General features: G+C 37.9%; 7 protein-coding genes across 13 annotated transcripts; all 7 read left to right on the top strand.

Moving 5' to 3' along the window:
* Positions 1 to 13,252: 13,252 nt before the first annotated feature.
* Positions 13,253 to 15,772, top strand: LOC149389205 (cyclase-like protein 2). The gene is made up of 7 exons (XM_089624386.1): positions 13,253 to 13,710; positions 13,849 to 13,893; positions 13,988 to 14,060; positions 14,496 to 14,593; positions 14,751 to 14,821; positions 15,215 to 15,342; positions 15,444 to 15,772. Exons 1-6 carry the CDS (start codon positions 13,287 to 13,289, stop codon positions 15,338 to 15,340), a joined length of 837 nt encoding a protein of 278 aa, XP_089480512.1. The 5' UTR covers positions 13,253 to 13,286; the 3' UTR covers positions 15,341 to 15,342; positions 15,444 to 15,772.
* A 5,779-nt stretch (positions 15,773 to 21,551) lies between these two features.
* On the top strand, positions 21,552 to 24,931 carry LOC149389204 (cytochrome P450 CYP749A22-like). Its single transcript, XM_089623602.1, has 5 exons — positions 21,552 to 21,828; positions 21,932 to 22,155; positions 23,687 to 23,919; positions 24,034 to 24,406; positions 24,503 to 24,931. The coding sequence occupies exons 1-5, from the start codon at positions 21,552 to 21,554 to the stop codon at positions 24,929 to 24,931; spliced, it is 1,536 nt and encodes a 511-aa protein (XP_089479728.1).
* A 1,131-nt stretch (positions 24,932 to 26,062) lies between these two features.
* LOC149389203 (putative acetyltransferase At3g50280) lies at positions 26,063 to 27,944 on the top strand. Its single transcript, XM_089624706.1, has one exon. The coding sequence runs from the start codon at positions 26,191 to 26,193 to the stop codon at positions 27,547 to 27,549; it is 1,359 nt and encodes a 452-aa protein (XP_089480832.1). The 5' UTR covers positions 26,063 to 26,190; the 3' UTR covers positions 27,550 to 27,944.
* A 4,326-nt stretch (positions 27,945 to 32,270) lies between these two features.
* Positions 32,271 to 34,254, top strand: LOC149389202 (putative acetyltransferase At3g50280). Its single transcript, XM_089624570.1, has one exon. The coding sequence runs from the start codon at positions 32,435 to 32,437 to the stop codon at positions 33,791 to 33,793; it is 1,359 nt and encodes a 452-aa protein (XP_089480696.1). The 5' UTR covers positions 32,271 to 32,434; the 3' UTR covers positions 33,794 to 34,254.
* Positions 34,255 to 38,192: 3,938 nt separating this feature from the next.
* Positions 38,193 to 40,548, top strand: LOC149389201 (putative acetyltransferase At3g50280). 4 transcript variants are annotated; one of them, XR_016300935.1, is made up of 2 exons: positions 38,193 to 39,790; positions 39,867 to 40,548. XR_016300935.1 is itself a non-coding variant. In XM_089624437.1 (2 exons), the coding sequence occupies exon 1, from the start codon at positions 38,372 to 38,374 to the stop codon at positions 39,728 to 39,730; it is 1,359 nt and encodes a 452-aa protein (XP_089480563.1). In that variant the 5' UTR covers positions 38,193 to 38,371; the 3' UTR covers positions 39,731 to 39,740; positions 39,867 to 40,548. The 4 variants fall into 4 exon arrangements, 2 of the variants coding, with proteins under 2 accessions (XP_089480563.1, XP_089480562.1); XR_016300934.1 differs by having other exon boundaries at positions 39,862 to 40,548; XM_089624437.1 differs by having other exon boundaries at positions 38,193 to 39,740.
* Positions 40,549 to 53,920: 13,372 nt separating this feature from the next.
* LOC149389200 (putative acetyltransferase At3g50280) lies at positions 53,921 to 57,861 on the top strand. Of its 2 annotated transcripts, none has more exons than XM_089624824.1 (2): positions 53,921 to 55,424; positions 57,583 to 57,861. In XM_089624824.1, the coding sequence occupies exons 1-2, from the start codon at positions 54,083 to 54,085 to the stop codon at positions 57,603 to 57,605; spliced, it is 1,365 nt and encodes a 454-aa protein (XP_089480950.1). In that variant the 5' UTR covers positions 53,921 to 54,082; the 3' UTR covers positions 57,606 to 57,861. The 2 variants fall into 2 exon arrangements, with proteins under 2 accessions (XP_089480950.1, XP_089480951.1); XM_089624825.1 differs by having other exon boundaries at positions 53,922 to 55,437.
* A 6,357-nt stretch (positions 57,862 to 64,218) lies between these two features.
* On the top strand, positions 64,219 to 67,940 carry LOC149389199 (putative acetyltransferase At3g50280). Of its 3 annotated transcripts, XM_089621758.1 has the most exons (3): positions 64,219 to 65,705; positions 67,071 to 67,134; positions 67,798 to 67,940. In XM_089621758.1, the coding sequence occupies exons 1-3, from the start codon at positions 64,351 to 64,353 to the stop codon at positions 67,903 to 67,905; spliced, it is 1,527 nt and encodes a 508-aa protein (XP_089477884.1). In that variant the 5' UTR covers positions 64,219 to 64,350; the 3' UTR covers positions 67,906 to 67,940. The 3 variants fall into 3 exon arrangements, with proteins under 3 accessions (XP_089477884.1, XP_089477885.1, XP_089477886.1); XM_089621759.1 differs by lacking the exon at positions 67,071 to 67,134 and having other exon boundaries at positions 64,219 to 65,692; XM_089621760.1 differs by lacking the exon at positions 67,071 to 67,134 and having other exon boundaries at positions 67,798 to 67,932.
* Positions 67,941 to 70,836: the final 2,896 nt, after the last annotated feature.

Raw genomic sequence — 70,836 nt, 5'->3', positions numbered from 1 at the left:
TTGTTTCTTTTATTCTATGTTATTACCCTGCTAATAAAACACAAATAAAAGCTTTAAACAACATCTTAAAACGTTCCGTTACACTTGATTCTTTTTCGCAACTAAATAGGACCAAGCTTTAATTTATTTCTTTTTCTTCGAGCTGGAGTAAACCCGCATTAAAAGTGGCATAACTCTCTGCTCAGAAATCGAAATTTAATGATTCTTGAATCAAATTAAATCTCTGTCTGTCCTCTGTCCAATGCCACCGGTTTCGGCTGAAAAGGACATCGGAGCCGCCAGATATGGCGATTTTACTCCGAGGTGCGCGGCTGTCTGAAACTCCAGTTTTTTAGAAATCCGAATTTTCAAACCCCACTACCATGAGTTATAGAACTCTAATGAGAAAACTTTCTTGAGCAAAAATGTTTTTCATATGATTATAAACATGATGTGTAAGATTAAAAGTTTTGATTTTTGAAAGATTAATTGAAATTGAATTTTTACAAAACTAGTTTGAATTTTGAAAAACCGTTTTCACTTTCAAACTTGAAAAATATTTTGTCATCCAAATCAAATAAATTTTCAAAATGTTTTCAAAACTATATCTATATCACATATGTTCAAAATCTATATGCTCTTGAAAATTTGAGTGGGAGGTCTCCTTGTAGACAAGCCGAAAAATAAAAAGATGTGTAATCTCAAACTTTCAAGTGTTCGAGTGAGTTGAAGTTCACACTTCCCTCACACACTTTCCCGAAATAGAAAATAGGAAAAGATCGAGTATGTACCTTGTGCCTTTATGCACTAATACTGCTCTGAACATGTCGATCTAGGATTCTCTTCTAGTTGTCCGCTCTGTCGCTCTCTAACTAGGAAATCTGTTTCCGAACTTATAAGAGTCGATGAACCAACTCCAAAAACTAAGTGGGAGGGTTATACTTGTTGTTTGTAACCCACGATCCCCAACACTAATGAAAAGTGCAAGTGTCGCCGGACTAAGAGTCACCCTCGTGGCCCTCTCTTAAATGAGAGTACTCAAGGGCGCTTTGCTCTGATCATTGCTCAATGAGCTACGTCCGAGAGTGAGACGATGATGACAAGGCCTCCCCTCGGCGGATTGTTTTTCAAAGTCAATCTTTTGGACTAAGTGGTTGGTTACACACTTAGACTCAATCCCTAGTAATCCTCCCTCGAGGCCCTGCGAAAGGATGTGAGTGATCAAACCAATTTACAAGGTGGCTAGTCATAATTGATGTATTGACATCTTGGCTATGCATTAATGATGAGTCATTTACTTATGAAAGGAGACTCGTTGCGGCCTTCCCTCGAAGGAGTAAAGTGTCATTTTGTTCATAACACCTTTGGATTTTATGAAGTCTTAAACAAACTTAAATCCTAAACCAAAGACTAATCATAAACTTGTTTCAACTTACATAGGCAATATGTCTCCCAACTCTCTCTCAATCTTTCATTCCTCGATCAAACTCGAAAACGAAAACTATGTAGATTCGAAACGTAACCTCGACATAATACCTACCGTTAACAAGCACAAATGGGTACTCACCACCCCGTGTCCTCCTCTGACAAATGATGATTCAACTCAAGATGACAATGATGCCTTAGCGGCGTGGCTTCGATCTGATGAGATTGTGAGGTGCTATATCTTGGCATCTATGAACAATATGCTGAAAGAGCAACATCGTGACTTCGAGACTGCCGCTGACATGCTCTACAATCTCCTTGAGATGTTTGGAGGGCAAAGGCGTCAAACAAGGCTACAAGCAGTCCGACAGTTTATGAACTGTCATATGCAGGCTAGGACTCCTGTTGGAGACTTCATGATACTGATCATTAGTTTTCTGAATAAAATGGAAATCCTAGGATTTGAGATTGATGGGAAGAAAATCATAGATATGATCTTAGAAACTCTCCCCGCATCTCTTGATACCTCCAAGATGAACTACTCCATAAACAAGCTAGAGTACACTGTTACCAAGCTTATGAAGGAACTTCACACTGCTGTAGGTCTCACTAAGAGAAAGAGGAATCAAGGAGAGGCACATGCTACTGAGCAAAAAGCCTCCGCCTCTGGAACTAAGAAGAGACCTCACAAAGCCGATAAAAAGAACTGTCCTGTCTATCTCAAAGCAAAGGAACATAGTATTGTACTAGTTACCGAAGCATGCTTAGTAGCTGATAATGTATCAACGTGGATTCTTGACTCCGCTGCTACTAACCATATTTGTTGTTCCTTGAATGGTTTCAAGAAAACCAAAAGCTTAGAGGAAGGCGAGTTCTGTTTCAAATGGGGTGATGGGAGCCTGGTGTCCGCGAAGGCTGTGGGATCCGTGACGCTGTCTTTTGAAGACCGCACTTTAAACTTGAATAATGTTTATTTTGTTCCTACCTTTGGGAAGAACTTAATATCCGTTGCTCGTCTTCGTGAGCAAGATTATTGTTTAAAGTTCATTAAGAATGGAATTCGTATTTCGTTTCCTGATAATTCTTTTGTCACTAATGCATGTATGAAGAATGCTCTTTTCTACATCTATCCCACTCAACCTTCTCTTTTAGACACCGAAATAGATAATGATCTAATTAGGGAGCCAAAGAGGATCAAACTTTCTGAATCCTGCGATCTAACAAAATCAACACACCTATGGCACTTAAGACTTGGTCATATCAGTCTAGAAAGGATTAAGAGACTTGTGAGGGATGGTCCACTCCAAGCCTCTGCAATAGGTTCATTACCTACTTGTGAATCCTGCATAGAAGGAAAAATGACTAAGCGACCTTTCTCTGATAAAGGTCGAAGAGCCACTGAGTTGCTGGAACTAATACATTTTGATGTATGTGGTCCGCTCAGCCAACAGGCACGTGGAGGATACCGAATACTTCGTTACCTTCACTGATGATTACTCACGATATGGGTTTTTCTATTTGCTCAAACACAAATCCGAGACCTTTAACGTATTTAAGGTCTTTAGGGCTTTAGTGGAAAAGCAAACTGGCAAAGTGATCAAAACCCTTCGATCTGATCGAGGTGGTGAGTATATGTCTGGAGAGTTCGATGACTTTCTTAAAGAAGAAGGTATCGCTTCTCAGCTTACCGCACCTGGCACACCTCAACAAAACGGAGTGTCAGAGAGAAGAAACCGAACTCTTATGGAGATGGTTAGATCGATGATGAGTTACTCATCACTCCCGCTTTCCTTTTGGGGATAAGCCCTCGAAACAGCCGCCTACATTCTGAACCAAGTTCCGTCCAAAACGGTTCCTGGTACTCCTTATGAACGATGGACTGGCCGTAAAGTTAATCTTGGCCGCATCCGAATTTGGGGTTGCCCTGCACATGTGCTGAGGTAAAAGACTAGCAAGTTGGCTAGTAGGTCAGAATTGTGCCTGTTTGTAGGATATCCGAAGGAAACCAAAGGTTTTACTTTCTATAGTCCCGAGGACGATAAGACTTTCATTAGCACGAATGCTCGTTTCCTCGAGGAGGACTTTATGAAAGATGCAAAACCTAGAAGCAAAATTGTGCTTGAAGAAAAGTTGGGTGAGGAAGCTTCTACCTCATCTGTAAGAACTGTTCTTACCCCAACTGAAACACAACCTAACTCATCAGAATCTCGTCAAGTAGTACTTAGACGTAGTGGGAGGGCTACTCAAAAGCCTGATAGGTACATGTCTTATGGAGACTCTCTTGTAGCCGTCTCCGACATGGATGACCCTGTTTCCTATAGCCAAGCGATGGCTTGTTCTGAATCAAACCTTTGGCTTGACGCCATGAAAGTTGAAATGCACTCGATGTATGTCAACAAAGTCTGGAAACTTGTAGACCTTCCTGAAGGGATTAAACCCGTAGGGTGTAAGTGGATATACAAGAAGAAAAGGGGTCCTGATGGGAACGTCGAGACGTTCAAAGCACGACTTGTGGCGAAGGGTTATACCCAACAAGAAGGGATTGACTATGAAGAAACCTTCTCGCCAGTCGCGATGCTTAAATCCATCCGCATACTCCTATCCATAGCTGCAGCTCTCGACTATGAGATCTGGCAAATGGATGTCAAGACAGCCTTTCTGAATGGCAATCTTGACGAGCGCATTTACATGGCTCAACCAGACGGTTTCGTGGATAAAGGTCAAGAGACCAAGGTTTGTGAGTTGCTTAAATCCATTTATGGACTAAAGCAAGCATCTAGGTCATGGAATATTAGATTCGATGAAACTGTAAAGAGCTTTGGCTTTGAACAGTCAATAGATGAGCCTTGTGTTTACAAGTTAATACACGAAGGCAAAGTTGTGTTTCTGGTACTATATGTCGATGATATACTACTCATTGGTAATGACATGGGTAAGTTATCTGAGGTTAAGGTCTGGCTGGCAAAGCAATTCAATATGAAGGATCTAGGAGAAGCCGCATACATTCTGGGAATCCAAATCTTTCGAGATAGGAAAAACCGGACCCTGTCGCTCTCTCAAGCATCTTATATTGATAAGGTGATGGATCGCTTCTCGATGCAAGACTACAAGAGGGGTCAAATACCCTTTAGGCATGGAGTTTCACTCTCTAAGGACCAGTCTCCCAAGACTGCACAAGAGATTGAAGACATGAGGAAGATTCCTTACGCCTCTGTCGTAGGAAGCCTCATGTATGCTATGCTTTGCACTAGACCTGATATATGTTTCTCCGTTGGCGTAGTTAGCCGTTTCCAATCCAACCCTGGACCCGAGCACTTGATTGCTGTTAAGAATGTTCTTAAGTATCTTCGAAGAACTAGGAACTTGATGCTTACATACTCAGGTACTGACCTGACTATGACGGGATATACCGACTCTGATTTTCAAGCGGATAAGGATTCCAGGAAATCCACTTCGGGATCTGTGTTCATCCTAAATGGTGGAGCTGTTGTGTGGAGAAGTATTAAGCAATCTTGCATTGCTGACTCCACAATGGAAGCAGAATATGTGGCTGCTTGTGGAGCATCCAAAGAGGCTGTATGGCTTAGAAAATTCCTTAAGTATTTGGAAGTTGTTCCAAACGTCGACGAGCCCATGACCCTTTATTGTGATAATAGTGGGGTTGTCGCTAACTCAAAGGAACCTCGAAGCCATAAGCGCTCTAAGCATATAGAGAGGAAATACCATTTGATTTGAGAGATCGCGCAGCGCGGAGACGTGGCGGTGAAGTAGATCTCTGGCAGATCCATTCACCATGGCCCTAGCGAACAAGGTCTTCGACCAACATCGTGAGGGATTAGGCATGTAGGACTACTCACATCTTCTTTGAGTCAAGTGGGAGTTTGTTGTCAATGGTGCCCACAAGAAGAGTAGTAGTATCTATTTATGTACATTTGATGTCATATAGTCTTACGAAGACTCTTGCTTGTAATTGCTTATTCATTATTAATAAAGTTGAAACGTTCATTCATTCTTCTTTGTTTGAAGCTTTATGATAAAACCTTAGTCTTTTAGTCCATAAACAAACTTAACAACTTACGAAGAGACAAATGTAGATTTGCATGAACAAACTCTTCGTAGTTTGCTTAAAACGATATATTCGCAATCTTAGGGTCAAAGGACTATTGACCTCAGTATGATTGTTAGAAGAATCTATGATGTCTGGTTATGAGGCATTGAGAGTTGGGGACTCTATAGTTCTTCTAGGTATCTTCCGAAGGTACTGAATTGACCAGTGCACTTCTAGAGACAATATAAGAACAAACCATTTAACCTCTTATGTCTCGAAGTCACTATGTATGAATTGCATCATGCTTACCTTAATCCTGAAATGAGACATGCCATTTCACACCTTAGTATTCTCATTTGAGAAAGTCAAAGTTCGGACTCACTATGTGATTCCGAACAAGGCCTATTGGTGAAGTACTAAGTTGTGAGTCTGTCATGAGTAACTTTTTGAAGTTCTCATAGATATGGAATTCATGTACAAGATTGCTGAAATGCAATGTATGTCACCTCATGCTTTGTTCCTTGGAGTGTGAATAAATGAACTGGCCAGTGTCCAAATTGAGTCCTGACTCTTTTGGATGAAACAATGTGACTTGTTAGCTCCTCGTCAATACATTGTTTCTAACTTATTCACAAGCGACAAAAGAGTTGAGGAAATAACAGCTAGAAGGGTAAAATGGTAATTTAGTAAATCCCGACTAGCTGATGACATTCATGAAGGGTAAACATAGATAATATTCAGTGGATCCGCTCATCATAATTAGGTCGAATTCTTGAGTAGAAAACAAATTCATTTGAACCGAGAGATTTTCAGTGTCAGCTCTTTAGTGGAGTCAGTTGGCATTAAGCTAAACTTGGAAAAGGTTTGTGAACTTTTGAGTCCAAGTGTTTAGCTCAAGCTTTGTTCATTTGGGTCCATGAGGTCACTGTCACGAATCACATCGATAGAAATAGTTAAACTGGAAGCTAAGTCAAAACAAGAACAAGACAGTTTTACGAAAATTGTCAAAAAGGTATTTTTGTCTTTTTGGACATAGGACGAAAAGAATGTCAATAAATTTTTTTGACATTGTCATATGATGACAAATGAAATAAATATTACTCAGCCATATTAGTGTAATTGGGCCTTGAGGATTAATTTCATTTCATAGAATTTTACTTGAAAATTCTTAATGGGCTTTTCTTATGTTGTCATGAACAAATGAAGAAACATCTAGAAGCTCCTTCTAGAAGCTCAAATTTCGTCCAACCCAAGGAAAATAAGGCTGAATTTCGTTCATGCCATAGTGGGAAAGAGAGTTTATTTTGTGCATTGATGTATGAAGATACTTGCCAAAAGAAAAAGGGGAAACAAATTTCCTTAAGAAGGAAAGTGCATTTTCGGCCAACTAAGAGGAAATCAAATGAGGAAACAAATCCTAAGCCTTCATGAGGCATGTTGGACGTGCAAGGCAATAAGAAAAGAGGAAACTACCTTTTGAAGGTAATCCTCCTCCTATAAATAGGAGCCTCATTCCTCACATTTCATTCATCCAAGTTTAAGAGATTTGAGAGACTCTCTCTCTAGAACTTGTGGCCGAAATCCTCTCTCTCTCTCTCTAGTTTATTTTCGATTTTTTCTTGTCTTGGCACCTAGGTCCTCACTCGACCTAGTGTTTAGCTCTGCGACTTCGAGACTCGTTCTTAAGTCGTAGTGTTTAAAAGTGCCCACTCACTGATTCCTTCTTTTCGAGTGATTTAGTGATAGAAACTTTCGTGGTTGCTCGAAGTGCCGAGGAAAGAAAGAGAGACGTGCTGCGAGGGGAGACGAGCGTTGCAAACTTTCCACAAGCTTCTTCAAAGTTCAAGCTTCAAGAAAGGTTAGTAAACTTCTAGCTCATATTGGTTTTTAATTACATGTACTTGCACTTGTCTAGGTTAGTAAAAACTGTTTTACTTGTAAAAGAAGTTTTTTAAAATTCCGCCGCTTACCGAAGCGTTAATTATTTTCTTAAACCCTAGATCGATTCCAACAAGATTAAACGTTATTTGTTTTGAAATGGTAGATTAATCTTTCCAAACGTTATTTGTTTTGTTGAAATCGAGCTCGTCAGCTCGCCCTTCCGCGTCGAACTCGTCAGCTCGCCCTTCCGCGTCGAGCTCGTCAGCTCGCCTTTCCGCGTCGAGCTTGCCTCGGAAGTCCTCTCCTTGGAACTCACTCCTCATGGGAAATTGTCGCATTTATTTCTCATGTTATTTCCGATGTCTTGCTCTCTGTGTATATTTATTATTCTCTTTTTTCCTAGAAGTAGTTTTTACACATGTATTTATTACACTATCTCTTGTACCCACCTTATGTATAAATAGGTGATACAAATTAATATTAAATACAAGAAATATTAAAAGTCTCGGAACACTCTCTCTCTTCTCCGATTCTCTATTTCTTTATCTTCTCTCTCTAAACTTCAACATGGTATCAGAGGAGGGAAAATCAACCCTCATGAACACTACTCAGACCACGCCCACTCAGTCGCAATCTGAATCATTCTCCCAACATATCACGAGTCACAAACTCAATGGCCACAACTTCCTACAGTGGTCTGAATCTGTGCTCATGTTCATATCGGGACGAGGTAAAGATGACTACCTCACAGGCGTGGCCACATCTCCTGTGATCAAAGATCCGACGTTCAAGAGTTGGAAGGCCGAAAACAGCATGGTGATGTCCTGGCTCATAAACTCTATGCTCCCCGAAATCGGAGAAACCTCCTTCTTTACCGAACGGCAGCAGAAATCTGGCAAGCAGCTAGAGAAATCTTCTCCAACTCAAAAGATATGTTCGAGCTGTTTGAAACTGAGAACACTCTCCACGACCTACGTCAAAGAGAGATGTTTGTTACTCAATTCTTCAGCTCGCTCACACATCTATGGCAGAAGATCGACCTCTACGAACAGCACCAGTGGACCAGCTCCGAAGACTAAAAAATCTACCGCAGGATAGTGGAGACCAAACGTGTGTTTAAACTACTATCCGGCCTCAACCAAGACCTTGATGAGGTCAGAGGTCGGATACTTAGTACAAAACCACTACCATCTCTCCGTGAAGCCTTCTCCGCGGTCAGACACGAGGAAAGCAGGAGGAAACTCATGCTGGGAGTTATCAAATCGAGCTCACTTCCGGGCTCATCCTCAGACTCGTCCACCCTCACCACACATGGAGACGAAGTTCTTGCAGCCCGCGTCTCAACAGAGAAACCTCGCAAACCTCGCCCCTACTGCGATCATTGCAGACGACCTGGCCACCTCCGAGAAACCTGCTGGAAACTGCATGGGAAACCACCGAGCTCGAAGTCTACCCAAGATACTAAGGATCCTAACTCAGTCGGAAACTTAGTATCCACTTCGTCCGCTGCCTCGACCTCGACCTCAGACTCCTCTCCCTTCAGCAACGACCAGCTCGTTATTCTCCAGAAGCTTCTTCAACAAGTCCAACTCAGTGGAGAACACTCGGGCATTGGCCCTCTAGGTAACTCTCCTAGAGCCTTCAATGTAAGCTCAGAGAATCCCACAGCATGGATTGTCGACTCAGGTGCCACTGATCACATGACTGGTAATCGAAATCTATTCACAACTTACTCCGCTTGCAATAAAAGCATATCAGTCATCATCGCCAACGGAGCCAAAACTCAAGTCACTGGTATTGACACCGTTGTCTTGAGGAAGTCCATGAGGCTAGACTCGGTGTTCTTTGTGCCTTAACTACAATGCAATCTCTTATCTGTGCATAAGATCAACCAAGACTCTAAGTACCGAACTATTTTTTATGGAAGTTCATGTGTGTTTCAGGAACAGGTCACGGGGAGACAGATTGGTAATGCCGAGCTGAGTACCGGACTCTATGTCATCAAGCCAGATCAGCCCGCCATGTATCAGCTCGCCCAACATTCACCCCAGTACAAAGAGATCATGCTCAATCACCTTAGACTAGGGCATCCAAATTTCATGTATCTCAAAAGAATGTTTCCTTCTTTGTTTATCAATAAAAATATCAATTCCATTCAATGTGACATGTGTGAGTTCGCCAAACATTCTCGAAGCTCGTATCACCCCACCTCGTACAAACCATCTCGTCTTTTTGCCACAATTCACAGTGATATATGGGGCACCTCAAAAGTTCCCAATATCACTGGAGTTCGATGGTTCCTTCTCTTTGTTGACGACCACACTAGACTCAGTTGGATATACATGATGAAACAAAAATCTGAAACATCCAATCTATTCAAAACCTTTCACAAAATGATCCAAACACAGTTCGACACATCCATTCAAATTATCCACACTGACAACGCTCGAGATTACTTTAATTCTGAGCTCGGCGATTTCTTCAAAACACATTGCATAATTCACTCAAGCTCGTGCGTTCATACCCCGCAACAAAATGGGGTAGCCGAGCGGAAAAATCGACACATTCTCGAGGTCGCCCGAGCCATCATGTTATCCTCAAACGTCCCATCTCATTTTTGGGGAGAAGCTGTCCTCACAGCCACCTACCTCATAAACAGAATGCCATCTCGTGTCCTTGGCTATAAAATCCCATCTCAAGTCTTTCTAGAGACATACCCTCACTGTCGACTCATCTCAACCCTACCTGCGAAAGTGTTCGGCTGTTCAGTATTCACCCATTCTTATGGCCAAGGTAAAGTTGAACCAAAATCGCTATAATGCATCTTTCTTGGCTATTCAGCAACCCAGAAAGGCTACAAATGCTATGAACCCCGATCACAAAAATTCATAGTCTCAATGGATGTATCTTTTCATGAGTTCAGTCCTTACTTCGCCAATTCAGCTCGTCAGGGGGAGAATGACGAAAATGACTTCCCAAATTGGCTCATCATAAACCCAGAATTCAGCTCGCCCCAAAATCCGACCTCACCTGTTCCAGAAATTCCCAGCTCGCCTCAAAATCCGACCTCACATGTTCCAGAAATTCCTAGCTCGCCGACCTCACCTGTTCAAGAAATTCCCAGCTCGCAAGCCTCTGAACCCTCTCCATGTGAACTGAATATCACCCAGAGTCCGGTACAAGCTCGCGACCAAGATGTCTCTCCGAACCTGAACCACGACACTATTGAACAAGGTAACACCGAATCTCCAGACTTACCCATTGCATTGAGAAAACCTCCTCGGTCGTGTGCTCAATACAGGATGGCAGATTACGTGTACTATGGGAATTTATCTACGAGCTACCAAGCATATGTGGCGAAGTTAGATGAAGGAAAAGTGCCGAACTCCATCGAGGAAGCCCTTCAAAGTTTCGAGTGGCGAGACGCAAGTCATGCTGAGATCCAAGCCCTCGAAAAGAATGATACGTGGGATATCGTCGAGCTACCACCAGGCAAGCGAACTGTTGGATGTAGATGGCTCTTCACCATCAAACACAATCCAGATGGGATAGTGGAGAGATACAAAGCCCGACTTGTCGCAAAAGGGTACACTCAGGCGTATAGCATTGACTATCAAGAAACATTCGCTCCAGTTACAAAGTTCAATACCATCAGAATCCTCCTTTCACTAGCAGCCAACTTAGATTGGCCTCTCATCCAGCTCGATGTAAAGAATGCTTTTCTAAACGGCGAACTGGAAGAGGAAGTCTACATGCAACTCCCACCAGGATTTGACAAAGATCAAGGAGCCAATAAAGTTTGCAAACTCAAGAAGTCACTATATGGACTAAAACAGTCCCCTCGAGCATGGTTCGGAAAATTCACATACGTCTGGGGAAATCTTGTTACCTGGAGAAGCAAGAAGCAGTCCGTTGTCTCAAGAAGTAGTGCTGAAGCCGAGCTCAGGTCCTTAGCAAGTGGAGTATGTGAAGGCATCTGGCTGAAGAGAGTTCTCGACGACCTCAAGATCATCACCGAAGGTCCAATCAAGCTCTTTTGCGATAATCAAGCTGCTCTCAGCATAGCCAAAAATCCAGTCCATCATGACAGAACAAAACATATCAAGATCGACCGATACTTCATCAGTGAAAAGATTGAAGAAAAAATAATCGATATGGAATACATTCCGCCAGGTCATCAGCTCGCCGACATTCTCACCAAAGCCCTTTCGCGAGCAACCTTTTCCGAGCTATGTAGCAAGCTTGACCTCCTCAACATATACAGTCAAGCTTGATGGGGAGTGTTGAAATCGAGCTCGTCAGCTCGCCCTTCCGCGTCGAACTCGTCAGCTCGCCCTTCCGCGTCGAGCTCGTCAGCTCGCCCTTCCGCGTCGAGCTTGCCTCAGAAGTCCTCTCCTTGGAACTCACTCCTCATGGGAAATTGTCGCATATATTTCTCATGTTATTTCCGATGTCTTGCTCTCTATGTATATTTATTATTCTCTTTTTCCTAGAAGTAGTTTTTACACATGTATTTATTACACTCTCTCTTGTACCCACCTTATGTATAAATAGGTGATACAAATTAGTATTAAATACAAGAAATATTAAAAGTCTCGGAACACTCTCTCTCTTCTCCGATTCTCTCTTTCTTTATCTTCTCTCTCTAAACTTCAACATGTTTAATATAGGGAGAATGAGCATACTAGCCCAATCAGCCCACCAATATTAGTAGAATAGCCCAAGTTTGAATAAATTAAGGGAATAGCCCAATTAATAATTGATTACCCAAATTACCCTCGCACTAAATTTACCCAACCCTAAACCTAAACTCGTCTGGTCCTTGTCCTCATCCATTTCACAGCTACCACTGCGAACACCACCGCCGACAGCACCGCGTGGATGCTGTCCACCATCGCGATCCAAAACGGCGCCAAGTTCGCCGTCGTCGACAGCGCCGCCGACATTGCCGACGCCGGTGGTGCCGCCGGTAACGGTTTCTCTTCAGCCAGCTCTGCCTCGTCCTTTGCTGGTGTTGCTGCTCTTGTTCTTACGCTCATCACTTGTTGAGCCATCTTTCTTTTGTTTTGCTCTTTGGGTACGGATCTCGACGACGACGTCGGCTCAGATTGACTCGAAAATCGGCGGGGGGAGAGGAATCGGCGGCGGAGAGGAAATCAGCGGCCATGGAGGGGATTGAGGAGAGGCACTTTGTAAATTCGCGAATCGGTTAATTTAATTAACCTACTGGAGTGAGTTAAGTTAATTAATTAACCGATTCGTGAATGATTTGAAATTCACAAAAAATTTACAAAAATAATAACTTAAGTCAATTGATATTCAAAGCATTCAATTAATTAATCTAATTCCGAATTCAGAGGAATCGGAGGCGGAGAGGAAATCGGCGGCGATGGAGGGGATTGAGGAGAGGCACTTTGTAAATTTGTGAATCGGTTAATTTAATTAACCTACCGGAGTGAGTTAGGTTAATTCGTGAATGATTTGAAATTCACAAAAAATATACAAAAATCATAACTTAAGTCAATTGATATTCAAAGCATTCAATTAATTAACCTAATTCCGAATTCAATCATTTAGTAAATTAACTTTACTCACAAACAAATCAGAACCTAAACTAATATTTCAACCAATAAGTCAATTAATTAACCTAACTCACTCCAGTAGGTTAATTAAATTAACCAATTCGCGAATTCGCCAAAGGCGTTATGGTCTGAGCCGAAAATATGAGCTATTTGCTTAATAAAATGAAACTTGAGCTATTCCCCCAATAAGAATGACAAACTTGGCTAGTTACAACAAATTTCACTTTAATATACCCATAAATATTGCATATATGTGGAATATATAAAGTTGAAAATTTGAAATAATAGTTGTACAACTAACATACCGCATAGTCAGCGTAGCTTAAGTCAAATAAGGCTAGCGCATCAGTATTTTATGTGACTTGTTTGTTATGTTATTCCCCTATTTCCATTTCTACCAAAACCCCGCCATGAAACCCCAACTCCTAATCCTCATCTTCCTGCTCTCACGCGCCGCCGCGCAAGCGATCTCGGCGTACCCGTCGCTCACCGGCGACTCAGACTGTTCCCTCGGCGGCGCTCCGGTACCCGTCCGTCGCGAGATTTACGGCGATGGGAGGATCATCGACATCAGCCACCGGTTCACGGCGGAGATGCCGACTTTTGAGTCGGAGGAAGGGCTGGGCCAGTTTGTGACGCTGCCGAAGAGCATGAAGAACGGCTCACTCGCCAACAACTCCGAGATGAAGCTCCCCGTCCACACCGGCACCCACGTCGACTCTCCCGGCCACGTCTTCGATCACTACTTCGACGCCGGCTTCGACGTCGACACTCTCGACCTCGAAGTTCTCAATGGTAAACCTAAACCCTAGAAATCTATCGGATTGTGTTTTTTATTTTTTTATTATTAATTAAGAGGATGTTCGTTTCCAGTACTGTAATTGACTTTTTTTGTTTGTTTGTGTGTTTGTTTTGAATCTGAGCGACTGATAGGTCCGGGATTGTTGGTTGATGTTCCAAGGGACCAGAATATAACGGGTATGCAAAAACTCTGTGAAGTTTTTGAAGTCGTTTGAGATTTTGTTCTGGTTTGATTTCTTATTGCTATTGACACGCTTGATTGTTGATACAGCTGAGGTTATGAAGTCTTTACACATACCAAAGGGGGTTCGCCGTGTCTTGTTCAGGACGCTGAATACTGACAGGTTGAGAGAGTTTGATTTCGCTTATTTGGATGGATGAGAATTTAATAGGAATGGTTTTATGATGATCGAGAAACGGGTTTATAAAGTCGAATTATGCCTGATGTTTTGAGTGAATTGGTTATGGATGACAGTGCAAAACTAAATCGATTTAAAAAAAAAAAACAATTGGCTTTTGTGAGTGAGATTTGACTCAATAGGTCTTGTTTTATGATTATTTAAGAGCCAGGGTTGATGAACTAGAATTCTGGTTGGTATTTTGATTGAATTGGTTACGGATGACAGTGTAAAGCTATATTAGTTTTTTTTAGCATTATTCATTTTTGAGCAAGATTGGTGCATAGAATCCATGCTCCTGAAATGAAAAAAAAAAGAAAAAAAAAAGAGGCAAGTTTTCTACTGAGACGATGAGTCATAGTTTCGTATTGGTATTTTCAGGCGGCTTATGTTTAAAAAAGCTTTTGACACGAGCTATGTTGGGTTTATGAAGGACGGAGCGAAATGGTTGGTTGAGAACACAGACATCAAACTCGTTGGTACGATTGAGATATATCAGAATTTTCTCGGCATTACTTCAAAAGAAAAGAAAATCCCAGCATAGGCTTGTTTATTATGTATTTGATAAATAAAGAAAAAGAGCTTCTACTTTCTGCATCTATTAATTTCATTAGTCTGATGTATGATGATATGCAGGGATTGATTACTTATCGGTTGCTGCCTATGCTCACTTGATTCCTTCTCATCTCGAATTCCTAGAAAGCAGGGTAAGAACATCTTAGATAATTATTGATCCTTATGCACAACTCTGAATAAAGGTGTCATTTATTATTTACAAATATTTTCAATTATACTTCTCATTATTTCTTATGTCCATAATAACTATAAGCGCTTGATTATTTTTATTCTTGATAATTTGCGACTCTTTTGCTCAAACTAATATTTGAAGCACTGTTTTTAAATCTTATTTGATTGACTGTCATATTCCTTGAGTCGTATCTTCGGAGGGCCAGGTTGATATTGCTATAGTTCTGATAAACCAATTAAAAACTGTGCAGTGTTAAGAAAACATTAAAAATACCTTTTTTGAGAAGGAAATTAATTTTCTCTCGCAAAGAAATGTGTTTCCTAGAATGATTGGTTCCCAATAAATTCTTCAGGAGATCATCCTCGTGGAGGCACTGAAGCTCGATGACGTTCCTCTGGGAATGTATGAAATCCATTGCTTGCCTCTAAGATTGCTCGGCTCTGAGGGTTCGCCGATACGGTGTATTCTCATGAAATAAAGGTGAGCTTCTAAAAAAAATCCTTCAGTGTATAGGAATGAGACGATGATAGTACCGTCTTTGCATCGTTCTCAAGCTTCCTTATTTCTTTTGCATTTTTCAGGAGTTGGGACTCAGAATCAATAACTAGTTTGATTGCCTATGAATGAGACGATGATATAATCGTCTTCACATCGTCCTTGAGCTTCCTTATTTCTTCTGCATTTTCAGGAGTCGGGCTTGGAATCAATAACTAGTTTGGTTGCTTTCACAGAAATCTGAACCACGTATTGTCCCCTCCCAGTTTTTTTTAATTTTAGTTATAATTTAAATAAAACCGTTTTGTCACATTTTATGTACTTAACGTATGTAAAGCGAAGATTAAATGTTTTTATCATGAACGAAGTTGGCTAGATCCTAGTACAATAATCACGAGTGATCTATTTAGTTGCTTGACCTTAAACTGTTAGTTTTGCTGATAAATTTAAAACTATTAGGTTTGTTATGGTGAAAATTTACTAGTTCTATAAGAAAAATGTTCTAAAAATAAGTGCAAAAATACCTCAAATCGATTTTTTTTTTTTTTTTTTGCCTCATTGTGGTTACAATAAGAGGAAGAAAAAAACTATGCGCGATATTTCAATTTTAGGACAAAAATATATCATAGACATAAAAAAAAATGCAACGTTTCTCATTGCGTTTGTTATCTACGAACATCTGGATATTTGGACCATAATTCTCCACTCTGATATCAGATCTTTGGTAATCAATAGATGTTGGAAGGTTTATTAACAAAATGATTTTTTTGTATGAAGTAGCCATAATCCTCCATGGTGTCGCCACTATCGTTGTTCCCTTCGGCGACGATCTCAATCTGGCTATTCAAATTCAAAGTCAACCTAGTTAGGCCAAAATCCCTTACCTTGTGGCGGAGAAGGACAGATCTAATAGAAGGTTGCTCGGCTTGATTTGGCTTTGGATGATTGAGTCCGTGGAGATACTCTAGACCTCTTGGCTACATCCACCACGACGGAGAATCTCTTCTTCCACTCCATGAGCTCCGAGCACTTCCGATGGAGGAGAGCGTCCTTGCAGGTTTCCGTTCGGCGTCCTTAACCAGGTGCCATTGGATGATATCCATTGGGCCCATCCCTTTGTCACGAGAGGGCCCAAATCCTCTTTCTTCGTGGGCCCCAGCCTTTTCCCGAAGACAATCACCTTCTCATTATCCCTACTTTTCTTTCAAGACTTTTTACGTGGCGCGGCGACTATTCTGCCCCCAAAATTCCTTCGCGTCTCATGACAGACCTCGGGCGACGACTATCCTCTACTCCTCCTTGATCCAAATACCGTACATTTTAACCTCGGGCGAGTGAGGTGCTTTCACAATAGCCCAAGACACCCTGTCACATTCTTCAAATTCATGCCCCAGCAAGCCACATTTAAAGCACAGTTTTCCAAAGTTTTCATAGCGACATTGGATCCATCAAGGCCGCAGTTCTCCTCTGTCAAGCAAAATCTCCAGAAAAATGGCCTTTCCGGTATCTATCTCCATACACATCCTCAGGTCCATCCCAGAGTTGCCTGATAAGCCTAACAATTTTTCAACCATGGGGGCCAACTTTTTCGCACTTCCTAATTATTAGCCACATTTGATGACGTGGCCACATTAATTAGATAGTATGTTACATGATTGTCCATAGTATTATCATACGTTAATTTAGTAAATTGCGATAAATGATTAATTTACTAAAAAAAATGAAATGTTGGCTAATTCTTTAAATCAAATTGGAAATTGGCTAGATAATTAGGCCGGAATAATTATATTTATTTAGTAAAAAAGAAAGTGGTAAGTGTAGAGGAAATAGATTGGTGAATTCCGATTCAACGTGAAGATGCATCGAATATGTGCAGTGGCGGATCCAAGTGGGAGGCTCAAGTGGCCTGGACCCCCCTTCCGAATCCTGGATCTGTCACTGAATATGTGACCAATAATTATTAACGTCAAATGGAAGTCGAACTTGAATCTGACTACCATTTCATTTACGGGATTGATTTCTAAAATAATCAGTGCTTTAATCCGCAAACGTCGATGTACAGCTGTACACTACAAAAGTTAGATCGCAAGCCAAGCTCATTGGTTTCTTAAGCGTAACATTTTCAAAATAACAGCTATTGAAAAATTATTTTCCTAAGTAAAACAAAGCATTTAAAAAGTTATATTCTTTTTACAGTTTTATTTACTATACCATGATTCAATCAAATATTACGTAAAATATCATACATTTTTTCAGATCTTTCAATCAATGGTAGTGTAGATTTGATATTTTTATTGATTGATGTTTATATCCACCAAATTTAATTGTGTTTCAAAGAATTATGTTATATATATTTCTTATAAATATTGTTATATTTAAATACAAAAAAAATTGTTTGTTCATTATTATTCCAAACTATGTTTTTTTTTCTTTATTTAATAGATAATAAAATTAATTACATATAAATATAATAATTTTTATTTGTACAAAAAAGACGTCAATTTCTCTGATTTATATGTTCATATATTAACATGGGCAAACTAGCAACGTAGCCATTTTGAAACATGGTTTTTAGAATCTAGCCAACGCTTGGTTAATTTTGCAAACTAGCCATTTACTGAAATTTACAGGTATAAAATTCCTTATTTACCCTTTTCCTTATAAGGTATAGATATAAGTACTAGCCCACGTTTGACTAGTAAGAATTGTGTAAGTACGCCAAAAGCATCGACCATCACCTCTTTATTGATGAATAGATCATTAACATTCAAATCAATGTTCATCGGGAAGTTGTCGACATCAAACTGACAAAAAAGAGTCAGTTTTGAATCTTCAGATAAATCTTCTCCGTCGTTCGAAACAACTGAAGGTGACTGACTTAGCCTCTGTCTCTCAAACGTTAAAACTGAGAAAATATACCCAAAAAAAATTAAAATTAAAAACGTTACAATAATCTAGAAGACATATTATTGATGATTTAAGAGTGGACATACTTGATTCAGTCAAAGAAAACTGAGAACCATTCATGATGCTCTTTCGAATAAATCTGTGAAACAATATATTCAGCGTTAACATGATGTAACATATGTAAAAAATTACTTATTTTCAAAAAATAAACCAAAATAAACCATTCTTACCTATGAAACTGCGATAAAATTTCTTAAACACGAGAAAAAGTGGTAAGGAACGTTCAATTTAAGACGGAACAGAACAATTCAAATTTTGAATAACGTAGCAATTTGATCCAGTGAATAAATGTGAGCGATATATTTCAAAATTTTAGCTTAAAAAAAAACAAATCTAATCCCTAAAAAATGGGATAATCTTCCAACTAAAATGAACCAATCTGATGTAACGTTGATATATTCTCCTTTCCATTAAATGTGGCTACAAAAAAGGAAGGTCAACTTATCATGATTCAATAACGTGAATAAATATAATTAATACACGGAATATATTTATAAACCGAATAAATAAAACATAATATAACAATATCAGCTATATAACCAAGATTCAAACGTAGGCTAGTCATTTTGAATTGAAAGGAAGGCTAATATAGTAAATACAATCTTACATAAATATGCCACGTCATCAAAATTGGCTAGATTCGAAAAATAAAGGAAACGTTGGCTAGTTTACAATTGCAACGTTTGATGTGACTTAGATTGACTAATTTTTCTATGAATATTAACAAATACTGAGTAAAATTTTACTAACAATAATAATTTAAAAATGAAAACGTAGTTTACTACTATACACTTACATGTTTTGTTGCGGCAAGTGTTTTCTTTTAGCAATTCCTAACGCACTTATTTTAGAAGCACAGCATTTCTAAAATAACACATCTTCCATATGTTTGATCTAGACTAGTTTTGATTACGGGTTATTAAGTTATATAGCCACACGGTTATAGTGAATTGGAATATAGCTTACATTTCGTTAATTTTTTGTAAATAGTCAAGTTAATTTATAAACGGATTAATAAAATACTTATTTAATCCAGTCAAACATGTAAAAAAATGTAGTTAATAGGCTGCCACGTATGCAAGTTGGCTATTTACAAAATATTTACTAAAGATTGACTAATTTACGATTCTTATAGTTTATGTGACTTACGTAGCCAATTTTTTGTTTGATTAATTTATGCTTTATGTTTTTAGCTGGCCTAGTGAAAACTGTGAAACAATTGAAGAAGAAAGAAGAAAAACAAAGAGGACGAGTTTACTTCAAATTAAAAGTCACCAGTGAAAATTTAGATCTTTTTTTTCTTTCTTCAACTATTTCATGTTGATGTATTGACAAGGACCATTAAAGAATAAATAAACTTAACTATTGTTCGGGACCTCTTGCTTGTCGTTTCTCTATTTCTGGTATTCTTATACGTAATGCCACGTCTGATATTTTCCCACTATGATATTTTCTCGCATCTTTGTCGGCAAACACTTATCATTTTTTTATGTTATCTTTTTTCTAGGTAAATCAAAGCTTTTAAAAAGTGATATTCTTATTACAATTTTATTTACGACCATGATTCAATCAAATATTATTTGGGTTTTTAAGTGTGACCCAATTTCGAATTGTGGAACCACAGGAACAATGTCGTCTCGGGAAAGAGAGCTTAGAATCAGATAGAGCTTGTTCAGTGGACTGAGAGTTTCCTCGAAGAATTCAGAGACGCTAACAAGACTACGACTCGAAGAGAGGAAAAGAGGACGACCAAGGCTAGGTGGATCCCTCCGACGCAAGGAACAATTTCGGTGACTGTGGATGCTGCGCTAGATCGGGATCAGGGAGAGTTCGGTGTGGGGTGCATTGCTCGTGACCACACCGGAAGGGTGTTAGCCTCGCAAACGTTTTCCCAAGCTAGGAGTTTTACCCCCCAGCTTGCGGAGGCGTTTGCGTTTCTCCAAGGAGTAGTTTTGGCTAGTAGCATTGGCGGATCGAGATTGGAGCTTCATTCGGATTGCTCGGAGGTGGTCAAGGCGGTGGCCGGGGGGGAAACTCCCACGACTGAGCTCGGGACGATTCTGCGCCACATCAGGAGAGAGGTTAGCAATTTGATTGAGTTTAAAATTCTGTACATTCCTCGTCTCTGTAATATTGCGGCCCACAACTTAGCCCGTTTTGCTGTAACTCAAAGATCTAATTCGAGATGGATGGGACTTGTCCCTCCTTGCTCGGAAGAGGCTATTAGAGCCGATGATGCAGAGATCCTTTCTCACATGTCGGGTTAGCCTTTTCCGTGTTTGGTCTGAATTTGTTTGTGTGGTTATGTATTTGATATTTTTCTTCTTTGTAACAACGGTTTTCCTCCGCCATACGTGATGGCTTATATGAAATCTCCGTGGCTCCGTCCACGTTTCTCAAAAAAAAAAAAAGTGTGACCCAATTTTATAGAGGGACAATAATATAAAGAAGTTCAAGTCCATCACATGCGCGTCGTTGTCCGTTCGTTCGATCGGTCGTCTCGAGTCGGGACGGATCGGACTTGGACTTGCTTGTGGTAACCCTTATCTTTTATCGCAAAGTTCACTTCTTAAAGTTTTAATTTCGCAAATAACATTTTTGTTAGTTTGAGAATTAATCTCAAGTGTGTTGTAACCGTGCAATTAATGCAGCGGTTTACCTCTTGAATTAAAAGGTACCAAAACGTTTTGAACTGTTTGCATGGTTGTTTATCAGCGTACTAATTGAGTTTTAATGCGTTTAAGGATCATAATAATTGACGTTTTGTGTGGTTCAAATTTCGTAACCTCTCAGACCTTGTATCTATATATATAGAGGTCTTGAATTCTCATTCAGAACATACCAAACAGGAAACGAATTCTCTCTTTCTCTCTCACTTTGTTCGTCTCCTCCCGAAATTGTTCTGTGTTTTCTTTGTAGTAAACTACAACTATTGTTCGGGATCTCTTGTTTGTCGTTGTATCTATTTTTGGTACTCTTACGTAACGCCACAAGTCTGATATTTTTCCCCCTTTGCCAAATCTGATATTTTCATCTATTTTTGGTATTCTTACGTAACGCCACAAGTCTGATATTTTTTCCCCTTTGCCAAATCTGATATTTTCTCTCATCTTTGTCGACAAACACTTATCATTTTTTTATGTTATATTTCCTTATATAAAACCCAAAATAAATCCAGAGAAACACACATACACAAAAATCAGCCATCTTTAAGCACCAGACCGATTATGACAACACCGAGATATCTGATACTACTCGTTACAGGCTCTCTTTGTTTTCTTGCTCTGCTCGAGATCTTCTACCAGCTATGGTGGGCCCCAATTCGCCTACAGAAGGTTTTGGGTCTCAGGGGAATAAAAGGCCCAAAATACAGGTTCATCCATGGCAATAACAAAGAGATCAAGGCCATGCAAAAGGAGGCCGTGTCAAGGCCAATGGACTTGTCTGATCACAACATATTTGCCACTCTTCAGCCTCATATTCACCGTTGGACCAACTTATACGGTAACTCTATATACCGACTCGACCACTCATATAATATAAATATATTCATTGTTCATATAGTATAGCGTTTGAGCTTGGTCATTAAGCTTATGATATGCATCAGGAAAAAACTATCTTCAGTGGGACGGTATTCAGGCTGAGGTGGTTGTGAGTGAGCCGGATTTGGTGAAAGAGATATTGAGCGACAAAGACGGTGTGTATTGCAAAGAGAAAACCAAACCGTTCGTTAAGAGATTATTAGGAAACGGTATCTTGGTCTCGAAAGGTGAAAAGTGGGCTAAAGTTAGAAAATTGGCTAACCATGCCTTCCATGGACAGAGCTTGAAGGTACATAACAAATTTCAAATAACGGTGACTCACCACCAAAACCAAATATGTAAAACTGAAAATGATTTTCATTAGCGGTCTAGCGAGCGAGCTCCTGATATGAGAGAGGGAGTGGTACCCACGTGGGTCTCACATATATGTGAGAGCATCAGCGGCCATTGACCGCTAATACATAACACTAGTTATGTAAAAATTATTGACACTTAAGACTTGAACATTTTTGTAAATTTTGTTTATTTCATAAATTAACTATTTTATAAATTACTTTTTAGTTTCAATTGTCTATTGACTTTTAATAATAATGTTTACAATATTGCATTATTTCTAAATTTAGTTATTTATTTATTTTTGTCTACACTTTTAACAGTTTAGCTAAATTTTTAATGACTGTATTGTGCAAAATTTACGAGTGAAGGATTACAGTTTCAATTATTTATGTGGATTAAATATGGTATAAAGAGTGATAGCTGACGTGATAAATGCTTATTAGAATAGCTTACTTATAACATTATGTAAGTAGAGTAGAGGCTTTTAACAGCTTCTAAAAAGCATCGAAAAAAGCTATCAACGGAGTTTTTTAAACATTGTTGCAAAGCTCTTTTAACGCGCTATTGAAAACCCGTAGAGTTAAAATTTGTCACATCTGACCCCGGTAGGCGAAAACTTTACGAGGACGCTTCTTGAAAAACGCCTATGAAAACCTTGCCAAGTTGGTTGTGGCAAGAAAAACTTTCAACGGCACTCAAAGAGGAAGTGTCATAGAGATATGGCGCTTTTCTTTTTCAAAATCACCAATGCTAACCAACAACAATGAAATCACAAATCTACACACACTTTCCAAATGCATGTTCATGCCATGTCAAGTTTAGTGACTCTAATTTTTCATTTTACGGTAGATATTTAAATAACTCTAAAGTTGTGTAAGAAGAAAGTACAAGTGATATTTAATGGTCCTTTCTTTGTTTACATTGGTAGTATCAAATTATCTATTTCATGAAACTGAAGTAAACGTTCATTACTTAAAGAGAATTGGACCCAAATATTAGTAAAATTTCAGATCTGATTTTACTCAAAATCAATCAAAGGCATAATTAGAACAAATATATTAGTGGGCCCACACACGTATGTCAACAAATCCAGAATCTATTGATATAGATGTCATTAAATAATGGATTTGCTGACTTACATATCAACAAATTTTAGATTTGTTGACATATTATGTGGTACCCACTGATTCATTACTCTTGATTATGGTTTTAGTTGATTTTGAAAAAAAAAATCCTTAATTTTACTAATATTCGGGTCCAAATCACAACTATATAAGTAGAAATATAGTGCACCAATGTCTATAGTTCATGCATGAAATTGCTAAACTTAAAGATATAATTAATGATTTAATACTAACAAGCGTTTATAAAGGTCATGGATTACTCCTTATTTTCAATTGATTTTGAGATGGAATCCCATCATACTTCACACTAATAATCTTCTTCATATGTGCCAAGAAATTTATTGTGTATTTTTTTGGTAGAGGATGATTCCAGATATTATTGAGAGCACAGAAATACTGCTAGAAAGCTGGAAACACAAAGAAGGCAAAGAGATTGAAGTTTATGAAGAATTTAGATTCTTCACCGCAGAAGTGATATCAAAGACAGCGTTTGGAAGCAACTACTTGGAAGGACATAAAATTTTTGAGTTGTTGATGAAGTTGAGCATTTTGATGGGCCAAAATTTCTACAAACAAAGTATTCCTGGAATAAGGTGCGCCTCTCTATAGAAAAAAATTATTAGATAATAAACCAAGTTTCAATAATTAAAAAAAAAAAGGTCAGACAAGGAGTTACTTTCTTGATTGTATGAATCTAATTCTTGTAGCAAATTTTTCAAAACGGACGATGAGGTAGAGGCTGAAAGGCTTGAGAAAGCAGTACGCGAGTCAATCGTGGAATTGATAAGAAAGAGAGAAGAGAGTGGAGAGAACGATCGTGACTATGGGAGTGACTTTCTTGGATCATTGGTGAAGACACACCATGATGTCAATCGGAGCCAAAGAGTGTCGGTCGATGATGTGGTTGATGAGTGCAAGAACTTTTACTTTGCCGGACAAGAAACCACCAACAGTTTGCTCGCTTGGGCTATGCTTCTCCTAGCAACCCATGTCGATTGGCAAGAAAAAGCTAGAAAAGAAGTCATTGATCTACTCGGGAAGCGAAGCCCTAAACCGGATGACTTGGCGAAACTCAAAATCGTAAGAAGTAAAATAGTCATATAATTACTAGTCATTTGGAGAGATTTCATCATATGTTTCGTTCTTAAATTTATTATTTTACTTGTGTGATTGCAGATGAATATGATCATCAATGAGTGTCTAAGACTCTATCCCCCGGCGATTAGCTTGATAAGACAAGTCAAGAGGGTAGTGAAGTTAGGACACTTCAAACTTCCAGGTACTGTGAAAGTATTGATTTCAATACTATCAATTCATAATGACCCTAAAGTATGGGGTCAAGAAGCACATCAGTTCAAACCAGAGAGGTTCTCTGAAGGAATAGCGACTGCTACAAAGAACAACATCGCGGCATTTTTACCATTTGGAATAGGGCCGCGAGCTTGCGTCGGTTCCAATTTTGCTATTGTTGAAGCTAAGATTGCTTTAGCGATGATATTGCAACGATATGCATTCACATTGTCTCCCGGGTATGTTCATTCTCCGACTCAAGTTCTCACAACCCGCCCGCAGTATGGTGTCCAAGTGATTCTACACTCATTGTGAAACCCCAAGTTCTTTCATCTAGCACAAGTTATGGTCAAACAATTAAATATATGTTTGTGTAGGTGGTTCTATACTTTATTTGTTTTTGCTTTTTTTTTTTTAAATATATACATGAGTATATTTTTCTATCTTTTTAATACCAAGAAAAGAAAGACATTAAAGCATTCTTATTATGATTTGTAATGAAATAATTTAATATTTTCAATTAATTTATGTAATAATGTTTACAACATGATGATATTTCTAAGGTTGGTCTAGCGCCAATCTAACACGTACCTCCGTGGGGGCATGAGTCTCTAATTTTAGAATGTGGTACTATTTGTGTTGTATGTGTAGATTTATCTTGTCTTGTCGCTAGGCTTTTTTTTTTTTTTTTTGGACTTTTCCGAGAATCAGGTAGATAAAATTAGCTATTGGAGGTTGAAAATGAAACAAATCATAGTGAGCTTTGTGGCACACTTTGCATGACTTAAGTCACAAGGTATAGTTTCAACGTGGCTGAACCAAAGATTGAAATACGATATCCAAAATTCAGATTTTGCTGATATCCCGAGAGATACCAATATTTTATCAGAATATCCAATTAGAGAAAAGGTAAACTGTAACGATGAAATTACCGTTATTAATGTAGTAAATAAAAAAAATACCAGATTTACCTATGGGTATCCAGTGAACATGTTATCATAAGAAAATTGCTGCCCCGTACCCATAATTTTCTTGGCTCTTCATTCAGCCAACGGTTAACTCATCAGGGCCCATAATTTTTTTTTTTTTTTTTTTTTTTTTTTTAAAGCTTGTCCAACGTTAATATTCAAAAGACATAACTTCCGTCTCTTTCCTTCTGTACCGTTACTTTAATGGTAGAGTGACTTCCGCTGAGCTAAGCCTCGGAAACAGTAGTTCCGATGGCTGTTATATTGTGTCCGGTATGGGAATTTCCGTTAACCACCGATACCGTTACCCATGATTAAATATGACATGTGGTAAAAAAAAGTTAAATTCCACCGAATGCGCTTTAAAAATAAATAAATAAAAAAAACGCATGTAGCTTATAATTTTATAGTACGTGTGGATATGCTAGACAAGTATATTCAAATGAAGCAGACCTCTTTTTAAAAAAAAAAATGGTTCTTTTGATTCAAAGTTGGTACAAATGTGATTTTTTTTTTTTTTTTTTTTTAAATGTTGGTACATATGTGAATTAAAAAGGGAGAATAGTTTGCCGACAAGCACACATCTCAAAAACCAAAAAAACGGAAATGATGAAGAAATCTCCGGCGGTTTACTTTGTTGCGGAGAGTTTCATCAAACCTGAGAGCCTCTCAGACGATTCGGAAGAGCCATTGCACTTGTCTCCGTGGGATCTCATGTTGCTCTCCACCCATTACATCCAGAAAGGCCTTCTCTTCACCAAGCCTCCTCAGCCACCTGTCGATTTCATGGAAACTCTGGTGCAGAGGCTCAAGACCTCCCTCTCCGCCGCTCTCTCCCACTTCTACCCTCTCGCCGGCCGACTCAACACCATCGCCGACCGCCAAGACCCGCCGTCGATAGTTGTCTACGTGGAGTGCCGAGACAGCCCCGGAGCCAGATTCATCCACGCAACCCTAGACATGACCGTATCGGATCTCCTCTCTCAGACCTACGCGCCAACGGTGATCCATTCCCTCTTCGACCACCACAAAGCCGTCAACCACGATGGCCACGTGATGAGCCTTCTCTCAGTCCAGGTCACCGAGCTCACCGACGGTGTCTTCATCGGAACCTCCATGAACCACTGCCTCGGCGACGGAACTTCCTACTGGAATTTCGTCAACTCCTGGTCCGAGATCTTCACGTGCTCGTCGATCTCGCGCCCTCCGATCTTCAAGCGGTGGCTCCCCGAAGGCCACGGCCCGGTCTTCGGCCTTCCATTCCGCGGGCCGGAAGATTTCATCAGCCGGTTCGAAGCTCCAGAGCTGAGGGAGAGAATCTTTCGATTCTCAGCGGGATCGATAGCGAGGCTCAAAGCAAAGGCCAACGCGGAGTCCGGCGATTCGGGAGAGATCTCGTCTTTCCAGTCCCTATCGGCGCTGGTGTGGAGGAGCGTGACTCAGGCGAGGAGGAACCGAGATCCGGATCGCACGACCAGGTGTATGTTGATCGCCAACATCAGGCCGAGATTGAATCCCCCGATTTCGGGGAACTACTTTGGAAACTCGCTGTATATGCTGATAGCCACCGCCACGGCCGGCGAGCTTCTGGAGCGCGGCCTGGGCTGGGGTGCCCGGAAAGTTCGCCAAGCGGTCGTGGCGTTCGACGACAAGGCGGTGCGGGAATATCTGGACCAGTGGATTCAGTCGCCGATCGTCCATCGGATCAGTGGGTTCGACCGGGACTCTGTGGCGATGGGGAGTTCGCCGAGGTTCGACATGTACGGGAGCGAGTTTGGGATGGGAAAAGCGGTGGCGGTTCTCAGCGGCTACGCCAACAAGTTCGACGGGAAGGTCTCGAGCTTTCCTGGGCGCGACGGTGGCGGCAGCGTGGATTTGGAGGTCTGTCTTTCGCCGGAGACGATGACTGCTCTTGAGTCTGACAGCGACTTCATGGGAGCCGCTGGTCTGACGATCGCTTGTTGAACGCCACTTCAAGGTTATGGATGGCGTGTTTTCGCTCCAAATTCAGAGCGTGTGCGCGTGTTTTCGTGAATTTATTTAAGTGATAGCATACGTCCACTTAAACTGGTGGTAAATGTGTTTAAAAGCTGATGAGGACATCCACGAAAGTGAAGTGGAAAGAACAATGGTCTAATTTTGATTATTTTATTGTTGTTGTTTTTTTGTTGTTTTATTTAAGGTTGTATGGGGTGTAACCTCTTATTACTTTGGGAGGTTTTTTTTCATTTATTTGGTGGTTTTTTTTTATTCATTCAATTGGTATTATGACCATGGAATTAGAATAGGTATGGGTTGTTTTAGAGAATGTTATCTTCACTATATATATGTTTGCTGGGGCATCTAGGAAGATATATGAAAAAGACTTGTTCGTGTGTTTAGAGAGGATTCTCTTAGTCTAGAGCTTATCAAGAATTTGTGTTCGAAATTCATGTGGCATTTGTCTGATTTATCAACGGTCGCAACCATCATGGTATCATTCGATCCATTTTAATTCGAAGGTTTCGAGCACAAAAACTTCGTCTATATCCGAACCCTCCGATAGACGGTCCGCTCAAATTTGAACTCCGACGAATTTATCCGACAAGTTCATATCAAAAGCCTTATATAATTATGCTTTTGCTTTATTCAATGTATAAAGATGGATCTGTATGTAAAAAAAACAAAATCTATGAGGACATCACAAACATTCAAAATTCAAGGATCACGACTCGTTTTTTTTTAATTTTTTTTTTAGGTAAAGCACAACAAGCGAATTGCAATTTATAGCTTACACTTCTGTAATGAAGAAGAACAAGAAGCATGTGAAATTTCAAGCACATATCCGGCTCTTTCAATAAATTCTTCGTTATTGTTAGAGAGATCGAACAAATCGTGGTTCTTCTTCCTTCTCAATAAACAAAAATCTAACCGAATTTCCCAAACAAAAAGATGGACGAAAGCTAATTTTTCTCCATTAATATAAATTAAACCAAACATGATGCTAAAACAACTAAGAGGTCTTATAACAAACTGAAAAAATTAAAATTACATTACTAATATAACTAAATCATTGAGGCACACCAACTTTGTGCCACAAAAACCCATATGCCATTCTCACCCAAATAGTACTGGTGACCCGAAGCCGGAAAGCGTGACAGAAAAGTAGCGCTGAACCATACTTACATTGACTTCACCGGAGAGAGAATTGGGACCGCGATTGAAAGAGGGTGTTGACCTAGAAAAGTAAGGCCCAGTGAAGTTCGAAGCCATGGCCGAGGATGAGCTTCGTCGGAGAGCTTCATCTAAGAGCATCGGAGATTTGCGACCACGTTGATGGGGAATTACAGACCAAGGATGGTTGGATCTTGGGGAGTGTCGGAAAACACCTAAGGCCCATGTTATCGAGCTCCACCGTGCCACCCAGAGAAGGCCCACAAACGAAAGAAAACACCGTACATCCCAAAGAAAGACCTTGTAGATCCAACAAAACGGCTCGGCATTGAGGTTGATCGCTGACATCACTAGAAATACATATCGGGAAATAGGAGAATGAATCAAAGGAATTAGGGAAAAAAAGAAGAGGAGAAAAACAACTAAAAGTAAAATAACGAGCCTCCCTATAGGTCTTAGCCTCGCCACCCTGGACCAATGCAGCGGTTGGCGCCTTAGGGGAGTGAGGCGACCAAAAAAGAGGGATTCTGAAACCCTAATTTCATAGAGAGAGTTTAGGGATGAGGTGTGGAATGTTTTCACTTTTCTATATCTCTCTAACTCACTCGGTTCTCACTGTTCCGATATCCTCCGACAATATTTAATAACTTCTGATGATCTCCGACAATCTTCGAAAACAATTGCAAAGCATTAAAATTGATTTAAAAAATCATTTTTTTTACACTATAGTTAAAGAAAATATTGAATTTTATCACAAATAATTGCAAACCATATTGAATTTAATGGAAAATATATTACAATTTTTGGCAACAATGACTCCTTTTGTAAACCTTGTTTCCCAAAAAAAAAGTCAATGTTTCTCAAAATTCAAATTTATTTGTAATGTTTTGCGATTGTTGGAAATAATTTACGATAGTTTGCGATGAAATTCAATATTTTCGTCTTTTGACAACGACTCTTTTTGTAGTTGTTATCCAAAAAAAATCGATGTTTCTCAAAAGACCAATTTATTTGCGATGGTTTACGATTATTTGCGATGAAATTCAATATTTTCTTAAGTGATAGAGTAAAAAAATAATTTAAAAAACATTTTTTTTAATTAGTCTTGCGCGTGTTCGTCAGAGATCATCTGAGATTGGGAGGTCATAAAAAAAGTGAGAACCAAGTAAGTTAGAGACATAGAAAAGTTCCCTTAAAAAAAGAGATAGAAAAGTGAAAAAATTATTTGGATTGGTATTTTTGTCCAAAAATGTGACAAAAATCTAATTCTAGATATATAGAACCCTACATTAGAACCTAGTCTTGATATCTAACTAGTTTTTTAGTCTATAAAATAAATTTTATTTTAAGAATCACAACTATAGAATTACTTTGTTCCTTCTTTACCATACTTCTCTTGTAAGATCTTGGATGTTCTAATTTTATTGAATGCTTGGATAGTATTGCGTTTATTACATGATTATCCGATTATCTTCAGTCATTCGGTTTTTTTTTCTTTAGGTAAACGTCCTTTTTGGACTGATTATATATCAATATGGATCTATTACACACAGAATTTCGTGTTTGACTGGAATTCCAGCGTTGAGCGGAATTCCACTCAGTATGGAAGAGAAATTTTCATTCCATTAGCGGATATTTCCATTTCCATACATAAAAAAAAATTAATACTTTTCAAAGGACTAGAATGTAAGAATGAGAAAATTAAACTATATACTAAATTTATATATGCAAATTACATATTAAGACTATATAATTTTTACCAAAATTATGTATTAAAACTATATACTAAAATTATATATGAAAATTAAATTAGAAACTTATAATCAAAATAAATATATGAGAATTAGAGTAGTTGAAAAGAGTAGGAGAAAAGATTATATGAGAATGTTGTGAGGGAATAATGTGAATGGATTGATATTTATGAAAGAAAAAAAGGAGGGGTTAAAAAAATAAATAAATAAATAAAGGACGAAGGAATGGAAGCAAAAGAAGAAACATTTCCGTTCCCTTTCCACTGATTTTCGCTGGTCCACCGGGAGGAATAATTCATTCCATAAATTGTCAGCGGAATGAGATTTTCATTCCTTTAAATTGGCTGGAAGGAAAGTAATTTCACCTCATTTCCATACCATATGCCCATATATACCATTGCATACACACGATAAATTTAGAATATAATTTAATTTAGTTTATTAATTAAAAAAATTAGGAAAATAGCCAACTTAAACGTTTGATATTGCTAAATAGCCAACGTTTCGTAAATCTTATGTAAATAGCCATAAATGATGACGTGACTTAATATATGACAGTGGTTATTTACTTAAGATTTACGTTTGTAAATATATGAAAGTGGCTATTTACCTAAAATTTACCAAACGTTGGCTATTTAGCATTATCAACGTTTAAATTGGCTATTTTCATAATGAACCCTTATTAATTTGATCCGTGTGGAAGAATTTATTTATAAACAAAGCTAGTAACTAGGAATAATTTTGATATTTACTTACGGATCCACCTATGTTTTTTTTACATGAAATCAAGTCGTTTTATATTTTGATTCAATTGATGGATAAATTTTAAAACAATCTTATTTTTTATAAATTTTATTTATTTACGACCACTCTCTCGAGTTCAACTTATGATCATGATTGCTACACTTCAATTTTCTAGACTTTCCAAGGACTAAGTTAACAAAATTAGCAATTTTAGGTTGTAAATAGGGATTGTATTATTACTTGATATATATTTACCCTCTTGTTATATGGTCGAAATAGGTCAGGTAACACCTGTCCGAAATGGATTAATGGGTTAACGCGGGCAATACTATTAACATTTAAACGGGTACGTGTACGAATACAGAAAAGCTAACTTGACCCGTTATAAAAAAAAAAAGTACCTGCTTCTAACCCTTTGAATTGTTTGTGTTATTATTTATGAATATTAATTTTGTTTTAATATTCTCACTTTAAATGACAAATCGACTCTAAATTTTATAATTTTTACTTTATTTTTAGAGCTATTGAGTCGTTAATTTTAATTTTTACTTTTTTTTTAATTATTCGTGAACTGGGCGAGCGGAAAACAAATATTCAATTTTCACATCCGCGCGCTACCCCGCGAGTATTATCCGTTATCTTACCCTTTTAAAAAAACATAAATTATTTTTCTAACGGGTACGATCATATCATAATAGGTACATTAGTTCATAGTCATACCATTGTCATTCGTAGTTTCAAATAAAATAAATCACAGTTAACTTTGTCACGTACTCGGACGCCATCAACACAACCAGCATCACCAATTTTACGAAGAGGAAAGAATAGAATAGATGCAATGTCTCACTGTCAACTTTGCATGACATAATGGTAGAGCTTCAATCGTGGATGAACTAAAATGTATTGAAGATGCATGCAATCAATTCATTTTAAAAGAAAGGGAGAGAGAGAAGGCTAAAAAGAAACCCATAGAATCGCAAAAATAATCCTTACAATGATGTGGTATAAAAAAAAAAAAAAAAAAAAAAACCCACAAGAAATACAGGAACGGATGTGTCTTTTTGGCTCTTTAACGGGAGGAACGTTGCACCTAGAACATTCTCTATATTAAAAGATGCAGCAAATGTGCATTAAATAGAAAAGATAAGGTGCAACAGATAGAGCCCCTCCTCTCATTAGAGAAGTAAAACGGTCATAAAACGATGAAGAAATCTCCGACGGTTGAAATTGTTTCAGAGTGTTTTGTCAAACCTCAGAACCTCCCGGACCAGCCATTGTACTTGTCGCCATGGGATCTCATGATGCTCTCCATGAACTACATCCAGAATGGCCTCCTCTTCTCCAAGCCTTCTCAAGCACCCTCCGATTTCACGGCGGCTCTGCTGGAGAAGCTCAAGACCTCCCTCTTCGCCGCTCTCTCTCACTTCTACCCTCTCGCCGGCCGACTCAAGACCATCCACCGCTCAGATCAGCCGTCAATCGTGGTGTACGTGGAGTGCCGAGACAGCCCCGGAGCCAGGTTCATTCACGCAACCCTAGACATGACCGTATCGGATATCCTCTCTCAGACCTATCTCCCTCCGGTGGTTTATTCCCTCTTTGACCACTTTAAAGCCACCAACCACGACGGCCACACCATGAGCCTTCTCTCAGTCCAGGTCACCGAGCTCGCTGACGGAGTCTTTGTCGGAACCTCCATGAACCACTGCCTCGCCGACGGAACTTCCTTCTGGAATTTCCTCAACTCCTGGTCCGAGCTCTTCATGAGAACCGGTACTACTATTAGCTCGTCAATCTCGCGCCCGCCGATCTTGAAGCGGTGGTTCCCCGACGGCCACGGCCCGATCTTCGGCCTTCCTTTTCGAAGGCCAGAAGATTTCATCAGCCGGTTCGAAGCTCCGGAGCTGAGAGAGAGAATCTTCCGATTCTCGGCGGGGTCGATAGCCAGGCTCAAGGCAAAGGCCAACGCGGAGTCCGGCGATTCGGGGACGATCTCGTCCTTCCAGTCCCTATCGGCTTTGGTGTGGAGGAGCGTGACTCGGGCCAGAAATCGAGGTCCTGACCGAACCACCAGCTGTGTGTTGGTCGCCAACATCAGGCCGAGATTCAAACCCCCAATCTCGGAAAACTATTTCGGGAACTCGTTGCATTTGCTGAAAGCAACAGCCACGGCCGGCGAGCTTCTAGGGCACCGCCTGGGGTGGGCCGCCGGGAAAGTCCATCGCGCAGTGGCGGAGTTCGACGACAAGGCGGTGCGGGATTATATGGCCGAGTGGATCCGGTCGCCGATCATCCATCGGACCGGCGAGCTCGACGGGGACTCGGTGTTCATGGGGAATTCGCCGAGGTTTGACCTGTACGCGACCGAGTTCGGGATGGGAAAAGCCATGGCATCTCTCGGCGGCTATGCCAACAAGTATGACGGCAAGATCTTTGGCTTTGCTGGGAGGGACGGTGGCGGCAGTGTGGATTTGGAGGTCTGTCTTCCGCCGGAGACGATGACTGCTCTTGAATCTGACGGAGACTTCATGGAAGCCGCTGGTTTGCCGATAGCTCGTTGAATTCTTCAAGGAAAGCACTGACCGTGTCTCTCAACTCTCAAGGTACCACCAAATATCAATTACTAATAAATAAATTTTTAAAAAAATATGTAAGGTGAGGGACATAGAATAAGAAGTCATGGAACTTTTCTTCTCCTATTTGGATGGAATGGAATTAATGGAAGAATTTTAAAATCCAAGGAAAAGTAGGATTTAATTGTGCTTGAAAAACAAGCGGTGGTGTGTGGATGAAGGTCAGCATTTTATATTGGAGTGTGCTGATCATCTGCAGCAAACACTTCATCAGCGTTCAAGCTAAATTGCTGATATCTGCTTTCCGTTAACGGACATGAGGCGTACTACAACAAGAAGATGAATAAGAAAAGTTTCATACCTTGAGAGAGAGAGAGAGCTTTCTTTACGTGGCAGGACAAGAACCATACACTACACGAGAGAGAGAGAGAGTGTCTTTACGTGATAGGAATAGGATACAAGAATGCAATTATTATTATTATTATTATTATCAGATGGAGACAACTGTGTCCACGACAATGGACCGCACACTCTTTCAATTTCAAAAACATAAAAACAATGTATTTAATACTAACATTGTTCGAAATGTCTTTTTTTACGTCGTTTCGAGCTTCATTATATACGGAAAATCGACACGTCGATTAAAAATCGAATGAAAAAAATGTAAAAGAAAAGCACCTGAAATGCCTTTTTCATGAAAAACTGAAATGACATTGAAAAATCGAATCAAAATAATATTGTAGAATATATTAAAAATATATACATATATAAAATACATATATTTTACAATTTTTAAACTTAGATGTATATCTCAAAGTATGTCTACCCAACACACATATTATATAAATATACATATTTATACGTGTATATAAATATATTTCTACCCGATACACATATTTGTAGTTTTTGTAATTTTATTTATTTACGTATATATATAGTTTTTTTTCGTTATCAAGTTCATTTAGTCCACTTGGGCAAGTTCATTTAGCCCACGTTTTAGCTCAGCTCACTTGGGCAAGTTTATTTCAGCCCACTTTTTCTTTTTCATTTAGCTCACTTGGACAAGTTTATTTAGCCCACGTTTTCGTTCAACCCACTAGAGCTTTTTAATACTTCATTCTCCAAATGCAAGTCACGCACCACAAAGAGCAGTAACGCCGCATACACAAAAAAAAAAAAGGAAAACAACGCAACCAAGACAAGAGCCGCCGTTGCAAATTTTCTTCTCGCTGATATGGCTCCCATCTCTCTCACTCTTCAGTCTCATCTCCGAGGATGCCGGCGTCCAGAAGCTCTCTTTCGCTTCTCCGAGGACGACGAAAATGGCTCATCTTTGCCAATTTCTCCGATTTTCTTCGATGTTCTTTGATTTTAACTCTTTTTTTTCTTCTTATAAAGTAATGAAATATATCGTTTGTTTTTTGGTCGATAGACGTGATGTTTTGGCAACAATCAAACGACAAACGACAACGAATCGAAAAATGTTCTCTTCATCTGCCGCTAGGCCACCGGCAGCGGTGGAGCCGACAACTTTTGCCGATTTTTGCTGGTATTTAAAACATTGATTACTACTACAAAGTAATTCAAAAGAAATTTATTTACGTGATAAGGTAAGACTAAACATTGTAATTTAGAAAACAGAGGAAAGACATAAAAATATAAGATAGATCAGCCACTATTAGTACTGGACTTCGCCCACATATTAGGCCCAATTAAGCTAGGCCCATTTGCAGAAAGTTCAAATTGCCCGCTTAGCTCGAGGATGTGGCAATGGTAGCCGAAAGAATGGTGTAGCTCGACGAAGAACTCTTTGTATTAAATATGATTTATCATTTATTGTACATAAATAGAGGGATATTAATGCACTAAACTAATTAAATGGGATTAACGATAATATTAGTAGTATAAGTGTATAAGAGGAAGTAAAAAAAAGGGACGAGTACAATATTGAATAAAACATATTCTTAGCAGATTTCTCTTTTACAAAACGTTTTCAAGAAACCATTGTTGATATGACTGAAATGGAAAGTTCACATTCCCGATTAGGAAAGTTCACAGTATTGAATAAAATATTATTCATATAATATTCGTGATTGTTGACTTCGGCAACTTTCACGTCAACAATTTGGCATCGTATGTGAGAAGGTAACAACTAAATCCTCCAACAAGCGGGAATACGAACTATTCATTCATCCGACATGGTAGAATCTCTGACCAGGGAAGCAACAGCTCCGCCAAACATCCATGCTATGTTCGACGCAATGATGGCGTAAGTCGACAAATCCAACAACAAACGTTTTTGAATAACTACAAAGGATGCATATCTCATATCGACAAAAAGACTAGCCTGCAAAATCAACGCCGATCAGACCTTTGGAGTTCAACGAAATTCCGGCATCGACATATTTGCCAGCAGTGGAAGCCCAAGTAACACAATCTCTAGGATTTAATACCCTAATCTTCATAGGAACTAGATAGGCAGGACCGTCGTTTGCAAGGCGCGGATCCGGATCCCAAAGCATAGATCTGAATACATCGAGCAAAAAAAGACTCAACCTCAAACCACAGATCCAAGTCAAGTGGCCGTAAATATGAGCATTAAAATGACATATGTCGACACAGAGAACAAACTCAACCCAGTTGAAGAGAAAACACTCATTCCACCCGAAAGAATGGAGATCAAGCAACTAAAAAAATTGGTGGCTAAAGCTACAGTAGGATTGAAGTTTGTCAATTAAAAAGTCCACAATGTAACAAGCTCAGCACCTGAGATCGATCGACTAATCTAGGAGATGATGAAAACTCCTTTTACCAGGCGGATCAGCGAGGTGCGAATTAGAAAGGTTGGAAAGGACTCAGATTCTCTTTTAACGAAGGAACCAGAGACCCATAGGCCCATATAACCGCATTCATAATCGCTATAGGGCGAGCTCATCTCGTAGACAAAAAAAAAAAGCTAGATATTGTCGTTTCTTCGTGGAACACTTGTCCGGATCAACACTTGGATGTTCGTAGTACTGAATACTTCGAATGCTGATCTATGGAGCATTCAACAGAAACCAACCGAAACTTTAGGAGCGTTCATGATCGGATTTAAAACAGTTGCGTCCAAGGTAGATGGGATCAACAACTTGAGGCAATTGCCGCCCTAAAAAATGTGCTTTGGAACGAATCCAGGTTCAGAGAAGAAATCACGATCAATAGGCCATACACAATCGAAGATGCGTTACATCAAGCTATGAATTAGGCAGTTGCCGAGGAAGAACGAGTTGTTTTGGTAAAAAAATTTGGAGCCGTGAAGGGAAATACTAACCCACCAAAGCCTTTCAAAGGAAACAACCAGCTCAACCAGGAGAACAACCAGCCCAACCAAGGCAACAACGGAAACAAAAAAATTACTCCCACCCATCTATATTTTCCAAAATAACTCCAAAATTATATAACATATTCTCCAAATAAAGGGTGGGGAGTATATACTCCCACACCATCTATTTTTTTTCGAAAAATTACTCCAAAATTAAATTGCATATCCTCCAAATAAAGCCGAGAATTTTATTCTCGCATCATGATCAATTAATCCGAGAGGTTTTTTTTTGCATATTTTATATAATTACATTTATCCTCCATGCGAGATTTCTTACTTATTTATCGCGCGATTATAATTAAGTCGAGCAATTGAGCTCGGACCTTATTAAAGCCGAGCAATTGAGCTCGCACCCTGCCTAGGCTGAGCGATCAAGCTCACATCTAACTTAAGACAAGTAAACAAACTCACATCTCAACAATTCCTAGAAGAGTACGTAGTATTCAAAAACAAAATGGAAACATCTACGATATTCGAAATATAATTTTTTTTTTAAGAAAACGGGAGTTTTAGAACTAAAGGAATTTAGCTCACAGGAAAAATAATTTCATTCAGAAAAAATCCGAAAAAATATAAAAGACGAACAACTAAAAATATTTAAAGGCTATCCTACCCGAACAAAAAAGCCTTATAGCAAAAAATAAAATAAGTTTGAAAAGTGGCCTAAGAAATAGGCATGCAAAAAGGGAGAGAGGGACACAATAGCTTCTATTTTTCGGATGATTTAGGCTCGACTTGCTCCCATCTGATCAGGTTGAACTTGATTTTTGTTTATTTAAACATGTTTTGAGTATCAATTTCTTATTCATTATAGTTTCGATTTTTACAAATTTATAATCGATATTATACCTATTTCCTCAGAGAATAATAATACACGGTAATTAAACAATCCTATTGAGTGAACCTCATCCAAATCTTTGCAAAAAATCACCGACTCGCGAGATACAAAACACTCCATTTATTCCAACACTTATTGAGATTTGAGTTAATGAAATATGCAGCTTTACCTTCCAAAAAAAAAAAAAAAAAGACTGTAGTACTGTAAACAACTAGCCCAACATATTTGTCTAAAAAAGGCTCGATTTTAATGTGTGAATTCAGTGGACGGGAAGAATATAAAAGATGCACGAATGTGATAAAAAAGAGTGAGAACAGAGTTTTGAGATTAAAATCCGTACCAGAAAGCACACCTCTCAGTGGAGATGAAGAAATCTCCGACGGTTCAATTTGTCTCAGACTATTTCGTCAAACCTCAGAGGCTCCCAGACGAGTCGGAACAGCCATTGCACTTATCGCCATGGGATCTCATGAGTCTCTCCACCCACTACATCCAAAAAGGCCTCCTCTTCTCTAAACCATCTCAATCGCCGGCGAACGATTTCCTGGAGAAGCTCAAGACCTCCCTCTCCGCCGCTCTCTCTCACTTCTACCCTCTCGCCGGCCGACTCAAGACCGTCGACCACGGCCGAGATCCGCCGTCGATCGTGGTCTACGTGGAGTACCGAGACAGCCCCGGAGCCAGATTCATCCACGCAACCCTAGACATGACCGTATCGGATATCCTCTCTCAGACCGACGTGCCTCCGGTGGTAAATTCTCTCTTCGACCACCACAAGGCCGTCAACCACGACGGCCACGATATGAGTCTTCTCTCCGTCCAAGTCACCGAGCTCCTCGACGGAGTCTTCGTCGGAACCTCCATGAACCATTGCCTCGCCGACGGAACTTCCTACTGGAATTTCCTAAAGTCCTGGTCCGAGATTTTCATGAGATCCGATCACAGCTCGTCAATCTCGCAACCGCCGATCTTAAAGCGGTGGTGCCCCGACGGCCACGGCCCGATCTTCAGCCTTCCTTTCCGCCGGACGGAAGATTTCATCGGCCGGTTCGAAGCTCCGGAACTGAGGGTGAGAATCTTCCATTTCCCCGCGGAATCTATAGCGAGACTTAAAGCAAAGGCCAACGCGGAGTCTGGCGATTCGGGAGAGATCTCGTCTTTCCAGTCCCTATCGGCGCTGGTGTGGAGGAGCGTGACTCGGGCGAGGAGGAATCGAGATCCGAATCGGACCACCGGTTGTTTGTTGATCGCTAACATCAGGCCGAGATTGAATCCTCCGATTTCGGGGAATTACTTCGGAAACTCGCTGTACATGCTTCAAGCGACCGCCACGGCCGGCGAGCTTCTGGAGCGAGGCCTAGGCTGGGGCGCCGAGAAAGTTCATCGCGCGGTGGCGGAGTTCGATGAGAAGGCAGTGAGGGAGTATCTGGACGAGTGGATTCGGTCGCCGGTGGTATATCGGACCGGCGGGCTCGACCGGGACGCGATTTTGATGGGGAATTCGCCGAGGTTCGACATGTACGGGAGCGAGTTTGGGGTGGGAAAACCGGTGGCTGTTCTCGCCGGCTACGCCAACAAGTTTGACGGGAAGATCTCGAGCTTTCCCGGGCGGGACGCTGGCGGTAGCGTCGACTTGGAGATCTGCCTTCCACCGGAGACGATGGCTGTTCTTGAATCTGACAGCGGTTTTATGGAAGCCGCTGGTTTGACGATCGCGTGTTGAACGCTTCAAGGTGACAAAGACAAACTAAAAAGATTGGAATAATGAAAACATTTCTTAAAGGTTCATTCCGTTTTCTCATTCTTTGTTTGTTTTTAATATCAAATGTTTAACTACAGTTTTTAAAATTTTAGAACAGAGAATTCCAGGGAAAGATAGAGATATCGGCTAAAAGTTGAGTTCTGATACACGCAAGGTCTCATTTGTGAGTCCTAAAACAGCAAGGGAATGAGCAACATAATTAGCACATGGTTTGATAAAACTGAATGAAAACTTACAAAGTGAATTCAAAGCTACAATATCTTCATTTACGTGTCCTTCTTCAAGATTTTGGAGTCCAACTCGAGTTCGCATGGCATAAACCCGAATCGATTTGCAAAAAGAATACCCGAATCGATTGCCAATTACTCTGCGCCAAGCACTGTAGCAGATCGAGGGGACGCTCTGCTGAAAGCTGCCGAGAAACTCCCGTTAGTGTCCAGAACACACACCACCATTATGGGGATAAGAAGCATAAACGTCGAGCTTCCATTCGCTTCAGCTTCGGAGGAGACCATCTGATTGGATCGGCAAGGCTTGAGGGAATGGCTGGAGCGTTGTTGAAGAGGAGGTAATTGTCGGAGAGGAGAGCAGAGCGGTCTTTGTGAGGATAGTACCCATGTCGGTCTTGGCATTTTTAAATAATTAAAAGGTTTGTATAAAACTAGTGAAATTTTCAGTGTACAAAAATGGCTATGGCTGTGTTAACTAGGATAGCCCAGTGGTAATTCCACATCACCTCATGTGTAGAAGTCGTGGGTTCAATCCGCACTACAGCAAAACTGTCTTAAAAAAAATTGTTATATGACTATCTAGCTATTTTAAAGTTTGAATCTGACAAAATAGCCCAATTTTTCAAAATTAAGGTAAAATTTTACAAAACTCCCAAATTACCCACACAGCTCTCAATCACCAAATCCCCTAAAACAGCTCTCAATCACCAAATTCGCATTCGATTTCTGTTGTCGCCTACATCGATCGCCGTCATTCATGCGGCTCTAGCGCAAAAACCTCGGTAACCTAATTCAAGTCCAAAAATTACTGAGGCAATTGGAATCTAGAGAATTGGATTAAATTTTTTGAAAGCGAGATTAAATTTTTTGACAACTTCTTCGTCTTTTTCTTTCTCTACTTCTGGTTTATCGAAGAGTGAATTAACATAGAAAGTGCAGTAGATTAAAATTTCGGAAACTTAGATTAGTTATTTTGAAAATAATTAAGAGTATACTAGTAATTTACATTATAAGTGTTTAAAATACACCAACTTGTGAAACCTTGACCATTTTGCTAAACATTAAGTTTAAAATAGCTAGTTCATACAAAAAATCGTGACAAAAATATACACGTATCATATTCATACTTCAATAAAATTTGACCATAATTTTAATTTTTTTAAACTGATAAATTATTTATATAAAATATCAAAAAAATTAAGAATTAAAAACATTTTTGGCCCCTCGACTTTGACCACTTTAACAACTTGGTCCCTGATTAAAAAAACCTACAGTCGTGGCCCATTATGACCAGCCAATTTTCATATTTGGTACTTTTGTTTATTTTTCTGTCAAAATTGACGGATACTCATCATGTGCAAGTAACGTGTGCGAATTGTGGAGGGTAATTTTGTAATCCCGCTAATTTCGTTCTAAAAAATAATCAATTCATTATAATCATTTCATTTTGTAATTCTAAATACTAATTCGAATTTACAATTAAAGAGGGAAATCATTCGAATTTACAATTAAAGAGGGAAATCTGAAATAAAACATCGCAAAAACTCCTAAAAATTCGACTGAGAACAGAAAAAACCCTAAAAACTTAATCCGAATATGGTGCGGAAGAAAGGTAAATCGCCGAATAAAGGACGTACGACATCGCCGGCGAAGAAAGGACGTACGACATCGCCGGCGAAGAAAGGACGTACGATATCGCCGGCGAAGCAAGCCACTTCGAGGGAGAAACGCGAGTGTGATAAATCTCGAACCCCGATTCAAGAAGGGGCTTATGGTAAGCTTATGGTTTTATTTGTTCTTTATTGTTTTGTTGTTATCGAAGGATATGTTTTTGCAGATGGATAATGAGGGTAATGGGACCACTAGTGTTTTGGTCCCTGATTTTTGTTTTTTTTTTTTGTTTCCGGTCTTTTAGTGTTGGTTTTGGTCCCGTTTTTGTCGGTAGAGTTTGGTACAGGTATGGGTGGGTGTGGGGTTTTGAGGGTATTTATGTAATGGGTGTCATGTTTTATTGGGCGTGATTGGCACAGCTTTTTTAAGCCTGTTTTTGCTGTTAGCAAAAACCAAACTGCAATCTTACTGTTTGGTAAAACAGTTTTTAAAAAAAATTTCAAAAACGATTTTAAAAATTGTACATGAGTCACAAAAGCTACGAATCTTAGCTTTTAGAAAAAGCGTTTTTGTATTTGATATAAAATTACTTTAATATCCCCACGTGATTATCCATAGCACTGTTAAATATTTATTTTATGTCTATTTTAGTCTTTTTACTATAATATATTTATTTTACCAAACGCAAAATCAGTTTTTGTTACCAGCAACAACTGTTTTTATAAACAGTTTACCAAACACCTGTCAGTTTAAAAAAAACAGTTTTTTCCTAAAACTGAATCTAAAAGCGTTTTTTTTTTAAAACAAAGCTATGCCAAACGATGCCATTAGTTTACTTTGTACGTGAAAGAGTCTTAAATGAAAGCTGTTGTTGCCATGTTTTTATTTCAGAGGAACTTCTAAACAATTTTCCTACCAATGTCTACCATGGAGGTGCGCTGAGGTTTGACTGTGGATATGGTTTGGACAAATACGATGGCGGCACTGTAAGTCAGTTTATGTTTGTACATATAGACAGAATGTCTATTCAAGTGTTGAATGATATGATGACAAAGGAACTTGGTTACGCAACTGGTTGTGATTACTACATGGACGCGCCTGCAGGTAAGGTGATTTGGATTGAATTGGACGGTCAGTTACTGGAACGTGTAGCTGAAATTCTGAAGACAAGCTGGGAGGTCAATATTTATTGTGATCATCCAGTTGCACCACTATTTATACAAAACAGCGTTGGTGAGGACGATGAAGACAACCATGACGACGTTGTGGCTGAGCAAGAAGAGCATGAGGACCCTGGTCCTGAACCAGTCATTAATGACCATTTATCTGATCACGTGGCCAGTGATGACGACGCACAGGGTGACATTGAGGAAGAAGACCGTGAATAGGTTGATGAGGAAGCATAAAATTCCATGGATGAACAGACATGGGAAGCGTATCAGAGAAGGCCAACTGAGAACGAGTTTGGTTTCGAGTTGAGTGACGAAGAAATTGAAGTGGATGGGGCAGCTGTTGACTTGGGCCTAGCAGGCGTACTTAAAAAAGGGAAGGGTGTTCTAGTTGATGACTCTGAAGATGATAGCGACTTCGACATAGACGCTGACATTGGAGGCTATGAATCGGACTCAGAAAACAACCAGGCAGAAGAGGTCCGTGATGCTGTGAAGGGCAAGCAGAAAGTACACATCAAGAAGAAGCTGCCACGATTTCAGGAGTTCAGAGAAGAAATTGATATGCGTGACGTGATACTAAAACTGGGAATGTCATTTCCTATTTCTCATGTCTTCAAGAAAGCAATCAGGCAACAAGCTATCAAAGAGGGCAAAGACGTCTATTTCAAGAAAAACGAGGCCCAAAGGGTTAGGGTAACGTGTAAGAACTCACATTGCAAAGGGTTGTGCTATGCATCAAGTCTGGGAATAGATGGTGCATTCCTTATCAAGACGTATAAACCAAAGCATTCATGCCCTAGAGTGAACGTTAACAGATTTGCTACAGCTAGGTGGCTCGCGAAAGAGTATATGCAGAGCTTCAAAACTAACGAGTCGTGGTCCGCACCAGAGTTCATGAACCGTGTCCAGAAGGACCATATCCTAAAGTGTAACGTGATGAAGGCATATAGGGAAAAACGGCATGCAACTAAGGCTATTGAAGGGTCATATAAGGAGCAGTACGCTGCATTATGGAGCTACGCGGTTGAAATCAAGCAGTCAAACCCAGGGTCAACTGTGAAGATTGAATCTGAACTCGGCAACGAAGGAAATGCAGTGTTTCAGTGGATTTATATATGTTTTGAAGCATGTAAACTAGGATTTAAACAATGTCGCCCTGTGATTGGTGTCGACAGATGCTATATCAAAGGCCAGCATACCGGTCAGTTACTTTCAGCGATAGGAATCGATGCCAACAACTCGATGTTTCCTATCGCGTATGCTGTTGTGGAAGCTGAATGCAAGTCGTCTTGGACTTGGTTTTTTGACCTACTCCCCTATTTAATTTATTCCCTATAAAGCGAAAGCCTGGCTAAAAAATTGGATGGAGGGTCTCAACAACGGCCACCATTGGACGTCCATTTCGGATAAACAGAAAGGCCTTCAAGAGGCGTTGAATGATTTGTGGGGCGAGGGCTCAATGCAAGGTGAACACAGGCACTGTGCACGCCATCTCCAAGGCAATTTTACAAAGGTCAAGTGAATGAAATTTATTCTTTTCATTATATTCTGTTTTGATATACTTGATTTGGTACTTTACTGACTTTAATGATTTGGATTTAATTGACCAGGTTCATAAGGGAGCCTTTTTTAAAGTGAAAATGATGGCTGCGGCAATGGCTTATTCTCAGGCACGGTTTGAGGTATAGATGGAACTAATCAAAGCTGAAGATCAAGACGCTTACGATTGGCTAATTGAAAAGGGTCATCAATACTTGGCAAGATGCAATTTCAGGTCAGCTCCTAAGTGTGAAATAGTGTTGAATAACCTATGTGAAAGTTTCAATGGAACTAGGGCCATGCTTATGGCCAGGCAAAAACTAATATTGTCACTGTTGGAGCGCATTCAGATGTACCTACTGCAAAGGTTCTCCAAACAGAGAACAGCCGTTGAGAAGTGGCATGGTGAGCTTGGACCTAGAATTTTCAAGATCCTCGAAGCAAACAAAATTCTATCATCTGAGAATATTCCATATTGGGCTGGTGATTCTGATTACCAAATCACAAACATGTATGGAACCATGTACGCCGTGAATCTGTCTACACACTCGTGCTCATGCAATAGATGGAATTTTTCAGGTATTCCTTTACTGTAATATGTTCATTTTAAACAATCTTACTCTTTGCAATGTTAATTAAGTTTGTCTCTAATTCTATGCAGGCATTCCTTGTTCGCATGCAATCAGTTGCATCTGGCACCGAGAGGAAGATCCTTTGAAATATGTCTCCCATTGGTACAAGAAACCTTGTAACGAGAACACATATGTTCATCATATTAAGCCAATCAACCTTCTAGAGCAGTGGCCACGTACTGGACAACCACCACTGGCAATGTCTCCAAACAGAGTCAAACCAGGAAGGCCAAAGAAGCTTCGTCGACTTCAACATGACGAGTTAGTCCCTAGGAATGGAACAAAGATGACGAGAAAATATGTTCATCCAAAGTGCACTCAATGCGGTCAAGTGGGACACAATGTGAAAACCTGTTTTAGAAGACCAAAAGAAAATGAGGTAATGTAGTTGTAGGTTTCTTGTTATATCATTACTTGTTATATCTCTTGTTATAATCCGACATTATTGGTTTATTCAGAGACATGGAAATGGACAGCGAGGAGGCCCATCACGTCGAGGACGAAGGTCACAACCACCAAGTCAATCCAACCAGCCACCTATGGCTTCTTAACCATCTCAACCACCCAGTCAATCCAACCAACCACCTATGGCTTTTCAACCATCACAACCAGCAACTCGAGGATCACAACCAATCCAGCCAACAAGGGTGTGCTTACAATTTGAAAAGTTGTTGTGATATTTGAGATAAGGACTGACATGGCTCATTTTGAATGTAAACAGAGAAGTCCGCGGTTCAGGAGTCACAACACAAGGAACGACATGATGCAACCGCGGGGTTTATTCAGAGACGATTAGATGCTGTTTTTAGGACTTAGATTAAGCCTGTCTGAAGTCCTTATTTTGAACACCTTTTTTGGTTTACTACTTTGATTATAATCAAGCTTGTATATGTTGTAAAAAAAGGCTAAAAACTTGTGGCAACTTAGAAGTACATGACATTCTACTTATCTCATATTTTGGAACTTTAAAACAGATGTAGAAGTATCATACTTTGTCTCATATTATATGGCATAACTTACTGGAAATTGAATGTTAATATTTTGGCATTACATTGTTCAAATTTTGTTATAATGTTGTTCAATTTTGTTACTCTACAAGTGCTGGAAAGTCTAACCAAGAACTGCTCAAAGTACAAAATAAGACCTGCTCATACACTTCAGTCTTGAAAACACTTACACAACCAAAATAAGTTACAAAATAAGATCTGCTCAAAGATAAGTTACATAACCAAAGATTTACCAAAGATAAGTTGCATAACCAAGCTAAGTTACCAAAGTCACTTAATCAACAACACAAACACAATCAATAAAATCAACATAATCATTCGCTTCACGAGTTTCAGTTCATTCTTTTCTTGGATTGATAGTAAATGTTCTTGAATTGCTCGTAATTGTGCTTCTATTGCTCTTAATTGTTCTTCGACTGCTCCTACTTGATCTTCTTGTAGCACATCGGCAAACTCCGGGAATCTCTTTTCTTGCGAATTTATCCTCTTCAAAAGCCCGGGAATAATCATTTTCGATCTAGCACAAATAGGAGGGACGACCCACTCAATAAACCCACATCCATTTTTCTCCTGGTATAAAGTTCACCAATTCAAACATTGAAAAATCTCAAACTCGAAATTAAATGCAGAATAAATCCATACCTTATAATAAGGACACCCATAAAACTTTCGCCCAGGATATGACCGCATGTACACGACGGAACTCGTCCATGACGCCCACTTGTCACCTTGCCGGCGTTGTTGCCTTGCATGCGCAAATTCCTCCGCGACAATGAACTTTGACTCGACTCCATCGATCTTCCACGCTTGGTCGCCGATTCCTCCGATCCGCTGTCACGAATCGCACTTCTCTCTCGAATGGTTTTCTAGGTCGACTTTCGATTTGGGGACATTATATTTACCAGATATAATTTCTATTTTTTTGTTCTATTTTTGTTCTATTCATTTATATATTAATTTATATATATCTTGGAAATTATTCTACAAACCAATGTAAGGGCAAAACGATAATTACCCTCCACAATTCGCACACGTGACTTGCACGTGATGAGTATCCGCCAATTTTGACAGAAAAATAAACAGAAGTACCAAATATGAAAATTGGCTGGTCATAATGGGCCAAGACTGCAGGTTTTTTTAATCAGGGACCAAGTTGTTAAAGTGGTCAAAGTCGAAGGGCCAAAAATGTCTTTAATTCAAAATTTAATGACAGTGTTTAAAAAAAAAAACAATTGACAATACAACATTGACTAACTTATTGAAAATTATAAACGTTGACCACTTTAAAAACCAATTAGCTTTAAATAATTATTTGAGTGCTCTAGCTAACTAGCATTTTTTAAACTTAGAATTGTGAAATAGCCAATTTTTTAGTAATATTTGGTGATTACCCAATCCTTGATACGTCAATTCAAAATTGTCTTTACTTTTTTTGTCATTTTTTTCCAAAAATAAATTATTCTCTCTCTCTCTCTCTCTCTCTCTCTCTCTCTCTCTCTCTCTCTCTCTCTCTCTCTCTCTCTAAAAACAACAACATAAGAGTTAATAGTCGGTAATGAATGTTAATATGTTTCTACCGATTATGAACTGAAACATATATATATTAACAGTTATTATCGACTATTAATTGCGATTTAGTATTTTTTTACCTTGGTCAATGGCTAAAAATGTGACGAGATATATATATATATATATATATATATATATATATATATATTGAGATCCTATTAATTAGATTTTTTTTATGATAAATTGAGTTTTTAATTTCGAAAAATAAATTATAATTAACTAATTATTGTGGGTAATAATGGTAAATTAGGTCCCACGTCAGCATATTGGCTATTTGTTTAATATTTTTTAAACTTTCACTAAAATAAATTTTTGGGTGATAAGTTAAATAGCCAATTTAAAGTTATGAATTTACAAAATAGCTAAGGTTTGTCTTAATTTAGTGAAATAGCCAAAATGTGCAGTAAGTTGGTTTCAAAAAAAAATTTTGAACCCAAGATTAATTTTTTTGAAAGTGATAAATTGCTTATAATAATCGTCAAATAATTTAATCCCGACTGTCAAAAAAATTTTGAAAACGTAAATTTTGCTATTTTGCTGAAAAGTTGAAACTTTGACTATTTTGCTAATCAATAAGTTTCAAATAGCTATTTTGTACAATTTTTCCTAAAATTTTTAGGTTTGAAGTGGTCTAATTGTTGATAAAACTCTAATTATTTTGTATAGTATTTGCTAAATAAAATTGTGCTCAATTGTCTGTTGTGAATTTTTTTTTTTTTTTTTAGCGATTTTGACACATAATATAAACTCATGTAACTTTATGAAAATAAACTAAAATTAAGTTTGATAGTATTATTACTAAAATTAGGAGAGATTAATTTCTAACAAAAATGCCATTTGTGATTGTTTTCTAATTTGTACTGTTGTGTCATCAAATTTTAAAATCATTCACAAATAATTTTGTGATTAAATTTTCATGAAATATAGATCTATCACAAAATAAAGGCTACTATAATTTTAAAGTTTAGTTGATCGGTAAAGTGACATGAGTTTATTAATATGTGTCAAAATTCCAAAAAGAAAACACAGCATATAAGTCTTTGTTATCAATTTTTTTTTATTGTGATTTAAATTTTATGAAAGTAATATATTGCTTGTATAAACTGTCAACAATTTTATTGATAATGCTTAACAAAAAAATAATTGGCAAGGTAACATTGACTTACTGAAATTCTAGTTTTAACTGATTTATTTTCTATAATTTTTAAAAATAAATTATTGCTCATTAAGTTTAATAACAGACAGGACTTATGTTTCGTGCTTTTTATTTTTGTAAGAAACTTAATAACTTATTGTAATAATCTCTCATTTTTCAAAATTTCATTACTTTAATGAGATCATGGGAATGTGATTACAATGTATTATTTTCAACCAAACGCAACTTATGTGTCTTGCTTGTTAATTTTTTAAAGAAATTTATGATTCATAATTTTTTTAAATTTTTTTTGTCTTTTTGGTGTTCATCTAATCAATATAAATTAATTTATTGATTTTAATTTATTTTTAAATAAATATAAAATAATAATTAAATAAATTGATGGCATGACTTATTTTGATTGGAGCGTCGATCCAATCCGGACTTTAGAGTGTACAAGTTTATATACCAAGTAATGAGCAATGAAACATTATATTTTTTTTATATCCATATAAAACACATAATAATATATTTTATGCTATATATATTATGTGTATAGAAATGTACCCATCCAGAGTTCCACCTTTAGTACTCAATATTTCTTTTACTTTTTACTTTATAACGATTGAGATCAAATTATAAATTGTTTGATAAACTGATGTTCACGATTTAAAATTAGAAAATATATAAACTTATTTATTACATTTCTTTTTTTTTTTTGTGTCTTTTTGGTGTTCATCTAATCAAAATAAATTAATTTATTGATTTTAATTTATTTTTAAATAAATATAAAATAATAATTAAATAAATTGATGGCCTGACTTATTTTGATTGGAGCATGGAGGATCCGATTCGTGCTTTAGAGTGTACGAGTTTATATACCCGCACATTGTTGCGGGAGTTTTCTTTTGCCATTTGATAAATTAATAAAGTAATGAGCAATGAAACATTATATTTTTTTTATATCCATATAAAACACATAATAATATATTTTATGCTATATATATTATGTGCATAGAAATGTAAGCATCCAGAGTTCCACTTTGAGTACTCAATATTTTTTTTTACTTTTTACTTTATAAAAATTGAGATCAAATTATAAATTGTTTGATAAACTAATGTTCACAATTTAAATTTAGAAAATATATAAAATTATTTATTACATTTCTTTTAGCATTTTAACTAACATAATAAAATCTTTATTAGACACACATTATTTATATATATATATATATATATATATATATATATATATATATAAGTTAAAACTATTATAGTATTTAATATTTATGTACTCGATCGTTGACGCATTATGCATGCACATTAACACCATTATGCATCGAATTAAATATGTCGATCTCATTCTTCATCGTGATATTCTTAAATTATAGTACAAATACTATCCATTTGCATCTTTTATAAAATGAAAAATTGTATAAAATAGCCATTTGAAACTTATTGATTAGCAAAATAGCCAAAATTTCAACTTTTCTGCAAAGTAGCCAAATTTACGTTTTCAAAATTTTTTTTTACTGCCAAGATTAAAATTTTTGATGATTACTATAAGCAATTTATCACTTTCAAAAAAATTAATCTTGGGGTCAAATTTTTTTTGGAAATCAGATTGCTGCACATTTTGACTATTTCACTAAATTAAGATAAACCTTGGCTATTTTGCAAATTCATAACTTTAAATTGGCTATTTAACTACATCACCCTTTATAAAATTGTGCATAATTTTTTTTTTTTTTATCAAGATGAGAGATATACATGTTGATGCTTACATTTTGCACTCATGATATCTAAATTTAGGTGGAAGTAAAAATCGATATATTTTTATTGTAACATCGGTGTCACAACCAACAAAATAATATATTTTAAACACTCTTAAGTAAATATTTCAATTTCATTAACTACTAAGATATAACTTTGATAAAAAAAAAAAACATACATCATAGTAACTATTTCAATTTTATGTCCTAACTAAATTAATTAGATACTGTTATATAACAGTACCTTGAAAATTTTAGTAAAAATTTTCTATTGCAGGGTAATTAGTTTATTTATTTATTTAATGTTGTATCTAGCCAAAATTGGCCACCTCCTTTAAAATTCTAGCTCAACTATCACTTAAATTAGGTAACTAGCCCAATCCACTACCAAACAATATTTATTCCTATCTTACCCCTCATCAAATACACACCAAAATATTCGCCTCCGACTCTGAATCCTTCGATCCTCCGATATTGCGTCCAAACTCTCTGTCGATTTTGAATCATTGAATCCTCTGATATTGCCTCCGACCTCATTTTCCGCCACTTTCGAAGGCGACGAAGAGGTCTCCGTTCTCAGACTTGGAAAAAATGGAAAGTAAATATTATTTCCAATTCGATTAACCCATAGAACACCATAATCAAAACCCTAGCCCGTATCTCCGATCAATTCTCTGTTAGATTAACTATAAAATATGGTAAATATTATTTCCAATTCGATTAACCCATATAACACCATAACCGAAACTCTGAAACTTTAATGGTAAATAATATTTACAGTCCGGCCATTCGATAGTAAATATTATTCACTACTACAAATTAACATATTGGGTGCGGAAGGATATTAGGTGCGACATGTCGCACCTAAGCCCATATTAGGTGCGACATGTCGCACCGGATACTCATCTGGATGACTAAAAATTTCGCTAATGTTTAGTGGTATTCAGTGCGACACTGTCGCACCTAATATGAATTTGTCGCACCTAATACCTTTAGGTGCGACAAATGTCGCACCCAATGGGTTTCAAATTTAAACTTCCCTGCCGAATCCCTCTGAAATTTTTCGGATCTGGGATTTCATATTGGGTGCGACATTGTCGCACCCAATATGATTATTAGGTGCGACAAAGTCGCACCCAATATGAATTAGGGTTTTTAAACTCGAACTTCCTTCTTTTTTTTTCACTCATTCGCTCTATCTCTCTCTCTCTCTCTCAGCCAGCCCCGCCCCGCGCGCTCTCTCTCTCAGCCAGCCCCCCGCCTGGACCAGCCCGCCGCCCGCTCCGGTACGTCCTCTCTTTCTCTCTCTCTCTGTCTCTCTCTCTCTCTCTCTCTCCGTCTCACCGTCTCTCAATCTCACACACACTCTCTCTCTCTCTCAGCCAGCCCCCCGCCCTGCGCCCCGCCGGCCGTGACCAGCCTCCCCCGCCCCGCGCTCTCTCTCTCTCAGTCAGCCCCCCGCCCCGCGCCACGCCGGCCGTGACTAGCCTCCCCCGCCCCGCCGCCTGGACCAGCCCGCCACCCGCTCCGGTACGTCCCCCTCTCTCTATCTCCGTCTCACCGTCTCTCAATCTCACGCTCTCTCTCAGCCAGCCCACCGCCCCGCCGGCCGTAACCAGCTTCCCCCGCCCCGCCGCCGCCTACATCTCACTCTCTCTTTCTAATTTTTTTTTTAATTAAAATAACCTATTAGGTGCGACAAAGTCGCACCTGATATGAAATGACCCGCTTGGGCATTAGGTGCGACATGTCGCACCTAAAAGTGTCGCAGCTAAAGGTATACATATTAGGTGCGACATGTCGCACCTAATACCTTTAGATACGGACTATTAGGTGCGACTTTGTCGCACCTAAAGTCGCACCTAATAAACTATTAGGTGCGACTTTTGAGGTATTTGGTGTGACAATCGTCGCACCGGATGACGTTTTTTGTCCTAGTGATTTACCATTAAAAAAAGCAAAATATATGTCTCAAATTTGGCGAACGATTCCATGATTCAAATCCGATAATGAATAACTGAAAATTTTTTGGAATTAACAAACAAATAAGAACGAAGTTTTATGAAACCAAAGAACATAAACACATACACTGGACAAACAAAAACTAAGAAGGATTAAATGACTAACCTAGACAAACAGAAAATATAAGAACAATAGAAGAACAACTACGAAATCGACGATCCTAAACATCTATTCCAAATGAGTCGTCGAATATCCTGGTTGCAAATCGCATGATAATTTTAATGATAAATAATATTTACTATAGGGCATTTCGATAGTAAATATTATTCACCGTTCGAAAAAGCAAAATACATGTCTCCGATTTTGCGAACGATTCCATAATTCAAATCCGATGATAAATAACTTGAAAGATTTTGAAATTAACAAACAAATAAAAACGAAGTTATATGAAACCAAAGGTAATTTTAGAAGTATGAGTAATATGAGATATTATATTAAATAAATGGATACTTGGGCTATAATTTAAAAGTCTCATCTATAAGTAGGCTAATTGTTTATAAATCTTTTTTTTTATCACACGTAAAAATTACAGTTATATATTTATGATTTGAGGGATTTATTAGTAAATGTAGCAAACATATTTATTTAGATACGTATCCTAATTTATTACACGTTATAGCGCTGACTGGCCGTCAAATATATATATATATATATATATATATATATATATATATATATATATATATATATATTTGTCCAGACGGATTTATAATATTGGATTATCCCTATGTAGAGCTATAAATTATGCTTGACATATAATTAATTTAACCCACACACTGAAAAGCAGTTTACTAAAGTTTCATTTCGTATGTCTAATATATTTTTAATGCTTAAAATCTGAGAGAGAATAAATACTATTAACAAAAAAAGGAAAAAAACCATAAGTGGGCTGCTATTGGGGGAAGAGAGTAATTTTGACAATAATTTTTTGTGAAATCATATTAACTTAAAGAGTGTGAGTAGCAAATTTAAAATAAATTTGAAAGGGACAAAATAATATTTTACATTAATTACAATGGGCCATGGTAAGAAAAAATGTTAACAAACAAAAGTTATTTGGCGAGTAGACATAGACACATAGTGAGATTCGTTTTTTTTTTTTTTTTTTTTATCGAAGAGCTCATCTACTTTAATATAGTTGATAGTGGCACCCACTCGACAAATTTTAATCGGGAAAAAAGATAACGTACCCTATTTTACTATATATAGAATGAATCGCCTTAGAAAGAGGACATAAGAGTGCATGGCTGCCAAACTACTCACACTAACCCGTGATTTTATTATCTTTAATCAATTTGTATTTTATAAAGACGAGTTACGTATCAAAATGGTCTACCTTACCCTTTTTTTTTTTTTTTTTTTTTGTCTGCAATAGTTTATTACCTTCTTATTATATTCATCGTTCAAATCAAACTTCCGTTAAGTTTAACTAGTAACAATGTAACTGAAGTCATAAGTCCGTCATCGAACTAAAATATAAGAGCCACGCGCCCCAAGAAGATGAGAATAGGAGAAAGCAGAGCACTGAAATAAAAGGCAAACTCACAAAGACTTTTTTCTTTTCGAACAAATTCATAAAGATTTTGATGAGCCAGTGAATCTGATTGAAGCGAAGAAAAAAAAAATGAAGACTCCAAAAGTTGAAGTCGTCTCAGAATGTTTCATCGAACCCCAAACCTTTCCCCAAGAGTGGAATCAGCCTTTGCACTTGGGTCCCAGCGATTTGGCCATGCTCTCCGCTCACTACATCCAGAAAGGTCTCCTCTTCTCTAAACCATCTCAATCGCCGGCGAATGATTTCACGGCGGCTCTTGTCGAGAAGCTCAAGACCTCCCTCTCCGCCGCTCTCTCCCACTTCTACCCCCTCGCCGGCCGACTCAAGACCATCCACCGCCCAGACCCGCCGTCGATCGTGGTCTACGTGGAGTGCCGAGACAGCCCCGGAGCCAGGTTCATCCACGCAACCCTAGACATGACCGTATCGGATCTCCTCTCTCAGACCGACGTGCCTCCGGTGGTTCATTCCTTCTTCGACCACCACAAGGCCGTCAACCACGACGGCCACGAGACGAGCCTTCTCTCAGTCCAGGTCACGGAGCTCGCCGACGGAGTCTTCATCGGAACCTCCATGAACCACTGCCTCGGCGACGGAACATCCTACTGGAATTTCCTCAAATCCTGGTCCGAGATCTTCCGATCATCACGGCCAGTAATCTCGCGACCGCCGATCTTGAAACGGTGGACGGAAGTCCCCGCCGATGGCATCAGCCTCCCTTTCACTCGGCCCGAAGATTTCATCCTCCGATTCGAAGCCCCCGAGCTGAGAGTGAGATTCTTCCGCTTCTCACCCGAATCGGTGAAAAGCCTCAAAGCCAAGGCCAACGCCGAGTCCGGAATCACCGCGGAGATCTCGGCCCTCCAGGCTCTGTCGGCGCTGACGTGGCGGTGCATAACTCGGGCGCGGAGCCTCCCTCCGGACCGGACCACGAACTGCTCTCTGGCCGCGAGCGATCGGCCGAGGACGGTCCCGCCGATCCCCGAAAACTTCTTCGGAAATGCGATCAACGCCGTGACAGCGACGGCCGCGGCCGGGGAGTTGCTCAGCAGCAGCGGAGGGCTGGGGTTCGCTGCGGCGGCGGTGCACGGTGCGGTGGCGGGCTACGGCCACGTGGCGATCGGGGAGGCCTTGGAGAAGTGGCTACTTTCGCCGTACGTGTACCAGATGGGGCGGTATTTTGGGCCCGAGACTGTGTTTGTGGGGAGTTCGCCGAGGTTTGACATGTACGGGGTCGAGTTCGGGATGGGAAAGGCCGTGGCGGTTCTCGGCGGCTACGCCAATAAGTTCGACGGCAAGGTTTCGAGCTTTCCGGGAAGGGACGGTGGTGGGAGCGTTGACTTCGAGGTGTGTCTTCCACCGGAGACGATGAGTGCTCTCGAGTCCGACGCCGAGTTCATGGAAGCCGCTGGTTTGCCCTCAAGGTGATGATATCTTATCACCGTCTGTACTAGTAATTGGCGATGAGATTAGTATCTAGTTTTGTTTCGATCTTTTTGTGAAATCTCATATTTTAAGCTTTTAATAAAGCAAAAATTTGGAGTTCTAGTGACGCTAGTATATATATATGTATATATATATATATTGTTTTTTTTATAAAGTAGTAGTGAATGATTTTAGTTATGTGGTAGTTTTGATGCTTTAGTTTTTATGTGTGTTTTGGTGTGTTTTTGAATTTTAATATACTCTTTAAAATACAAATTATGGATATATATATATATATATATTGTATATAAATTATATATTATAACTGAGTTATGTATATATATGTTATATATATATAGTATATGATTATATATATTAATTATCTTTTTGTATATGTATATATATAATTATCATATATAGTATATGTATATATATGATTATATATATATATATGATTATGTAATATAATATATTATATTATATAAGGTATTATATAATATACATAGTAGTCACGTGTAATTAGGATTTATATATACGTATATATGTATAATAAAAGTAATAATAATTATTATTATTATTTTTTAAGAAGATAAGTAGGATTAGGGTTTGGGCTTTTAGGGTTTGGGTTTTTAGGGTTTAATTAAAACATATTTAAACATCCCCTCCTCTTCTTCTAACGCTTCTTCTCTGTTCTCCCTCCCCCACCCCTCTCTTGGTTTGAAAATTCGTAGCTCCTATTAGGTATGCTTTCTTTTCTCTCTGGTTCGGATTTTTTGAAAACGGTTTCTTAAAACGCTTTCCCTGGTTTCGAAAAAAAAAATTTTGCGTTGATTCTTTTTGGTAAAGTTAGGTTTATGTTTCTTCTATCTAAATCTTTAATCGAAAAATAGTTTTATGAAATATAGAATATTTTCCGATTATTTTCAAATCAGTGCACAGACCTGAGACCTATTCCCGATTTTCAGACTTTAAACGTTTACTGTGGATTCAACAAATTTAGTTTTGCGTTAATTCTTTTTAGAAAAGTTAGGTTTAAATGTTTTCTATCTAACCCTTTAATTGAAAAATATTTTTATCAAATACAGAATATTTTCTGATTATTTTTAAAACGGTGCGCATACAGTTTTTGACAAAAATTTAAAAGTTATATTTTAGCACTTCTTTTATTTTTAATAAATAGTTAAAAAATGATTTTGGCCGTGGTGCCTTTACAAAAAGTAATCCAAATTATGTTTTATATGTACTGGAATTTTGACAGAAGTTTTCTCATAGTTTTAATTTTTCACCGAAACCCTAATAGCCAAGGGTATTTTGGTAATTTCACGTTGAATGTCGTTTCTGAAAATTTCCAGAACCTACATTATGTCTTGAATCCTTTCCTTAGCTGATCCCCGGTAGCTTTTTATCTCAATTAGGTTCCAAGTCGTTTTGAGCGTCTTTTTCCTTTGACGATCTACGATCGTAACATTCGATATCCAGGTGAGAATAATCTCACTACAACACAGATTAGTTCAAAAATAAATATGATGATTTTTAATTCATGTTATAGTTTGTTTAAAGCTTTATATGTTGGAGTATGTTTTTCTTTTTGATTGTGTGATTTATTGTAGTAGTTAGATTTATGTTTGGTCTACTATGCAGCGTTAAGTTAAAGTAGATTTTTTAGAATGTACATGGTTTATATTTTTTTTAGTCATGTATTGTATGAGCATATGTTTGAATGTTTTTATGTACGTGTCATATCAGTATGTAATGTTATCTTCAAAGTGAAAAGATAGAGATAAGCAAGGGAGTCGTATCGCCTCGAGAGGTATTAAGGAGAAGTTCCCCGGGCCGAGACTCTAATGGGGAAATTTCTCGGGCCGAGGCCCTAATAAGTTTAAAAGATAGAGCAAAGTGTAGGACTTTATAACCCCCACGTCTTCGTATTTAAAGTGTACACTGAAATTGGTACGACTACCCTAGGGGCACCCCGAACTAAAAGTTGATAGAATCAAGAAAAAAAAAGATCAAGTCATCAATTAGTTTTAAGATACTAATAATATGTTCATGCATTGCATAACTCTTTTTATTTTGTGAGCTTTATATTATTCTCGCTGAGCGTAAGCTCATCTCTTCGAAAAAAATATACGTCTGTGTTGTAGGTAAACAACTTGCAAGGAACTGAGCAGGGTGGACTAGCGGCATCGATAGCGAGAGGGTTGGGTCATGGTTTTCATTCACGAATTAAGTCTTCCGCTACAAGTTATTAAGAAATAAAGTTTAAAGTTTTGTTTACGTTATTAAGAAATAAATCTTCCGCTACGAGTTTTTAAGAAACAAGTTTTAAAGGTTTTTATTTTCATTTACTTCGAAGTTTCAAAGAGTTTTATATTTTGGTTGAGATTTAGATTATGGATTATGTTTTAGTATATTTGCTATTATATTTTGTTTTAAATTCGTATTTTCAATTTTGGTTAAGTTCTTCTCATGAAGTGTTCATTATGCAATCTTCATATTTTTCTTAAATGTTTTTGTTTCTTTTTAAGATCTTCAAAATTTTAGATCGTGTTGATTCGATGTGTTTTAAAAAAAAAATTCCTCCAAGTTTTCTAAAGAATTTTCTTAAGTTTTTAATAAGTAAGATAAGTAAGACGGTCCGAAAAGTCGGGTCGTCACACTTTTCAAGTAACGCGATCAATAAAATAGGGGAGAGAAAATTTGGAGGGAGAAGTAAGATCAAGTAACAAGCTATGGTTAATGCAAAAGGGTTACAACGTTGGACCGAATCAGTTATGAACTCGAGTTAACAATGCTCAAACTAGAAATAAACATAAATGAGATAAGATAAACAAAAAATTGGCCAAATAAGCCTTACAAACACTGGCTATTGCGTTTTAGCCAACATTTGATTAATTATTTGTAAATAGCCAATACGCCTACGTGGCAGGATATTAACTGTTTTTTTGTTACTTATTTGCCCTTATTAATTATAGTGACTCATTATATATGCGGCAGTTTTTTTAAAATTTAAAAATAAACTGAACGGGAAAGTAGTTATATTGGACGTGTGTTTTGGTTCATTAAAATCGCAGTAATTAATGACGCTGGTTTGTTTTAAAAGGGTAATATAGCAGTTATTGTATTCCCGAAAAAATTGGTTTGGTTTGAGAAAATTTTGCGAGAAGTTATTGAGAATTAGTTTCCATATTTCGACAGAATAAATTGTAGATAGTATCTTAATATATTTATCATTTATAGACTTTATTTGATTCATAATGGGCGAAAATATTGCATTCATTTGGCCGCCAATTTTATTTTAAATCTTTTAGTATACAATTTACAAGAGCATATTTACAATAGCATATTTACTTGTTTTATACAACACCTGTTTATTAACTTATTAACAACATATTTACAAGAGCATATTTACTTGTTTTATACAATTTACAGATATGCATCTACATTACAACACCTGTTAATTTACAAAGTATGAGCTGTATACAGAATTAGCGTACTAGTTAAAAGACAGAACATTGTAAATAACCACAATTTTGAACATATCTTTGGCTCCTTTATTTTACGACGAGATGTCTTGATTTCTTTTTCATATTTGTCAGCCGCAGTCGCCTTCGTCTTTGCCGGAGATTTCCTTGTCATTTTCTTAAATCTGTTCTTCACACATGATTAACCATCATGACATTTAACTATAAATTTGTTTGGAGAACCCCAAACTTTCTGCATCGCACACTTTTTTAATCTTCAAATCTATATAAACAGATTTGGAAAAAAAAATAAACACTACTACAAATTTGGTTTTCTGATGCGCATGACTATCAGGTGCGACTAGTCGCACCTAAAAGTCGCATCTAAATGACTTTCGGGTGCGACTAGGCGCACCAGATTCTCAACCCAAAGTATAAAAAATTTCGCTAAATTTTTTTTTGCTTTTGAGTATCAAGTGCGACTAGTCGCATCTGATAGTTTAAAATTACTATCAGGTGCAACAAAGTCGCACCTGATTGTTTAAAATTTTAACCGGGCCAATTCTCCCCCTCATTTTTTCATTCAGTTTTAAAAACAAGGACCACCAGATGATAAAAGAACAAGGAAAAAAAAAACGCAGAAGAGAGAGGTAGAGGGAGATCAGAAGTGAAAGAGAGAGAGAGAGCTCGGGGAAGAAGAAACGAAGACCGGATCTTGGTTTCGAGGTAAGTGTACGTTCGTCATCTTCTCCATCTTGTCTACTTCTTTGCTCTTCATCTTCAAAACTCATACATGAAGATCAAGGGTTTGAATCTCTTTCTTTATCTATCTCTCGGTTTTTCTGTCCTTGAAGCTTCTCGGAGTGGTACAAGGTCGAAGGAGAAGGATTTACCATCTTCAATTCAAGGTGAGGAATTGATTTTTTTCCCAAATTTTGAATCCGAAAATTAGGGTTCTTATTTTTGAATTGGGGCTTTCCTTCTGCGAGCTGTTTTGATGTGTTTTTTATGTGATTGGACTCGAATTCTTGGTGGTTGTAATTGGATTAATGATGAGTTGTGATGATTTCTCGAATTTTCGTTTGATTTGATAAACTGTTTGAAGAGCCTCTGTAAACGGACGTAGACAGTCCGATATGGTCTGAGATAATTTTTGTGGATATTTTTCATGGATAGTAGACTGTATGAGCTTTCTAAAATGACCAAGAACATGTAAATCCATGGAGTATTGAATGAGTTATGAATTTCCAAAGTTTGTGTTTCGCAGCAGTAAAACGAGATTTCCAGAATTGTAACAGTGAATTACGGGCTGTTTTTGAGATAGCTATTCTTGTCGTATATATGCTTGTAATATCTCGTTAGAAAGCTACATGAGTCTACTTTCATTTGCCGCTAGAATCAATCGATTTCAAGTTTTGTAGCTCGAGTTATGATGGCTTAAGCGCTAGTGGGTCATTGTGATTAGTTTTCAAGTTTTGTAGCTCGATTTCAAGTTTTCAAGTTTCATTTGCCGTGCGCTCGCCTCGTCCCGAGTCTCTGCAGGTTACTGTTTAGTTTAGAATTTTTGATTAGTTTGTGAAATTGTGAAATAGTAATATGTTTAGTTTAGTTTAGTTTGTGAAATTGTAATTAGTTTAGTTTGTGATATACTAATATGTTTAGGTTAATGTTTAGTTTAAATTAGGGTTCTTATTTTTGAATTGGGGCTTTCCTTTTCCGAGCTGTTTTGAAGTGTTTTTTATGTGATTGGACTCGAATTCTTGGTGGTTGTAATTGGATTAATGATGAGTTGTGATGATTTCTCGAATTTTCGTTTGGTTTGATAAACTGTTTGAAGAGCCTCTGTAAACGGACGTAGACAGTCCGATATGGTCTGAGATAATTTTTTTGGATATTTTTCATGGATAGTAGACTGTATGAGCTTTCTAAAATGACCAAGAACATGTAAATCCATGGAGTATTGAATGAGTTATGAATTTCCAAAGTTTGTGTTTCGCAGCAGTAAAACGAGATTTCCAGAATTGTAACAGTGAATTACGGGCTGTTTTTGAGATAGCTATTCTTGTCGTATATATGCTTGTAATATCTCGTTAGAAAGCTACATGAGTCTACTTTCATTTGCCGCTAGAATCAATCGATTTCAAGTTTTGTAGCTCGAGTTATGATGGCTTAAGCGCTAGTGGGTCATTGTGATTAGTTTTCAAGTTTTGTAGCTCGATTTCAAGTTTTCAAGTTTCATTTGCCGTGCGCTCGCCTCGTCCCGAGTCTCTGCAGGTTACTGTTTAGTTTAGAATTTTTGATTAGTTTGTGAAATTGTGAAATAGTAATATGTTTAGTTTAGTTTAGTTTGTGAAATTGTAATTAGTTTAGTTTGTGATATACTAATATGTTTAGGTTAATGTTTAGTTTAAATTAGGGTTCTTATTTTTGAATTGGGGCTTTCCTTTTCCGAGCTGTTTTGAAGTGTTTTTTATGTGATTGGACTCGAATTCTTGGTGGTTGTAATTGGATTAATGATGAGTTGTGATGATTTCTCGAATTTTCGTTTGGTTTGATAAACTGTTTGAAGAGCCTCTGTAAACGGACGTAGACAGTCCGATATGGTCTGAGATAATTTTTTTGGATATTTTTCATGGATAGTAGACTGTATGAGCTTTCTAAAATGACCAAGAACATGTAAATCCATGGAGTATTGAATGAGTTATGAATTTCCAAAGTTTGTGTTTCGCAGCAGTAAAACGAGATTTCCAGAATTGTAACAGTGAATTACGGGCTGTTTTTGAGATAGCTATTCTTGTCGTATATATGCTTGTAATATCTCGTTAGAAAGCTACATGAGTCTACTTTCATTTGCCGCTAGAATCAATCGATTTCAAGTTTTGTATCTCGAGTTATGATGGCTTAAGCGCTAGTGGGTCATTGTGATTAGTTTTCAAGTTTTGTAGCTCGATTTCAAGTTTTCAAGTTTCATTTGCCGTGCGCTCGCCTCGTCCCGAGTCTCTGCAGGTTACTGTTTAGTTTAGAATTTGTGATTAGTTTATCAATTAGGAATTGTAATTAGTTAATTAGTTAATTGATTAGTAATTGTAATAATGTGATTAGTTTAAATTTGTTTTTGTTTTAATTAGTTTTGATATATTGTAATTTATCAATTAGGAATTGTAATTAGTTAATGAAATTAAAATTAAGATATATATATTGTAATTTATCAATTAGGAATATAATGAAATTAGTTTTGATTAGTTTTAATATGCTGATTATATATTGTAATATGTAATCAGCATATTAATTTTTTTTTTTTAAAGATAAAGAGCATTAGGTGCGACTAGTCGCACCTGATAGTCAAGACTTTCAGGTGCGACTAGTCGCACCTGATAGTATAGGACTTTCAGGTGCGACTTGTCGCACCTGATAATCAAGAGGATTATCAGGTGCGGACTTTCGGGTGCAACTTTGTCGCATCTAAAGTCGTACCTGAAAGTACTTTCAGGTGCGACTTTTGCACTTCCAGGTGCGAAAAAAGTCGCACCTGATGCTATATTTTGTACTAGTGAAAACTTAACATCTATTCAATATTTTCGGGATTTTAATAGAATAGATAACATGCAAACCTATTTACCAATCTAGTTATTTGGATTAAGATACACAGCGTCATATCTTCATACCGACTGAAAATATTATTAACACTTTTTCTCTTTACATATTTACTGTTTTCTCATTTCATTTCAAAAATCGGTCATCAATGTCCGAAAAAACAGATATCTAAAGTTTGGATATTACCTTTTTTCGCCGTCGGTTTGATGATATTTTCAAAAGAAGAAGATTTGTCGCTGTAGAAACCAGAGCTCGCGTTTAATTTTAATGGGTTTCAATTTGGGGATTTCGTGTTTCTATTCGCGTTTGTAGCAGAGTGAAGATTTCGTGTATTATTGGTATTAATTACAGAACGTAATGATGGCCTCGATAACCGCGGTAGTTATTATCCGAAATTTTGCATTAATTAATTTTATTTCGTGAGCGAATGGGCGGGAACGGTTGGGTGGGAGGCTATTTTGGTATTTTTATTCGTGTAAATAAATTGGGCTGGCTATTAACCCAAAATTAACAGAATGTTGACTAAATCCAAAACTGCCTAAATATGGGAGGCTATTTAGCTATATTACCCTAAGATAAAATACAAATGACACGCGATTTATAAACGAGGTCCATCATGAGTGGTTAATCTTCAGAACTCATCAGAATAAGCCAGTCTTGTTCTTGTATCATATCTAGTGCGATTGTATTTCGGGGCTTCTATTCATTTGTTGTTTCATGCTTGTTATTTAAGAAACAACAATATACATAATGCATCATTTGGATACCTTGCATTCAATCTAGAACTCTATACTGAAAGAAATTAACCAAAGAACTCGATCGACTAGAGCATACATTTTAAAAGCCAAGATAAAAGTAAGTTGAGAACAATTCAACAACATTAATGGCATTCGTGGTACCGACATTTCAAGATACTGTTCGGATGCGAATTTCAAGAATTCAATGAAAGTAAGTGCATGGCAGTTGATACGTGAATTGTCGATCCTAGTTACAAAATCTTTTGAATATATTAACGATCTTTTATCATTTATCATTTATCCTCACTTGTTATTTTAGGAAAGATAGTTCCATCTTTCGGAAAATTAAGCTCACTCTCTTTAATTTGATATTTTAAACTAGCTACATACATGTTATCAATATTAGTCCAATTGTCCCGGGTGGTAGATATTTAAAAGCTTATCATTCATATTATTGTTGGATTAATTATATGAATTCCCCTTGAACTTGATTTGTAAGAAACCGACAATGAAGAAGAAGAAAACACAAACATTTAACTGGCCTACATCCAGTCTTCTTGACTGAGTTCTGGTCTTTCACTATCAGTGGATCAAGTTTTGATCTTTGAATACTATCTCTCAAATTTTAATATAGTTGATAGTGGGACCCACTCGACAAATTTTAATCGGGAAAAAAGATAACGTACCCTATTTTACTATATATAGAATGAATCGCCTTAGAAAGAGGACATAAGAGTGCATGGCTGCCAAACTACTCACACTAACCCGTGATTTTATTATCTTTAATCAATTTGTATTTTATAAAGACGAGTTACGTATCAAAATGGTCTACCTTACCCTTTTTTTTTTTTTTTTTTTTGTCTGCAATGGTTTATTACCTTCTTATTATATTCATCGTTCAAATCAAACTTCCGTTAAGTTTAACTAGTAACAATGTAACTGAAGTCATAAGTCCGTCATCGAACTAAAATATAAGAGCCACGCGTCCCAAGAAGATGAGAATAGGAGAAAGCAGAGCACTGAAATAAAAGGCAAACTCACAAAGACTTTTTTCTTTTCGAACAAATTCATAAAGATTTTGATGAGCCAGTGAATCTGATTGAAGCGAAGAAAAAAAATGAAGACTCCAAAAGTTGAAGTCGTCTCAGAATGTTTCATCGGACCCCAAACCTTTCCCCAAGAGTGGAATCAGCCTTTGCACTTGGGTCCCAGCGATTTGGCCATGCTCTCCGCTCACTACATCCAGAAAGGTCTCCTCTTCTCTAAACCATCTCAATCGCCGGCGAACGATTTCACGGCGGCTCTTGTCGAGGAGCTCAAGACCTCCCTCTCTGCCGCTCTCTCCCACTTCTACCCCCTCGCCGGCCGACTCAAGACCGTCCACCGCCCAGACCCGCCGTCGATCGTGGTCTACGTGGAGTGCCGAGACAGCCCCGGCGCCAGGTTCATCCACGCAACCCTAGACATGACCGTATCGGATCTCCTCTCTCAGACCGACGTGCCTCCGGTGGTTCATTCCTTCTTCGACCACTACAAGGCCGTCAACCACGACGGCCACGAGACGAGCCTTCTCTCAGTCCAGGTCACGGAGCTCGCCGACGGAGTCTTCATCGGAACCTCCATGAACCACTGCCTCGGCGACGGAACATCCTACTGGAATTTTCTCAAATCCTGGTCCGAGATCTTCCGATCATCTCGGTCAGTAATCTCGCGCCAGCCGATCTTGAAACGGTGGACGGAAGTCCCCGCCGATGGCATCAGCCTCCCTTTCACTCGGCCCGAAGATTTCATCCTCCGATTCGAAGCCCCCGAGCTGAGAGTGAGATTCTTCCGCTTCTCACCCGAATCGGTGAAAAGCCTCAAAGCCAAGGCCAACGCCGAGTCCGGAATCGCCGCGGAGATCTCGGCCCTCCAGGCTCTGTCGGCGCTGACGTGGCGGTGCATAACTCGGGCGCGGAGCCTCCCTCCGGACCGGACCACGAACTGCTCTCTGGCCGCGAGCGATCGGCCGAGGACGGTCCCGCCGATCCCCGAAAACTTCTTCGGAAATGCGATCAACGCCGTGACAGCGACGGCCGCGGCCGGGGAGTTGCTCAGCAGCAGCGGAGGGCTGGGGTTCGCTGCGGCGGCGGTGCACGGTGCGGTGGCGGGCTACGGCCACGTGGCGATCGGGGAGGCCTTGGAGAAGTGGCTACTTTCGCCGTACGTGTACCAGATGGGGCGGTATTTTGGGCCCGAGACTGTGTTTGTGGGGAGTTCGCCGAGGTTTGACATGTACGGGGTCGAGTTCGGGATGGGAAAGGCCGTGGCGGTTCTCGGCGGCTACGCCAATAAGTTCGACGGCAAGGTTTCGAGCTTTCCGGGAAGGGACGGTGGTGGGAGCGTTGACTTCGAGGTGTGTCTTCCACCGGAGACGATGAGTGCTCTCGAGTCCGACGCCGAGTTCATGGAAGCCGCTGGTTTGCCCTCAAGGTGATGATATCTTATCACCGTCTGTACTAGTAATTGGCGATGAGATTAGTTTCTAGTTTTGTTTCGATCTTTTTGTGAAATCAAATTTTAAGCTTTATTAAAAAGCAAAAATTTGGAGTTCGAGTGACGCTAGTATATATATATGTATATATTGTTTTTTTTATAAAGTAGTAGTGAAAAATTTTAGTTATGTGGTAGTTTTGATACTTTAGTTTTTATGTGTGTTTTGGTGTGTTTTTGAATTTTAATATACTCTTTAAAATACAAATTATGGATATATATATTGTATATAAATTATATATTATAACTGAGTTATGTATATATATGTTATATATATAGTATATGATTATATATATTAATTATTTTTTTATATGTATATATATAATTATCATATATAGTATATGTATATATATATGATTATGTAAAATAATATATTATATTATATAAGGTACATAGTAGTCACTTGTAATTAGGATTTATATATACGTATATATGTATAATAAAAGTAATAATAATAATTATTATTATTTTTTAAGAAGATAAGTATGATTAGGTTTGAGCTTTTAGGGTTTGGGTTTTTAGGGTTTAATTAAAACATATTTAAACATACCCTCCTCTTCTTCTAACGCTTCTTCTCTGTTCTCTCTCTCTCACCCCTCTCTTGGTTTGAAAATTCGTAGCTCCTATTAGGTATGCTTTCTTTTCTCTCTGGTTCGGATTTTTTGAAAACGATTTCTTAAAACGCTTACCCTGGTTTCGAAAAAATTGTTTTTGCGTTGATTCTTTTTGGTAAAGTTAGGTTTATGTTTCTTCTATCTAAATCTTTAATCGAAAAATATTTTTATGAAATATAGAATATTTTCCGATTTTTTTCAAATCAGTGCACATACCAGAGACCTATTCCCGATTTTCAGACTTTAAACGCTTACTGTGGATTCAACAAATTTAGTTTTGCGTTAATTCTTTTTAGAAAAGTTAGGTTTAAATGTCTTCTATCTAACTCTTTAATCGAAAAATATTTTTATCAAATACAGAATATTTTCTGATTATTTTCAAAACGGTGCGCAGACAGTTTTTGACAAAAATTTAAAAGTTAGATTTTAGCACTTCTTTTATTTTTAATAAATAGTTCAAAAAATGATTTTGGCCGTGGTGCCTTTACAAAAAGTAATCCAAATTATGTTTTATATGTACTGGAATTTTTACAGAAGTTTTCTCAGAGTTTTAATTTTTCACCGAAACCCTAATAACCAATGGTATTTTGGTAATTTCAAGTTGAATGTCGTTTCTGAAAATTTCCAGAACCTACAGTATGTCTTGAATCCTTTCCTTAGCTGATCTCCGGTAGCTTTTTATCCCAATTAGGTTCCTAGTCGTTTTGAGCGTCTTTTTCCTTCGACGATCTACGATCGTAACCTTCGATATCCAGGTGAGAATAATCTCACTACAACACAGATTAGTTCAAAAATAAATATGATGATTTTTAATTCATGTTATAGTTTGTTTAAAGCTTTATATGTTGGAATATGTTTTTCTTTTTTATTGTGTGATTTATTGTAGTAGTTAGATTTATGTTTGGTCTACTATGCAGCGTTAAGTTAAAGTAGATTTTTGAGAATGTACATGGTTTATATTTTTTTTAGTCATGTATTGTATGAGCATATGTTTGAAAGTTTTTATGTACGTGTCATATCAGTATGTAATGTTATCTTCAAAGTGAAAAGATAGAGATAAGCAAGGGAGTCGTATCGCCTCGAGAGGTATTAAGGAGAAGTTCCCCAGGCCGAGACTCTAATGGGGAAATTTCTCGGGCCGAGGCCCTAATAAGTTTAAAAGATAGAGCGAAGTGTGGGACTTTATAACCCCCACGTCTTCGTATCTAAAGTGTACACTGAAATTGGTACGACTACCCTAGGGGCACCCCGAACTAAAAGTTGATAGAATCAAGAAAAAAAGATCAAGTCATCAATTAGTTTTAAGATACTAATAATATGTTCATGCATTGCATTACTCTTTTTATTTTGTGAGCTTTATATTATTCTCGCTGAGCGTAAGCTCATCTCTTCGAAAAAAATATACGTCTGTGTTGTAGGTAAACAACTTGCAAGGAACTGAGCAGGGTGGACTAGCGGCATCGATAGCGAGAGGGTTGGGTCATGGTTTCCATTCACGAATTAAGTCTTCCGCTACAAGTTATTAAGAAATAAAGTTTAAAGTTTTGTTTACGTTATTAAGAAATAAGTTTTAAAAGTTTTTATTTTCATTTACTTCGAAGTTTCAAAGAGTTTTATATTTTGGTTGAGATTTAGATTATGGATTATGTTTTAGTATATTTGCTGTTATATTTTGTTTTAAATTCGTATTTTCAATTTTGGTTAAGTTCTTCTCATGAAGTGTTCATTATGCAATCTTCATATTTTTCTTAAATGCTTTTGTTTCTTTTTAAGATCTTCAAAATTTTAGTTCGCGTTGATTCGATGTGTTTTAAAAAAAAAACTCCTCCAAGTTTTCTAAAGAATTTTCTTAAGTTTTTAATAAGTAAGATAAGTAAGACGGTCCGAAAAGTCGGGTCGTCACACTTTTCAAGTAACGCGATCAATAAAATAGGGGAGAGAAAATTTGGAGGGAGAAGTAAGATCAAGTAACAAACTATGGTTAATGCAAAAGGGTTACAACGTTGGACCGAATCAGTTATGAACTCGACTTAACAATGCTCAAACTAGAAATAAACATAAACGAGATAAGATAAACAAAAAATTGGCCAAATAAGCCTTACAAACACTGGCTATTGCGTTTTAGCCAACATTTGATTAATTATTTGTAAATAGCCAATACGCCTACGTGGCAGGATATTAATTGTTTTTTTGTTACTTATTTGCCCTTGTTAATTATAGTGACTCATTATATATGCGGCAGTTTTTTTAAAATTTAAAAATAAACTGAACGGGAAAGTAGTTATATTGGACGTGTGTTTTGGTTCATTAAAATCGCAGTAATTAATGACGCTGGTTTGTTTTAAAAGGGTAATATAGCAGTTATTGTATTCCCGAAAAAATTGGTTTGGTTTGAGAAAATTTTGCGAGAAGTTATTGAGAATTAGTTTCCATATTTCGACAGAATAAATTGTAGACAATATCTTAATATATTTATCATTTATAGACTTTATTTGATTCATAATGGGCGAAAATATTGCATTCATTTGGCCGCCAATTTTATTTTAAATCTTTTAGTATACAATTTACAAGAGCATATTTACAATAGCATATTTACTTGTTTTATACAACACCTGTATATTAACTTATTAACAACATATTTACAAGAGCATATTACTTGTTTTATACAATTTACAGATATGCATCTACATTACAACACCTGTTAATTTACAGAGTATGAACTGTATACAGAATTAGCGTACTAGTTAAAAGACAGAACATTGTAAATAACCACAATTTTGAACATATCTTTGGCTCCTTTATTTTACGACGAGATGTCTTGATTTCTTTTTCATATTTGTCAGCCGCAGTCGCCTTCGTCTTTGCCGGAGATTTCCTTGTCATTTTCTTAAATCTGTTCTTCACACATGATTAACCATCATGACATTTAACTATAAATTTGTTTGGAGAACCCCAAACTTTCTGCATCGCACACTTTTTTAATCTTCAAATCTCTATAAACAGATTTGGAAAAAAAATAAACACTACTACAAATTTGGTTTTCTGATGCGCATGACTATCAGGTGCGACTAGTCGCACCTAAAAGTCGCATCTAAATGACTTTCGGGTGCGACTAGTCGCACCAGATTCTCAACCCGAAGTATAAAAAATTTCGCTAAATTTTTTTTTGCTTTTGAGTATCAGGTGCGACTAGTCGCATCTGATAGTTTAAAGTCGCACCTGATTGTTTAAAATTTTAACCGGGCCAATTCTCCCCCTCATTTTTTCATTCAGTTTTAAAAACAAGGACCACCAGATGATAAGAGAACAAGGAAAAAAAAACGCAGAAGAGAGAGGTAGAGGGAGATCAGAAGTGAAAGAGAGAGAGAGAGAGAGCTCGGGGAAGAAGAAACGAAGACCGGATCTTGGTTTCGAGGTAAGTGTACGTTCGTCATCTTCTCCATCTTGTCTACTTCTTTGCTCTTCATCTTCAAACCCCATACATGAAGATCAAGGGTTTGAATCTCTTTCTTTTTCTCTCTCTCGGTTTTGATGTCCTTGAAGCTTCTCGGAGTGGTACAAGGTCGAAGGAGAAGGATTTAAGCTCATATTACCATCTTCAATTCAAGGTGAGGAATTGATTTTTTTCCCAAATTTTGAATCCGAAAATTAGGGTTCTTATTTTTGAATTGGGGCTTTCCTTCTCCGAGCTGTTTTGATGTGTTTTTTATGTGATTGGACTCGAATTCTTGGTGGTTGTACTTGGATTAATGATGAGTTGTGATGATTTCTCGAATTTTCGTTTGATTTGATAAACTGTTTGTAGAGCATCTGTAAACGGATGTAGACAGTCCGATATGGTCTGAGATAATTTTTGTGGATATTTTTTATGGATAGTAGACTGTATGAGCTTTCTAAAATGATCAAGAACATGTAAATCCATGGAGTATTGAATAAGTTATGAATTTCCAAAGTTTGTGTTTCGCAGCAGTAAAACGGGATTTCCATAATTGTAACAGTGAATTACGGGCTGTTTTTGAGATAGCTATTCTTGTCGTATATATGCTTATAATATCTCGTTAAAAAGCTACATGAGTCTACTTTCATTTGCCGCTAGAATCAATCGATTTCAAGTTTTGTAGCTCGAGTTATGATGGCTTAAGCGCTAGTGGGTCATTGTGATTAGTTTTCAAGTTTTGTAGCTCGATTTCAAGTTTTCAAGTTTCATTTGCCGTGCGCTCGCCTCGTCCCGAGTCTCTGCAGGTTAGTGTTTAGTTTAGAATTTGTGATTAGTTTGTGAAATTGTGAAATAGTAATATGTTTAGTTTAGTTTAGTTTGTGAAATTGTGAAATTGTAATTAGTTTAGTTTGTGATATACTAATATGTTTAGGTTAATGTTTAGTTTAAATTAGGGTTCTTATTTTTGAATTGGGGCTTTCCTTCTCCGAGCTGTTTTGAAGTGTTTTTTTATGTGATT

Source organism: Urtica dioica, chromosome 8 (assembly GCF_054948205.1).
Source record: "Urtica dioica subsp. dioica isolate 48M chromosome 8, U.dioica_male_clone48M_v1_H2, whole genome shotgun sequence".
Lineage (NCBI taxonomy): Eukaryota > Viridiplantae > Streptophyta > Magnoliopsida > Rosales > Urticaceae > Urtica > Urtica dioica.
This window is presented reverse-complemented; position numbering and strand designations above follow the sequence as displayed.

Excerpts from the sequence above, each read along its gene's own strand:
- LOC149389205 (XM_089624386.1), top strand. The coding sequence starts at position 13,287 with ATGTTATTCCCCTATTTCCATTTCTACCAAAACCCCGCCATGAAACCC. Across the intron at positions 13,711-13,848 it reads CGACCTCGAAGTTCTCAATG|GTCCGGGATTGTTGGTTGAT; the intron begins GTAAACCTAAAC and ends AGCGACTGATAG. Across the intron at positions 13,894-13,987 it reads AAGGGACCAGAATATAACGG|CTGAGGTTATGAAGTCTTTA; the intron begins GTATGCAAAAAC and ends TTGTTGATACAG.
- LOC149389204 (XM_089623602.1), top strand. The coding sequence starts at position 21,552 with ATGACAACACCGAGATATCTGATACTACTCGTTACAGGCTCTCTTTGT. Across the intron at positions 21,829-21,931 it reads CCGTTGGACCAACTTATACG|GAAAAAACTATCTTCAGTGG; the intron begins GTAACTCTATAT and ends GATATGCATCAG. Across the intron at positions 23,920-24,033 it reads CAAAGTATTCCTGGAATAAG|CAAATTTTTCAAAACGGACG; the intron begins GTGCGCCTCTCT and ends TAATTCTTGTAG.
- LOC149389203 (XM_089624706.1), top strand. The coding sequence starts at position 26,191 with ATGATGAAGAAATCTCCGGCGGTTTACTTTGTTGCGGAGAGTTTCATC.
- LOC149389202 (XM_089624570.1), top strand. The coding sequence starts at position 32,435 with ATGAAGAAATCTCCGACGGTTGAAATTGTTTCAGAGTGTTTTGTCAAA.
- LOC149389201 (XM_089624437.1), top strand. The coding sequence starts at position 38,372 with ATGAAGAAATCTCCGACGGTTCAATTTGTCTCAGACTATTTCGTCAAA.
- LOC149389200 (XM_089624824.1), top strand. The coding sequence starts at position 54,083 with ATGAAGACTCCAAAAGTTGAAGTCGTCTCAGAATGTTTCATCGAACCC. Across the intron at positions 55,425-57,582 it reads CGAGTTCATGGAAGCCGCTG|GTAAACAACTTGCAAGGAAC; the intron begins GTTTGCCCTCAA and ends TCTGTGTTGTAG.
- LOC149389199 (XM_089621758.1), top strand. The coding sequence starts at position 64,351 with ATGAAGACTCCAAAAGTTGAAGTCGTCTCAGAATGTTTCATCGGACCC. Across the intron at positions 65,706-67,070 it reads GCCGCTGGTTTGCCCTCAAG|GTTCCTAGTCGTTTTGAGCG; the intron begins GTGATGATATCT and ends TATCCCAATTAG. Across the intron at positions 67,135-67,797 it reads TCGTAACCTTCGATATCCAG|GTAAACAACTTGCAAGGAAC; the intron begins GTGAGAATAATC and ends TCTGTGTTGTAG.